Raw genomic sequence first — 51,820 nt, forward strand, 5'->3', positions numbered from 1 at the left:
CATCTCCACTGTCACAAGAATAATTGCCTTGTCAATCCATCTCTCACACAAACACAGAAATTCTTGCTGGCTTCAACTGATTATAATAATTTGTTTTGAAATTGAGGTTGCAAGATGCCTTCCAGATTGGTAGCAAATCTTTCCAAGATTAACGCTATTATCACTACATATGAATTTAGGTTATAAAGCAAAAAAGGCAGAAGACCTGGAATATTGGGATCGGTTAATGGAGAGAGTTCAAGCACCAGTAAAGACAAGAAGCCAACGCGTATGGAGTGGGCCCTAGCCTCACATGTAATCTAACACATTAACAACTATTCCTTTTATTGTACTCATAAATAGAGTCTACAATTTCATGCAAACTCCTAGTTTATCACTATTAAAATGAAGAAATGTCCCAAACTATATAAGCACACTTCAGCGATAAGTCAGGGCTATAACTTGCTACAGACTATTAAAGGAATACCAAAATATCAATATATATAGTCAAACTTGGACGTCCTATTATTCATATGACATGAATAATACCACTCACTTGAGACTTAGTATGAAGTGCAAAGCCCGTAATCTAGTTCTTGTTCAAGTGGCATCCAACTGTAAGGGAGGTCCTTAGACATAGAACCGGTGGAAGAAAGAAAATTTTGGAAGAAAAAATGTTACAGAAAAGAAGAGAAGGTGAAGAAGATGGAAGGCGAAAAATCCACCATTTAATTTTGCAGAAAGACAAGATTATATCTCAAAGAAATATATAAGGATGGTAGGCCTCACTCTTAAACCAATCAGAAATTCAAACCTGCTCAATATATATACGCATATACAGGGATGATTACTGAAAATAACCCAATTAACCAAATGAAGAGAATAGCTATCTTTTGCAAGATTCCCACTCCGCAACAAAGGTATTGAATAATTTGTAGAAGCTTGATACACTATATGACAAGCGATTAAAGGATTTTTCAAATTAAGCGAACGGTTAGATCGGGAAATTCAGTCCACATACGCAAAGAACTGCAATAGGCCATGATTAGGATAGACAAGGGCATCCGAACGCGGACAAAACGAGAAGAATGCACGACAGAAACGGAAATCCAGGCAGAAATGCATATACAGATAATTTAGCAGATGCGAGATCATCGAAAAGGTGGGAAAACAAATATCAGAAATTCAACCGCAGTCCTGTGAATCACTAAATAAACGAACATTGAAGCTAATTTGATAGAGTATTAAAAGAAGAAGAAGAAGAAGAAGTTAATTTGAGAGACGATACCGAAAATTTCAACGAAAAAGGAACAAGCAAAAACTTAAGAATAAAGGTCTTGATTCGTGAAAATAAGTAACAAGTGGGAACCTTACGACTTGTCACTGAGATTCGCTTCCTTCCAAGCAGAGTAAATTGCAAGAATGGTGGATTTCTCACTCTTCACAGCACGAAGTGTTAAGTCGGCGCCCGGTCGCGCTGCGCCGGAAGCTTTTGCTGTGTTATGGTTCAAGCACTTTAATAAGGCTCTTTCTAATTGGTTAACAAAGAGGGTAAAGAGCACAAGAGGAAAATACCATAATGATATTCATTGCTTGAGGAAAACGATGCTACAGTTAGTCAATATCCACTGTCCACAGGAGATGTGTAAGGTGAAAAGGACACGTAGACATAGTGATAGAAAAATCCAAAATCAGATAACGACAGCCAACAAGATTGAAAATAAACACTAATGGGCTTCTTATTGGACTTGCTTTTGATTGGATTGGTCTTATGCTTCAACAGAAAATACCCCCTTTCCAATTTTAGTTTTGGCCACTATAATCTCAGAGGGTACCTTATAATTTCGTAAACATTTGATCTGAATTACCTTAACACGGTTAACAGCCGCCAAACTAAAATTCCTATGATGTTTTAATTTAATGAGTTTTAGTTTTGATTATTAGTATGTTTTAACAAATTTTAGTTTTCATCTTATATGATACTATAATTAAATTCGAGCCAAATTTTTGTAGCAAAAAATTGGAATTAGTGTTGGATAAACATCCTAAACTCATCAGATCTGGATTGTCCATATCTCATTTTGATAATTGAAATTTGATTCCTTTTTTTATTTATTGTGAATAATTATTTTAATATATATAGAATCTAAAATAGAGATAATTTTTCAAATATCATTCTTTCAAAAAATTGTTTTTCTATTTAAAAATAACTAATTAAAGATTTTAAATATGGATCATTCAAATCAAACATAGATAATCCAGATCTGATGAACTTAGGCTGCTCATCAAGATGATGAGTACTAAAACTGGTTGGTCAAAAAATACGATTTAAACTCACAGGAATTAAGTTAAAATTCGATAAAAAAATTTTTAAAGTATTGGTAATAGCATTTACCCTTTGTTAGTGTACTTTTGTCAATTTTTATGAGTTAACAGAATCCAATTTTTCTTTCTTTTTTTTTTGTTATAATAAAGTTTAGATGAATTGGGCCAGTAACGAGATTGAAATTCATAATCTTGTATGTTATAAATTGACTTTTTAATACCAATAAGTGTTGGTCCAAATAGAAGGGACTTGGGCGCTTTAAACATCATGTCTTGGGTTTAATCCTTGAAGCTGTGTGTATGAAAAAAACACTGTTAGAAGGGGTCCCTGCTACAATGCCTGATAGTACTATGAGAGATTAGTCTCTTATTGTTCGGGTGGGAGGATACTTTAGGCAACAACAAAAAATTGACTTTTTATTAACTACATGAATTTTTGTTTTTATTAAAAAGAGAATCAATTTGTGACAAATTGGAGTCCAATCCCATTCAGAACCCAAGCACAAAATTAGCAGAACACAAGAAAAACGATACACTATTTATGGAATATGTGACGGGCTTAACTTGTTGAAAATAAATTACGTGGTGGTCAATGCTTTCTTTTAAATAATCGGCCCAATATTTTTACGGGACATGGGAGACCTCATATTGGCTTCATCCAAATATTAGCTTTTTTAACTAGTTAGCGAATCAGCTTGTAACTCACAACTAGAGCTGAAAAAATAGGCTGGTCTAGTCCTATAAAGTTGACGGGCTTAAAAAAACCGACTTTACATGATCAAAATTTTAAAAATACCCAAATTTGTTAGACCTGATTGTTAAGCAGACAAGCTCATAGCTGGTTTGCAGGCTTTCGACCTGTTTAAAAAAATTTATTTTTCATATTTTTTATATGCTTTATCAAAAATTAAAAATAAACCAATGAAATTACTAGCAAAAGACATAAATATAAATAAAATTAAGTCACAAATATGAAAGATCATCGTTTATAAATGTCCATCAACATACAAAAAAAATCTAAAACATCTATTAGACATAACAAGTTAATGACATTAACATTCAAAAGTTCTATTAAAAGTATACAAACATTTTCATAAAAGAAAAAGGACAAAATCTATCATCACTATCATTAATTGTAAGAATATTTGATTGTACTTCACTAGTAATAGGCTTTTCTTAACTTCCAAAAATATTAATGATTTCTTCTCAATACTATTTAGCTATTATGGACTCTAATATGTCTTCTTTCGTCTTTTTGAATTGAACTTTTTGCCCATCAGTAAATTTATTTAAAAGTATTAATGTTAAGTTTGTTTTAGAGGTTTCAACTTGCAACCATTGGAGATTGATTCTGTGTTGTCTACTTACTACCTCTAGTCTTAATTATAAGACCTTGTTTGACTACAAGTGAGATCTTATAATTAGGAGTGGAGGTGATTTTTTTTCTTAGGCTTTAATTATGAAAATCACTTTGCTACACAATCTCATAGGAAGTCATAAATATTTAAGCATTTTGAATTGATCAATAGTATGCTTTTAATGAGCTAACTATGTCATCCATTTTTAGTTTTTGTTTAGGATGGTCTTTTTTGGTTTTATCTAACTCGCTTATCTAATTCTATTTAAATATACAGTAAAAATTATGATATAGTTACTATAGAAAAAGTGTTAACTTATTTATTAAAATTTTATAACATATATGCAAATTGATAAGTATATGTTGGTTCAATCATTAAAATTTTTGTTTTAATATGGGGAATATATTTTGTTTATTCTAATATATAACTGTTGGTTCAAAAAAAATTGAAATCTAATTTAAGATATGGAGAATATAATTTTATTTATTTTAATATCATTAGAGATTAAGGTATGAGCTGAGAATGAATGAAATATTGAAAGTGAAACTTAGAGAGGGAAAGTGTGTAAAATGTTAGAAACTTATATTAGGATAAAAAATATAAATTAAAAAAAAATTATTGTTAGCGGGTTTAAATGGGCCAATCGGTGGCCCTATAGAGTCGACTTTTTTATTTTTGAGCCATACAGGACTAACCCTTTTAAGTCCAAGTTCCATTTGAAGATTCCAAATTATAAACCCAACCCTTCATTTAAACAGGTTTAAACAGATCAGTCTAACAGGCTCAATCCTACTTTTAATGTAATAATTTTGTTAGTGGGAGACTTGTGATCATCTCTATAAGTGCTTTCTCATCTAAACTTGTTTTGTCAAGGAAAAAAAATGTTTGTTTCTCAACACTAGAAGTATTTTGAATAACACGATGACTTGTAGTACATTGTTATATTTTCGTAATATTTTAACTTTATCAAAAAAATAATTAAACATGTTACATCGTCTGATCTTTTGCCAATTAATATATCTTGTCTTTAGTATAAGATCTAATTGGTTAATTTAAGTAGATTAAGAAAACTAATTAAGTTAGTTATTTGTAATAAATAGGTGTTGTCTTTCTTAAAATATCTTTACTAATTAAGTGTATTGATTAGAACTACTATTATTGCATGAACTGTCTTCGATAAACTTGAATGAAAAGAGTTGCTTTGTTTTCAGACTGTTCATCTTCATCAGCTCACACCGCGGGATGTTCGATTTGTCTCGTCTCGATTTCAATGAGTTTGGGATAGGACAAAAATAATTTCGGGATAGGACAAAAATAATTTCGGGACAGGACGACTATGAGACGAGACGGGACAGGACAGTAACTGGGATGAGGTTGTCTTGTCTTGTCTCAGAATGTTTTTTTAAAATTATTTATTAATAATAATTATTAGATTATTCAATTCACTTATTAATAATAATAATGATTTTTATTGTGTTTTTCAGTTCAAAAGTTATAATATTATCTCAACAAAATCTTCTTTCTCGATAAAATAATTCACAAAACCATTATATAGTATTCTTTTATGGTATTTTTTCTATAGTATTGTTTTCACACCATTTTTATATTATATAATTAAACTTTCTACATAATATTTTTTCATAATATTTTTATCTTTCAAAGTCTAATAAAAAATAATATTATAATATTAAAAAACTTATACAAAAAATTATAGTGATTTTTTAGGAAACGAGACGTCCCGTTCAACCGAGATAGAATCGGAACGAGACGCACAAAAATCACATCCCGTTCCTCTTCATTGGGATAAGACCAGGGCGAGCCTATTCCGATCTCACACCTAAATCTCCTTCTCAATCACTTTAACCTTCTCTGATGCACCACCTTCGTCTCCATGAAATTTAAACATATATATCCTGTCACCCTGCAAAACTGCAAATCACCGTCACCACAATTAAACCTTTTACCAACTTAAATCTTTCACTTTCCATCTACTAAAACCTGTCTTCCCCACTCCTCCGTGTACACTAGCTCATCAAACGAACATTCACTCTAAAGTCAACAACATGAAGATCCATTCTTCTTTCTCCTCTTGCTTTCCTCCTCCTTTTCTTCTTTCACTATAGTTCAGTTAACACCAGCCGCTGGTCCTAAACCCTCGGCCACACCTGCACCAGCTGCTCCGGCGCGGCTCCGGCAAAACCGTTAGTGCCCAGTGGACCCCAGTCGGAAGATTCCTCAGATGCTACCACCGACAATATCATTAAGATCCTCAGGAAGGCTACAAACTTCAATTTCCTTATCCGTCTCCTGAAGACTACCCAGTTGATCAACCAAATCAATTCGCAGCTTGTAGCCACCAGATCCGCCAGTGGCATAACCATTCTGGCTCCCGATGACGGTGCTTTCTCAGAACTCAGCCGGATTCCTCAACTCTCTGGACGATAACCAGAAGATCGAACTCTTGCAGTTCCACGTTCTCCCCGTCTACGTTTCGAGTTCCAACTTCAACTCGCTGACCAACCCGATCCGGACACTGGCCGGACTGAACCCGAGCAGGTTGCAGCTGAACGTGACGGCTTATGGGAACATGGTGAATATTTCAACTGGGGTGGTTAATACCACAATTGCGGGCATTGTTTACAGTGGTAAGTCACTGGCCACGTCATTTGAACAAAGTGTTACTTCTGTTGGATTTATTCAAGCCAAAGGCTCTGACGCCGGCGCCGTCTGTGGCACTGGCTAAAGCTCCCAAGTCTGATAAGGAGAATCCTTCTATGGGCGGGGATGATGATCAGAGCGAGTCTGTGAAGTAGAAGTCTGGGGCCGTCGGTTTGAATAGCGGCATTCTAGCAGCAACGTTGTCGTCTGTCGGAGCAGCCCTGGTTGCAGCTGGAACAACGACGTCGTATTGGAGAACACAAACTGCGCCATTTTGCAAGCTGTTAATTGTTAATAAATATTCTTTTATTCTTTTTTGGGATCACCAATTTCCTGTTTTGTTTTGCGTCGTGTTTTTGTTTGGGTGTGATTGGGAGAGATTTTTGGAGGGTGACGAATCACTCTCGAGATAAATTAGTCCAAAGTTTTGTTGGAGCTTCACATGTATGATTTGACATTGAAATGGCTACCTGAAATTCAATAACAATGGGGTCCAAATCATAGATGTACTTTGCCTTTGTTAAATATTTTTAAAAATTAAGAATATAAATTGATATCAAGTTGAGATTGTGGAAGCTCTCAGATTATGTAAGGACATCTCTCGATACGTCCATGAAGAGAAATCATTTTGAAATATTTTTTTTAATCTTTTGCAAAACAATTTTACTCTCTATGAATGTGTATAAAACATTACTTCTTCCGTTTCTTATTATAAGAGACAAATAACCAAATTACGTTGATAAAAAAAACAGTTAAAATTAGTTGAAAACAATTAATATGTAAAAAGTATAATGTTTTTTCCAACAATGCCTCCATTAATAAGGAGAGAGAGTATGAGAAAGAACAATTAAATTATTAAAAGAAAGAGAAGTGGGAGGGAGAGAGAGTATGAGTTGGAGACAAAATAAATAGGGGTAAAATAGGAAATCAATACAAAAACATAAAGACAATTTTTAAGTGTCTTTTATATATAGGAACATATCATAAGCATTAAATGTCTCTTATAATAAGGAATGGAAGGAGTATTAAATAAATATGCTTAGCTCTGATAGGATTTTCTTCAATGTTATTCTCTCTTCGAAAAGAAGATATTTGGATGTGTATTAAAGATGTTGGGGACTAAGAAATTAATGAAAGGATTATGCTGCAATCATACTCCCTTTGGTCCATAATATAAAAAGTTAGTTAGTTTGTTTCACATACCAAGAAATAAAAATTTAGTCATTAAATGTGTTCTAAAATGATAAAAATTTCCTATTTGACCCCTAAAAATGATAAAGTTATCTTTAATATTACACTTTTATTATTAATCGTCTTCTCCAATATTTAATGGCAATGAAAGCAAAAAAAATTACATTAATTAACCTGCCAAAGTCTTATATTTTGAGTCTCGTTTTTGCCTGAGCAATGGAGGGACTATTATATTCAAAACTAAATGTCAACGGATGATACTATACTAAAAAAATAATCGATGAGAGTAAATTACACGACTCATCAATCTTCAACGGATCAACTCATTAGCATTTTCAAAGAAGGATGATCAGAGAATTATAAATGGTCTATTCAATTTGATTATCGTTGCCACTTCTTCACAAGTTGTAACGTCTATCAATTTCCTTACTGCTTCATTCTTCTTGTTCTAGTTTTTGCTGCCTCTGATTTACTCGTTGATCTCCTTCATTTTGCTGATTTATTACTTTATTTTTCGATTTCTTGAAGCAGCGAAACAACCCAGAAGAATAATAGAAGCAATATATATATATATATATATCCCTCTCTCTCTCTCTCTCTCTCTCTCAGCTTAGAGATGGACGAAAGCCAAACCTGTTCAACAGAAGAAAGCACGTGGATGATCAAGCCACTCACAGGGTCACCTTCCAACTCCAACATTGGCTCATTGATTTCGAGTCGTCCCGCTTGTTTGAAGGGTGCGGTGAGTTTGAATGGCCTTGATGTTTCTGCTCTGAGATTGTTCGCCATGAATGGCATAATGGAGGCGTTGACAGATGCTAATGCTTTTATCAACGGCGTGTACGGTACAGAAACTGCCATGGCCGATCTGGTAGAGAGAGTTACAGTAAGAGCTCAAAGAGACAGTTTATTTGATATGGTCATTGGTTAGCGTGGCAAAGAAGTCAGACATGAAAAGGACCAATTTATTATTTGATAAGATTTGTAGGGTGATGAGGGTAGCAAGAAGGAAGAAGCCAGCAGACTTGAAAAGGATCCAAGGAGAACTAGCTAATGCACTGGGCTTCACAATGGAAGATGAGTCTGAAACTAGGAGAGCTTCTCTGTTGAGAGAGAGAATCAAAACGCAGCAGAAAATTCCTGTGCCGCTACAAGATCTCAACCAGGGACTAGATTTGCAAAGATCAGGAATTCCATTTGGGGCTGATCATACTGGCCGCAAGATTCTTTTGACTTCTACAAACCAAGAGATATTGTCCAACCAGATGCATGCTCACAAGGTTTTCAAATTTGTCTGACAAAGATTGGCACATATGTTCGGATCACACTCTGCATTTGAATTATACTGTACTGTACGTATTTTAGTGATGTCGTTGCTGTGATCTTTGTGTTTAACTCTTGCATGCCACTGGGGCTTCAGTTTATTTGGCCGCTTATTAATTTTTGACCTTTGGTTTTATGAATTCTTATGGTCCTGCGAGATTTCCTGAATTTTTTTGTATGGCTGATGAAGACATAGCATTTTAGAAACATTATGAATCAAGACTAGAAATATTTTGAATAACACTACGTAGTTATATTTTATACTCCTCCGGTCCTAAATGCAAGACCCTTATACTACTATAGTATAAGAGTCTTACATTTAGGACCTAGTAGTATAAGGGTCTTACATTTAGGACCGGAGGAATATTATTTTAATTTTTCAATAAATAAATCAAATATATTCTTTTTCCGATCCTTTTTTTTTTTTGGGTGTCAATTGTTGTACATCAGATGAACCTGAAAGAAAAGGGTTGCTTCGTTTTCTGAGTGTGCATCTTCATCAACTCACCTAAATCTCCTTCTCAATCGCTTTAACCTTCTCTGATGCACCACCTTCATCTCCATGAAACTTGACATATTCTGTCGCCGTCAGAATTAAACCTTTTACCCACCTAGTGATTCACTTTCCAGCTCCACCTATAAAAACCTTTCCCTCCCTCTCCTCCATGCACACTCATCAAACAAAACATTCATTCTGCATATAACAATTATCAACAAGATGAAGATCCATTTCTTCTTTCTTCTCTTGCTTTCCTCCTCCCTTTCTTCTTTCAGTTTAGCTCAGTTAACACCAGCCGCAGCCCCCAAGCCAGCTCCTAAACCCCCGGCCAAACCTGCACCAGCTGCTCCAGCGCCGGCTCCGGCAAAGCCGTTAGTGCCCAGTGGACCCCAGTCGGGAGATTCCTCGGACGCTTCCAACGACGGCATCATTAAGATCCTCAGGAAGGCCAAAAACTTCAATTTCCTTATCCGTCTTCTGAAAACTACCCAGTTGATCAACCAAATCAATTCGCAGCTCATAGCCACAAGATCCGCCAGTGGCCTAACCATTCTGGCTCCCGACGACAGTGCCTTCTCAGAACTCAAAGCCGGATTCCTCAACTCTCTGGACGATAACCAGAAGATCGAACTCGTGCAGTTCCACGTTCTTCCCGTCTACATTTCCAGCTCCAACTTCGACTCCCTCACCAACCCGGTCCGGACACTCGCCGGACTGAACCCGAGCAGGTTACAGCTGAACGTGACGGCTTATGGGAACATGGTGAATATTTCAACGGGGGTGGTTAATACCACAATTGCAGGCATTGTTTACACTGATAGGTCGCTGGCCATATATCATCTGAACAAAGTGTTGCTTCCACTGGATTTCTTCAAGCCAAAGGCTCTGGCTCCGGCACCGTCGCTGGCACTGGCTAAAGCTCCGAAAGCTGATAAGGAGAATCCATCTATGGATGGGGATGATGATCAGACCGAGTCAGTGAAGAAGTCTGGGGCTATTGGTCTTAATGGCGGCCTTCTAGCAACGTTGGCTTCTTTCGGAGTTGCTTTGGCCGCGGCAGCATTACCGACGTCGTATTGAAGAAGATGAACTACACCATCTGCAACCTGTTTGTTAATACTTGTTTTTTTCGGCCCACAATTTTATGATATGGTTTTGTTTGTTCTACTTTGCAAGAATGGTTCCTAATTATCCATTTTCCTTTTTTGGCCAACAATTAACTATCCATTTTTAAAAATCTTAATTATGAGAAAACATGTACATGATATACAAAAACCAGAGAAAAGAATCCTACAAGATACTACTACCTCCGAAGATCCAGTCAACTAATAAGAAAACGAAATAAATTATTTAATTATAGCATATATTATATGATCTATTTAAAATGCTCATATATATCATTGGATATATCAATGTATAGATCAAGTAAATTAGTTGAGAGAAACATGATAAATATAAATATTTTAAAGTAACTTATATAGCTTCTCTAATCTTTCCAAATTAGTCAATATTATTTTATATATAAGGACCAGAGGTACATAGTACAAGATTCACTTGGTATCAGGGGGGAAAAAAAAAGATTCACTTGGTAATGCGTTTGTACTCCAAAATAAATCTTATGCCAATACAGTTTCTAGTGGCATCAATTTATTAGATAGACAATACTAGATTTTAACACAAATTTCAGCTTTAATTTTACTATAGTTTAGAATATTAAACATTTCAAAATACCATAAAGTTCTTATCTTCCCACACGTAATAGCGTGTCAATAATAGTGTATATGACGTATTTCATAACCCTATAATCGTAGAATAAATGTCATATTTACTCATTTTCAGCATTATAGAACACACTAGTAAAATAATCAGTGATAATCATTAAAAGCAATTAATTCATCTTTTGTAAGCAGTCTATTTTATTATAATCAACCATGGGATGTTTTGGTATGTTATATATGCTCAACAAAAAGGAGCTTGCGTAAATCTGGTACCATATCCTTAAAAACACTTGTACTCAAACCGGCAGCATCTATGCAAAGGCCTCCATATATATAATTAGACACGCACACATAGAGTCACACCGCATTATTTTGCAGAAGATTTGCCAATGGTAGCCTTAGAGATTAATCATGTAAAAACTACAGACCAATTTCTATTAAGAAGCATATATTCTAACTTGCTGTGAACATGTCCACATTCTCGCTAGCTAGCTTTATGCAGAAGAATTTTGTAAGCCTTATTATAAAGTCTCAAGGAATTACATATATAACTTTGCCAAAAAAAGAAGAAGAAGAAGAAGTCAGTTTAAGCAACTTCTGATTTTTTGCTATGGGTTTTTTTTTCCTCTTCTTCATTTAGCTTATGCCCTTTGCCTATCTATCTCCCTTCATTTCTTAATTAATTCTAGCTAGCTTTTTTATTTCAAGAAAAGGCATGCTAAACCTACTCCCAATCCCAAAGAGTCGCATCAAATTCTGAACAACATTTCGAATCCTAGCTATAAAGACATACATACTATAAATGGATTTTTCCTTTGAGAAATTGAGGTAAACTCGACACATAGATGGTTTTTTCAAAGAGGTGAAAAAAAGTTTTTCCTTTTTTCAGCCCAAAGATGCATTTTATCAACTTGCACCTAATCCCTTTCTCAATCACCACAACCTTCCCCGATGCACCACCTTAATCTCCATGAAACATAACATATTCTGTCACACATCAAAACTACAAGTCACTATCATAATTAAACCCTTTACCCAACTAATCATTCATTTTCCACCTATAAAAACTTTCTCTTCCAACACCTCCTCACCCATCAAACAAACGTTCATTCTAAAATTAATAATAGTTCTCTCGAGCCTTCTATACTGTAATCAACAAGATGAAGCAAATCCATTTCTTCCTTTTCCTCTTGCTTTCCTCCTCCTTCTCTTCTTTCACTTTAGCTCAGTTAACACCAGCCGCAGCCCCAAAACCAGCTCCTAAACCCCAGGCCAAACCTGCACCAGCTGTTCCGGCACCGGCTCCGGCGAAGCCGTTAGTGCCCAGTGGACCCCAGTCGGGAGATTCCTCGGACGCTTCCAACGACGACATCATTAAGATCCTCAGGAAAGCCAAAAACTTCAATTTCCTTATCCGTCTTCTGAAAACTACCCAGTTGATCAACCAAATCAATTCGCAGCTCATAGCCACAAGATCCGCCAGTGGCCTAACCATTCTGGCTCCCGATGACGATGCTTTCTCCGAACTCAAAGCCGGATTCCTCAACTCTCTGGACGATAACCAGAAGATAGAACTCGTGCAGTTCCACGTTCTTCCCGTCTACGTTTCCAGCTCCAACTTCGACTCCCTGACCAACCCGGTCCGGACACTCGCCGGACTCAACCCGAGCAGGTTGCAGCTGAACGTGACGGCTTATGGGAGCATGGTGAATATTTCAACTGGGGTGGTCAATACCACAATTGCAGGCATTGTTTACACTGATAGGTCACTGGCCATATATCATCTGAACAAAGTGTTGCTTCCGCTGGATTTCTTCAAGCCAAAGGCTCTGGCTCCGGCGCCGTCGCTGGCACTGGCTAAAGCTCCGAAAGCTGATAAGGAGAATCCGTCCATGGATGGGGATGATGATCAGACCGAGTCAGCGAAGGAGAAGTCCGGGGCTGAGGGTCTGAATGGCGGTTTTCTAGGAACAACGTTGGCTTCAGTCGGAGTAGCTTTGGCGGCGGCTGCTCTAACGGCGTCGTATTGAAGAATTTAAGCTTCGTCATTTAATTTGCAAGCTGTTAATAGTTGTTTTCTTTTCTTTTCTTTTCTTTGCCCCACAATTTTTCTTATCTTTAATTTGATGTTTTGGTTTTGTGTGCGTGGCATGGGGAGAGATTATTGTATGTGAAGCCTTTGCGTTATATTCGTGCTTTTCAATGAGTAAGATGTGATTGCTTTGTGTAATTTCACTTGCTCTTTTCGTGTTTTCGGCCGACATCAATCTTTATATGTTCTATATACATCTCATCTAAGACGTAAAATCTATGTCCTCTATATAATTATTACTACTAATCTTATTAATATAAGAGCTAATTTGACTTTTAATTTAATTTTAAATATAAGAATTTAATTCATTTTGTCTCTGATATTTAGTTATTTTTATCAAAGTAATCCCTATAATAATTGCACATATTAAAATTTTTATCAAATAATAGTTCTAGTTAATACACATGATTAACAGGGGTATTTTAGATAAGACAACAATTATTTATTACTAATAACTAAATTAATTTTCTTAATATCCCCAAATTAGTTATTTAGTTCTTATATTAAGAACATAAGTTAATATTTATTAACTAAGCTCGTTCATTTGCTTGAATGAATTTGGAACAAGGGCATGCATCCTCATATTTGATTGTACAAACGTAATTTTATACTTACATTCTACGTATTTAAAATTAAGTAATTATTTGAGCCTGCAAAATTATTATTGGAAGAGTTTGATAGAGAAAGAAGAAAGGATAAAAAAGGAAACACGTTTTAGAGGTAGCTTTGCTATAATCCATCATAAAGTAAAAAATTGATCTATTTTAATACTCTTCCCGTACTAAATATATGATCTTTATATACACTATATAAGAGTCCTATATTTAGGACCGGAGAAGTATCTCTGAGACCATTTATAACACTGCTTTAATATTGTGATTTTTTTTTAAGAAAAATCCTCTAATTGTATATGTACGTGCGAATTTGCACAACATTGTGAGAATTTTGATGCCAAAAAAAAGAAAGAAGCATACTTAGCATAGTGAGAATTTTATTTCATCACCAATGGGGGATGGGTTGGATATTTCTAAACCCGTCCAAAATTCCATTTCATGGGCGTCTCTTTTTGGGCCTATAATGGAGATTCCTCTTTCATGTCAATTATGTGATTAAAAAAATAAATGGAACTCGCTCTATCAGTTGCAGTTAATTTATAACACAAATATTTCGGCCAAAAAATTATAACTACAATAAAATCTACCAATTAAATTTAAAAAAATTAAGGGGAACCGTTGAACTGGTAAAATACAATTTTTAAAGAGAAAATAATTTTTAAAAAAAGAAAATTATAAAATCCTAAATCAGGTATTTTCATAAAAATATATTGTTATATACTAGCTTCGGTCCTAATTATAAGAGCTAGTTGACTAATTTGAGGAGATTAAGGACGTAAGTTAAATTAGTTATTTGTAATAAATAGATATTTTTTTTCTAAAATATTCTTGCTAATTGAATGTATCGGCTAGAACTATAATTATTAGAAAGACTATCTTGAAAAAAATATATAAATATTAGAGACAAAGTGGATTGGAGTTTTATATTTATGACCAAAATAAAAGTCAAACAAGGTCTTATAATAAGAACTGTAGGTAGTATAAGTCAATCGTTATAAAAAAAACCTGTTAAAGTGTTGTGAACAATGTTGATTTAGGATTTTGCACATTATCCCATTTTTAAGACTCGAAATGGATAACGTGAATGTAGCATACGTCGAATGATGGAAAGTAGGCATAGCAACTAAGCTACCTTTTATTTTTGGCCAGAGCGGTTAAATTACTCGAAACTAATTCAGTTAGTTTTATTTAGAAAATTAAATTACATTTTCGCATAGATTATCTAATTTAAGAGTAAAATTAATTTGGAAGATTATGAATAGGTTTTTTTTACCAGTGAACATTAATATAAAATATAATATATATCACAAGCTACCAAGTATATACAGTTCATAACACAAAATGCAACTTCAATTATGAGTAAATATTTAATTGAATGCTAGATCCGCTGTGATTTTTCTTTTTGTCAAAGAACCATTCCGAAATTTAAAATGTTCATAAAACTGTGAGCGTCCACATTCAGTGCTGGTGCTCATCACCTGATGAGCAATCTAGGCCGTCTAGATTTAATATTTTTAAATAATTATTTAAAAATAGGAAAAATTATATTTTTAAAGAATGATAGTTAAGAGATTATCTTTATTTTTTATCATATACCTATTAAAATAATTATTTTAAAAAAATAAAAATAAAATTAAATGTAGACCGTCCAGATCTGATGAGCATTGGGTGCTCATCAAAACTGATGAGCACCCAATGCAAATCCTATAAAACTATTAGTAGAAAGAATAAAACAGTTAACCCCCGGGGGGGAAAACATAGTGAATGAATCTCCATATTTACTAATGGAATATAAATCAAAATGAAAAGTACTACCTGCAATGCTTGATATAAGAGCTAATTAGTTAATTTGGATAGATTAAAAAGTTTGTTAAATTAGTTATTTGTAATAAATAAGTTCTATTTTTCCTAAAATACCCGTACTAATCGTGTGTGTTAGTTAGAACTACTATTTGATAGAATCTTTAACATGTGTAACTACTACAAGAACTAATTTCAAAAAATAGATAAATATAAGAGGCAAAGTAAATTGAGAGTCTTATATTTAAAACCAAATTGAATTTCAAAATAAAGTAAAGTAAAGTAGTTGGTAAAAAGAGTATGGTAGGTGCCAGGTAACATTATTAATTAGTTCCTCAATCCTTAACACCATATATTTCTGTCAGCCAACGTAATTCGCTTCACTGATGCAAAAAACTAACCTACAGACAGATACAATTAATATATCCACTTTTTCAATTTCATTTTCTAATCACTATTGCATGCAGGTCATTTGATAATAATAACAAAAAAATGTTATTCAATCTATTTGTCCAAATCAAAATCTTTTCCGATCACCAATAATAAAATATCCTATTTATTTGCTCATGGGAAGTTGGAAGAAATGGAGCTTCTAACTATATATGTACCTATCGATCTGAACTTATATACCAACCAAGTGTTCTGCTTCTCTCCCACCATTATAAAACGGCCAAAGCTTCATGTAATTCTCTCACAGCCAAACACAACACTCGATTCACCATCATCAACTTTACCAGTCAGTAACACATTGTCACTTAGAAAAGCATTGTTCTTCAAATCAGTCAAACCAATATGACAATACAAAACTCATTGTTCTTCGTCTTTGTTCTAATCATAGGTGCATTCTATTCCTCCACCACCTCAGCCCAGCTATCTCCGGCAGCGTCTCCGCCGGCTTCAACATCACCGGTGTCGACTCCAACAGCGCCACCAGCTGCTGCCCCTCGACTGAATACAGTTCCTTTGGTACCTGCTTCACCCAATGGAGCCCGACACCGGCCATACCCAAGCTCCCACCATTGATATGGTGCAAATTCTGAGGAAAGCCAAGAGATTCTCTGTCTTGATACGGTTGCTGAAGACAACCCAATTAATCAACCAACTCAACTCACAGCTCACAACTTCCGGCTCCTCCGGCGGATTGACCGTTTTTGCGCCGGAGGATAGTGCCTTCTCCAAGCTCAAACCGGGGTTCTTGAACTCCCTTGGTGACAGGCAAAAGGTGGAGCTTCTTCAGTTCCACACCATCTCTTCCTTCGTTTCCATCTCCAACTTCGATACTCTCACCAACCCAGTTCAGACCCAGGCCGGCGATGACCCAAAGAGGCTCCAACTCAACGTCACAACAGATGGTGGAAGCCGAGTGAGCATGACCACCGGCGCGGTTAACGGCACCGTGACGGGCACCGTATACACAAATAACAAGCTCGCCATATATCAGGTGGATAAAGTGCTTCTTCCACTTGACTTCGTGCTTCCTAAGGCAGCTCCGGCACCTTCGCCAGCGGTGGCAGCGAAAGCAGATTCGCCTAAATCTGATAACACCAAGTCGTCTTCTGCAAATGAGAATGAAGATAGTGATGACAACGCCAATAAGGCCCATACTGTGGAAGCCTCTGCAGGTTCTGTGAATGTTCATGCAGCGATGATACCTCTTGTTATTGTATCAATGGCGTTTCTCGGTGGAGCCATGATATGAAGTGGCCAGAAGGGGAGATGCAAGATTTCAATCATTTTGTTTTGATATTTGGTTAATGTTGTGGGACATTTCTTTTTTGTTTATTTTTCATTTTGATGAGTGGTAATTAATTACTTTTTATTGTATTATTTATTATTGTGGTGAAATTATAAAACCTTTTTTTTCGTAATTTTAATTATTAACCAAGAATTTGGTAGATTGTCAAAGTATATTTACTTCCGCGTTCCAGATAAAAAGAAGCATATTTTATGAGCAAGGAATTGAAGATGAATGCTCCGTTCTGTGGTGAATTAAAAAAAATGACTGAATTCTGTTTTCACTGCTTCTTCTGTTTTATTTAATAATCTCGTTAATTTCTTCCCTCGTCCTCATATTTCTCATATTTATTATACTTTGTAGAGTACTCTTTTATTTCTTAATATCATTTTGCCTTATTATCAAAAAGAATGAATGAATTATAATTAAGATCAGAGACGGAGAAGGAAATATGCATGAATAAATCGTTTTAGCAAAAATGACAGAGGAAATATAGGGGAAGATGAAGGTCGAAAACCTAAAAAGGGTCATACAGTTCACCAAAATAAAAAAATAAAAGGGTCACAGAAAAATAAAAAATGAAGAAGCCATAGAGAAAAAGATCACATAATTTCTTCACACCTTCTAGGTGATGCGGACGCTCATAATACAATCCAACTTTGTTTTATTACCTTCTAATGACTTGGGTTTCTTTAATTTCTTGATCAATTCCTTCCCCAGCCATGTTTTCGATTCATCAAGTCAATACTTAAATTAGCTAAATAGACTTTATCCCTCAAAGTATTACCAAGACACTGATTAATTTTAGCAACACCGTAACTATGTGCGAGAGTAAAATTTTAGCCTAATCAATGGTGTCAGGCTCAAATCATAGGCATATGCAGCCTTTTTATGCATGATGATGTAAAATTAAAAAACTAAAAACATGCAATCTTGAAAGATATAGGAAGAATTACGATTGAATCGGTGCTCATTACTTTGATTAGCATCTTAAGTTTATCACATCTGAATCGTCTATACATTATTTGGATGGGTTGGATTTTATTTTTTTTATTTATTCAAAATAATTATTTTAATATATATAGAATTTGAAATAGAGATAATCTCTTAATTATCATTCTTTCAAAAAATAATTTTTTATTTAAAAATAATTAATTAAAAATTTTAAATATGTACCATTCAAATTAAATATAGACAATCCAAATGAGATGAGTTTAGGATACTCATCAAAGTGATAAGTACTGAAACTAGTTCCAATTACAATCTGGTTTCAAGAAACGAATTTAATTGCCCTAGAGTCTATTAATAATTGAAGAGCATGCAATGACAAAGTTGAAGATATGGAGAATAACAATAAATTCATTTTAGTTACTTATCATTGAGATTTCTTGAGAATTAAAGTCCTGTTTAGTACAAATTATTAAAAATCAAGGACAAGGGTTAGGATTACAATTGAAAAAAATCATTACAATGAGATTTAACATGAGTAATTGCTTGTTACGTGAGATTAGATACCACAGAAGTGGGATTGGAGAATACCACCTCTTCTCATGGTATTCTCTAATCCCACATATATGGATTTGGCTAATTCCATATACCAAGTAATTTATTATGCTAAATACTCTTTTAGTAGATTTTTTCAATTTCAATCTTAATTTCTATCCTTAATTTTTAATACTTCCTACCAAACAGACATAAATTGCTTTATTGGGACCTAATGGGGGTTGAAGTTATTGGGAGCGGAGGAAAAAGGAACTATGAACTTCCCCAGTAATTATAGATAAGGTAAACATGAGCGAAAGAATCTCTTATCATTTAAGGAACATCCTAAATAATTAAGGTGAATCCTATTTTTATGTATTCTTTTCACTAAATGGGAAAAATAAAATTTCTATATAATTTAAGCAGACAAGAAGCAACAATTCAAAAAATTTAAGACAGAGTAACATCCATCCGATCTCTTTTGAGCAGATTGATGTAAATATTCAACCTATACACTTCTAAAAAATATATATGGCCACACCCTCTGAGATTGCTACACTTCAAATTAAATTATATGAATCCGAAGTGATGGTAACCTAGCTTGTGAAAGCCAAATAGTTGAATGATGTATATATACCTTCGGTTCTATATTATATCACCAACAATTAATGTAAAACATACCTTTCCATGATAGGTAAGGAGACAAGCTCGTAGGAAATTGGAATTTGGAACTATACATTTCATAAAATCATTTTCTTCCCAACTAAACCAACCAAATAGTACCATCCTCACCAGTCCCATTGACAACTTCCACTATATAATAAGCCATGTATTCTTCCTTTATCATCACAACAGAGCAAGTTCTTCTCCTCACTGATCTCTTGTGTGCACTCTCACTCACATTTCCTCCTAAACATAATATAGTCACAATGCAAGAATCCTTCATCTTCACCACTATTCTGGTATTAGTTACCTTCTATTCCACCTCCACTTCAGCACAATCTTCACCGGTTCAGGCTCCGGCGGCCACGCCACCTGCAACTCCGCCCACCGCGGCGGCACCTGGACTCAATACGGGTCCCTTGGTACCTGCTTCACCCAATGGTGCCCCCACACCTGCCATCCCCAAACGTCCTTCAATTGACATCGTTCAAATTCTGGGGAAGACAAAGAGATTCTCTGTTCTTATTAGGCTGATGAAGACAACACAACTCATCAACCAACTTAACTCACAGCTCATGACCTCGGGCTCCGGTGGCCTCACCATTTTCGCCCCTGAAGACAGTGCATTCTCCAAACTCAAACCAGGGTTTTTGAACTCCCTCAATGACAGGCAAAAGGTCGAGCTTCTTCAGTTCCACATCATCTCTTCCTTCATCTCCATCTCCAACTTTGATACCCTCACCAACCCCGTTCAGACTCAGGCCGGCGATGACTCCAGAAGGCTCCAACTCAACGTCACAACTTACGGCGGCAACCAAGTGAGCATGACCACCGGTGCCGTTAACGCCACAGTGACCGGCACTGTGTACACAGACAACAAGCTCGCCGTATATCAAGTGGACAAGGTTCTTGTTCCACTAGATTTTGTGCTTCCTAAGGCTCCAGCACCTTCGCCCGCGGTGGCAACGAAGGCAGATTCGCCTAAACCTGATAATACCAAGTCGGGCGGGTCTGCAAATGAGAGTGAAGGTGGTGATGATAACGCCAACAACAAGGCCAACACTGTGGAATCCTCTGCAGGTTCTGTGAGTTTCCACGCGGAGACGGTACCTCTTGTTCTTGGGATTGCGTTTCTGGGCGGAGCCATGATGTGAAAATGAAAGCTGATTCAAGAATAATTCGATCATTTTTTTTTTTTTGCTATTTGGTTGTTACTGGGTTGCATTTATTTTATGTCTCGCTTTCAATTTGATAAGTTGAAGTTATATTTTGATTTGTTATTTATTATTTGTTATCAAACAATTAAATTTGGTTGTACTTGGAAATACCAGAACTTAGTGGGCTTGTTGTTCTCCTACCATGTTATTTCTATATGGTTGCTTTATATATACAAAATAAAAAAGACTCATACAAAAATCTTATATATATTTTAACAATCTAAAAATAATTTAATATTGTGGAACTTAACATTGCAAGATCGACCTTAAAGATCATTTTTGCTTTCCATATTTTGGAGAAGATGGGAGGGAGGGAATAAAGAGGACAAGTGATTAATTTCATAAGAACAATAAGAACCTCACTATTTTTAGGAAAACATTTACCTATAACAAAACTTATTATTTTACCTAGCTATAACAAATCTTAAGTTTAATTCTCCCTATTTTTTAAGAACAAAGTTATGAAGAAAACATGTAGCATCCATATTTTCCCCCTATTTTCTCTCTCCCATTTTTCTCTCATGTAATTCCGATCTCGCTCCTGTATATTTATTCCCCTTCAACTTTCTCTTCACCGTACTCTACTTCCCTCCCAACATCTAAGCACAAGGTCAAAATTTCTCGTGATTAGCTCCTTTTCTGGCACAACTCAAGTTAAATTGTTGTGTTGACCAACAAATTAAAGTTAGATTATTGCAATCCATTAAGAAGTAATACAAGGTCCGGTGTGAAGGTCACTTCTGGTTTCAGATTAGATTTCAGTACTTGTATAAAATAAATTTAAAGATATTAACAATTGATCAATCAATTCACATACAAGGTTGAATTTCAGTTATATTCATTTGTATCTGATAGTCTCACAGGTTCTTTGGCACCGGTTTATTAATTTGGTTGTGATTCTTTTATTCTACCAATTTGACACATACGCCCAGCTGGCTCATCCCTTAATCCTAATTAATTACGTCATCCTCCAATTAACAATTTGCTTTATTTCATTATCCTCTGATTGATTGATGGAGATGTTCGGCCATATACACATCTAAAATGACCACCTTCTGATATCACATTTCACATTATATGTATCACAGTGATATCATTCGATATGAAAGCCCATCTTTAGTCACTATCTCATTTCTAGTAATTATCACTAGTCATTTCTGGGGTAGGCAAGGAGATTAATTATTAGCCAAAAAATTGGAATTAATAGTAATACATTTTCTTGCCAACTAGTTAAATCCTCATTATCCTTCATATCCACAAGCTCAGCTCTATATAAAAAGCCATGCCTCGTTCCCTTTTCGTCACAACATAGTCATCAAACAGAGTAAGTTCCTCCCCTCACTCTTGTGTACAATATCAGTACCCAAACTTGTTCATAAATTTCCCAAACCATCTTATATTAAGTTCTTATACCCAACGAAAGCAAAACAAAAAACAAAACAAAAAGGTCAAAATGCAAGAATCAATTATCTTTACCGCCACTCTATTATTAGTCACCGTCTTCTTTTCCACCACCTCTTCAGCCCAGCTGTCACCAATTCAGGCTCCCATGGCATCATCTCCAACAGTCCCACCGATGCCTCCGGCCACTGCATCAGCGCGTGGTGGTCTCAATACGGTTCCCTCACAGTGTGTTCGGCTCAAAAAAAGGGGAGAGGAGGGGAGAGGAGAAGAGAGATTTTAATGGAGGGAAAAAAGAAGAAGAGGGTGCAGAGGAATTTTAATATTATCTTTTTCAGATTGATGAGAAAAGAGAGGAGGGGAAGAATTGTTTATGATAGGATATATGATCTAATAAGCGTACAACAATTACAATCCTTTCCTCACGTGATATAAGATTAAAAGGGTAATATATGGATATTAAAAACTAACTATAAAAAAATTAGTCAGGGTAAGCTAAAATATTGCTATTTTTCCTCCCACCAATTTGGACAGGGGAGGGTTATGAGGGGAGAGAAGGGAAAATCTTTTAAAAAATTTCCTTCCCTCCTAAAAATTTCAGCAATCCAAACAGGAGAAGGGGAGCAAAGTTCCTCCTACCACCTCTCTTCCCCTCCTCTTCCTCACACTAAACAAGCTCTTGGTACCTTATTCACCCTATGGACCCCCCTGCGGTCGCCCCCAAACGTCCCACCATTGAAATAGTTCAAATTCTGAGGAAGGCCGAGAGATTCTCTGTCCTTATTAACCCAACTGATCAACCAACTCAACCTTCAGCATATGACCTCAGTCTCCGGTGGACTCACCATTTTCGCCCCTGAAGATAGTGCCTTCTCCAAACTCAAACCAGGGTTCTTGAACTCCCTCAATGACAGGCAAAAGGTGGAACCATCTCTTCCTTCCCTCTCCAATTTCGATACTCTTACCATCCATTCCCGTTCAGACTCAGGCCGGCGATGACCCCAATAGGTTTCAACTGAACGTCACAACTTACAGCGGTAGCCAAGTGAGCATGACCAATGGAGCTGTTAACGCCACCGTGACCGGCACCGTGTATGCAGACAACAAGCTTGCAATCTATCAGGTTGAGAAGGTTCTTCTTCCGCTGGACATCGTACTCCTAAGGCTCCAGCACCTTCGCCGGCCGTGGCAGCGAAAGCGAATTCTCCTAAATCTGAGAGTTCCAAGTCGGGATCTGCAAATGAGAGTGAGGATGGCAATGACGAGGCTAATAATTGAGACCAATATTGTGGAAGCCTCCGCTGGTTCTGTTAGCTTCCTTGCCGATATACTCCTCCGGTCCTAATTATAAGACCCAATTGACTTATTTGAGGAGATTAAGGAAGTAAGTTAAGTTGGTTATTTATAATAAATAAGTGTTGTTATTCCTAAAATATCCTTGCTAATTAAGTATATTGGCTAAAACTATCATTATTAGAAGGATTATCCTGGAAAAAAATGCATAAATATAAGAGAGAAAATGGATTGGGTCTTATAATTAGGACCAAATAAAAAGTCAAATTGGGTCTTATAATAAGGACCGGAGGAGTATTACCTATTAGATCAATTTTGTTTTGTTTCGCTCTTTGATTTTGGTTGTTGTTGAGTTGCATTTGTGGTGTCTCTTTTGTGAGGATATGGAATTACTTTTTGGTTTGTTATCTATATCAAACAATAATAAAAGTTTGGAATTACTTGTTTTCATAAAAAGTCTGTTTCAGAGTTTGGAATTAATTACATTTTGAGTATTGTTACCAAGTTGATAGTGCATTGACCTAATAGGCTTGTATTCCGTAACTTAGACCTCTCTGTTCACAAAAAGGAAAAAAAAAAAAACAGAGAGAAATAATTCTATAATTGTCTATTTAGTTACTGTTCTAAAAGAAATAATCGCTAGATCAGGTCCTTCTCTGATAAATAAAAAGTATATAACGTCTTCCCCTAGAGGCATGGATAGACATAACGAAGACACAAAAGGGTGCTTCACTCTAAATTACAAATTTTTATTTTAAAATTTGTTTAATTTTATTATTTGTTGGAAAAAAACCCCAATTTACATAGTTCTTCATTTCATGCCCCTCATATGTTGATGTCTAACTCCACTTTGGATAGAGAAGCTGTTGAGATTATAAGTCGCAGAACCAATACATCAAGAAGCCACTTTTTAAGAAGGATCCCTCTATGCAATTACTTGCTCAAGCCTAATAAATTAACAAAAGAAATCCCCAAATATCAACAACCATATAAAATTATTTGCGAATTCATTGATAAAATTCCCGACTTAAAGCTCAAAACTGTAATAGTTTAGTTTCAAAACCACGTTTCTAACTTCAGAAAGAAGAGCATCATTTTATAATTTCAAAGAGGATGATTATCCAATAAAACCATTAATAATATCTCAGGTCTTAATTATAAGACCTTGTTTATAGACTGCAAATGAAGTCTTATAATTAAATTAAGACCAAATGTAATATGACATTTCCTTAGTAATTAAATTACGGCCCCCTCCTCTATAATCCTTTCCATTAAAAACTTTCCAGCATTTCTGAGCATACACTCTTTGTCAAGATAACCTCCTTGTTGCCCCGCTCTCCGGATGATGCAACTCTCTATGCATTTTAATCTACTAAATATGTATGTCATTTAGTTAAAATGATGCTCAAAATGAATTTATATATACTGTTACAACATCTTATACTTTTTAATATTTTTTGCTCATGATTGATTATATTGATTACAAGAAAATAAGCTGACCTTTCTTTCTCATTGAATGGCTAGGGACTCATAAATGAAGAAATTATGATGAGAGTTAGGAGTATGCACTATCAGGTGTAAGGCTACAATATTAATATTCCTTGATCCTAATTGTCACTCCCACTTAAGAAACTAACAATTTGATTGATGCAAATATATTCAACCTATACACACATTCCCTTTAGCATTATATATTACATATTCATGCATCCCAATTATATTGATGTTGATAGTCCCTTTGATGTGAAATCCAAGTAGTTCACTGATGTATCCCTCTGGTTCCCGCACCGATCTATCATCTCAAATATCCAACAATCAGTTACCAATAATGCACCAAATATCTTTCCACGATAGGTGAGGAGATTCATTATTAACTGTAAAGTTGGAAATGTACCTTTTCATTAATCATTTTCATCGATCCCTAGCTACTATGATGGACGATAAGGACCAAAACTGGTTGCTAATATTACCACTCACACGCTCTCAATTATAAAATGTTCCCATATCTTCTCCTTTCCTCCTCACAACAAAATTATATATCGCACACAGCAAGTTAGTTCTTCCACTGGCTCTTGTGTACCCTATCCCTTAAACTTCTTCATCAAATTCACAAGCCAATCTAAAAAATTTCATATCCAACAAAGACAAACAAGTCAGAATGCAAGGATCCTTTGCCTTCACCTCGCTTCTACTACTTACCTTCTTCTATTCCACCACTGCACAGTTATCACCACTTCAGGCTCCGGCTGCATCACCTCCGACGGCTTCACCGACGACTCCAGCAGCTGCACCAGCGCCGGGACTCAATAAGGTTCCTCTGGTACCCGCTTCACCCAATGGAGCTCCGACACCCATCATGCCCAATGTTCCCTCCATTGACATTGTGCAAATTCTAGGGAAGGCCAAGAGATTCACTGTTCTGATACGGTTGCTGGAGACAACCCAATTGATCAACCAACTTAACTCGCAGCTCATGACCTCAGGCTCCGGTGGACTCACCATTTTCGCCCCTCAAGATAGTTCCTTCTCCAAACTCAAACCAGGGTTCTAAACTCCCTCAATGACAGGCAAAAGGTCGAGCTTCTTCAGTCCCACACCATCTCTGCCTTCATCTCCATCTCCAACTTCGATACTCTGACCAACCCAGTTCAGACTCAGGCCGGCGACGACCCAAAAAGGCTCCAACTTAACGTCACAACTGGCAGCGGCAGCCGAGTGAGCATGATGACCGGCGCCGCCAACGCCACCGTGACGGGCATATTGTACACAGACAACAAGCTCGCCATTTATCACGTGGACAAGGTGCTTCTTCCACTTGACACTGTGCTTCCTAAGGCCCCAGCTCCTTCGCCGGCGGTGGCAGCCAAAGCAGATTCGCTTAAATCTGATAACACCAAGTCGGGATCTGCAAACGAGGGTGAAGATGGTGGTGATAACGCCAACAAGGCCAATAATGCGGAAGCCTCCGCAGGTTCTCTGAGTTTCCAAGCAGAAATGATGCTATCGTTCTCGGGGTTGCGTTTCTTTGCGGAGCCATGATATAAAGTAGCAGATGATCCAAGAGTTGCATCTGTATTTGCCATTCTTTGGTTATCGTTGCGTTGCGGCGCATTTCTTTATGTTTTTTTTTTTTTCCATTTTGAAGAGTTGTAATATTTTTTTATTTCGCTTCTATTATGGTCAAATGATAAAAGCTGTTTGCTAAATTTTTCTTCCTTCTTGTTACCTATTGGCAACCTACGGTGCAAGGCCCAAAACCCTACCTGTTTTTCGTTTTACTTTACCTTCAAGGAATAGTCCAGAATAGTCCAGCGTTTAATACGGGATGAAGCATATGATTGTCAGGTTAGTTGAATGCTATTAATCAAAATAATAATTCTCTATTGTTAACAATAGGACCCGGAGACTTCTTGGTTCATCATGTTATTATTCTAGGTTTACATACAACTACATTGATTTTAATAAAAGGTGTTGAAGTTATTGGGAGCGGAGGAAAAAGGAACTATGAACTTCCCCAGTAATTATAGATAAGGTAAACATAAGCGAAAGAATCTCCTATCACTGAAGGAAAATCCTAAATAATTAAGGTGAATCCTACTTTTATTTATTTTCAAATAAATTTTTATATAATTTAACCACACAAGAAACAACGATTCAAAATATCTAAGACAGAGTACCATCCATCCGATCCCTTTCGAGCAGATTGATTTAAATATTCAACCTATATACTTCTGAAAAATATGTATAGCCACACCTTTTGAGATTGCTCCATCTCAAATTATATGAATCCAAACTGATGGTAACCTAGCTCCAATGTGAAAGCCAAATAGTTGAATGATGTATATATACCTTAGGTTCTATATTATATCACCACCAATTAATGTAAAACATACCTTTCCATGATAGGTAAGGAGACACATTTGTAGGAATTTGGAATTTCGAGCTATACATTTCATAAAATCATTTTCTTCCCAACTAAACCAACCAAATAGTACCATTTTCACCAGTCCCATTCACAACTTCTACTATATAATAAGCCATGTATTCTTCCTTTATCATCACAACAGATCAAGTTCTTCCCCTCACTGATCTCTTGTGTGCGCTATCACTCACATTTCCTCTTAAACATAGTATACTCACAATGCAAGAATCCTTCATCTTCACCACTATTCTCCTATTAGTCACCTTCTATTCCACCTCCACTTCAGCACAATCTTCACTGGTTCAGGCTCCGGCAGCCACGCCACCTGCAACTCCGCCCGCTGCGGCGGCACCTGGACTCAATACGGGTCCCTTGTTACCTGCTTCACCCAATGGTGCCCCCACACCTGCCATCCCCAAACGTCCTTCAATTGACATCGTTCAAATTCTGGGGAAGGCAAAGAGATTCTCTGTTCTTATTAGGCTGATGAAGACAACACAACTCATCAACCAACTCAACTCGCAGCTCAGGACCTCGGGCTCCGGTGGACTCACCATTTTCGCACCTGAAGACAGTGCCTTCTCAAAACTCAAGCCAGGGTTCTTGAACTCCCTCAACGACAGGCAAAAGGTCGAGCTTCTTCAGTTCCACACCATCTCTTCCTTCATCTCCATCTCCAACTTTGATACCCTCACCAACCCAGTTCAGACTCAGGCCGGCGATGACTCCAGAAGGCTCCAACTCAACGTCACAACTTACGGCGGCAACCGTGTGAGCATGACCACCGGTGCCGTTAACGCCACAGTAACCGGCACTGTGTACACAGACAACAAGCTCGCCGTATATCAAGTGGACAAGGTTCTTCTTCCACTAGATTTTGTGCTCCCTAAGGCTCCAGCACCTTCGCCGGCCGTGGCAGCGAAGGCAGATTCGCCTAAATCTGATAACACCAAGTCGGGCGGGTCTGCAAATGAGAGTGAAGATGGTGATGATAACGCCAACAATAAGGCCAACACTGTGGAATCCTCTGCAGGTTCTGTGAGTTTCCACGCTGAGATGGCACCTCTTGTTCTTGGGATTGCGTTTCTGGGCGGAGCCATGATGTGAAAATGAAAGCTGATTCAAGAATTCGAATCGATTTTTTTTTTTTGGCTATTTGGTTGTTACTGGGTTGCATTTATTTTATGTCTTGCTTTCATTTTGATGAGTTGAAGTTACATTTTGATTTGTTATTTATTAGTTATCAAACAATTAAACTTGGTTGTACTTGGAAATACCAGACTTAATATGCTGGTTGTCCTCCTGCCGAGTTATTTCTATATGGTTGCTGTATATGTACAAAAAGGCGCATGCAAGAATCTTTTTTTTTTTTTTTTTAACAATATAAAAATAATTTAATATTGTGGAACTTAACATTGCAAGATCGGCCTTAGAGAGATCATTTTTGCTTTCCATATTTTGGAGAAGATGGGAGGCAGGGAATAAAGGGGGAGAGAAAAGTGATTACTTTCATAAGAACAATAAGAACCTCACTATTTTTAGAAAATATTTACCTGTAACAAAACTTATTATTTTACCTAGCTATAACAAATCTTAGTTTATATAATTTATCCAATTTTTTTAGAATAATTTTTATAAAATGATTTCACGGAATTTTAAAATAATATAAAATTTGAAAATATATAACATTATCAAATAATAAAGAGCATGAGAAACACTAGAGAAAGAAAGAGCATAGAAAGGGAGTATGAAAATGGGAAAAAAACTGATGAGATAATTATAAATGGAGAGTTTAATTCTCCTCTTCTTCTTTTTTCTCCCCAAACAATTCTCCCTATTTTTTAAGAACAAAGTTATGAAGAAAACATGTAGCATCCATATCTTTCCCCCTATTTTCTTTCTCCCATTTTTCTCTCATGTAACTCCGATCTCCCTTCTATATACCCCCTCAACTTTCTCTTCACCGTACTCTACTTCCCTCCCAATATCTAAGCACAAGGTCCAAATTTCTTGTATGCATTGAAAACAGAGCATGCATCTCCCACGCGTTATTAGTTCCTTTTCTGGCATAACTCAAGTTAAATTGTTGTGTTGACCAACAAATTAAAGTTAAATTATCGCAATCCATTAAGAAGTAATAAAAGGTCTGGTGTGAAGGGCACTTCTGGTTTCAGATTAAATTTCAGTACTTGTGTAAAAGAAAATTAAAGATATGAACAATTGATCAATCAATTGCTTCACTTACATCGTACATCTCCAAAAAAAAATTATTTTGAACTATTTTAGAGGTGAACCAGTCTTACAATATTGTAGATTCATTTATCATCTGTGTAAGAGAAATTAAATAGTTACTTTACTTAAATTTTAGATCACAAATTAATGTATTATGAGATCGAGATGAATGTTGCGAAGGCTCCATCACGTTTAGAGAAAGGAACTGGAAAGTGAAAGAATAAGAAATATAGATGCAATTCACATACAAGGTTGAATTTCAGTTATATTCATTTGTATATATTAGTCTCACAGGTTCTTTGGCACCAGTTTATTAATTTCGTTGTGATTCTTTTATTCTACCAATTTGACACATACGGCCAGCTAGCTCATCCCTTAATCCTAATTAATTACCTCACCCTCCAATTAACAGTTTGCTTAATTTCATTATCCTCTGATTGATTGATGGAGATGTTCGGCCTATATACACATCTAAAATGGCCACCTTCTGATATTACATGTCACATTATATGTATCACAGTGATATTACATTCGATGTGAAAACCCATCTTTAGTCACTATCTCATTTCTAGTAATTATCACTAGTCATTTCTAGGGTAAACAAGGAGATTAATTATTAACCAAAAAGTTGGAATTAATAGTAATACATTTTCTTCCCAACTAGTTAAACCTCATCATTGTCCCATCCTCATTATCCTTCATATCCCCAACCTCAGCTATATATAAAAAGCCATGCCTCGTTCCTTTTTCGTCACAACAAAATCATCAAATAGAGCAAGTTCCTCCCCTCACTCTTGTGTACAATGTCAGTACCCAAGCTTGGTCATGAACTTCCCAAGCCATCTTATGTTAAGTTCTTATACCCAACAAAAAGCAAAAAAAGAGAAAAGAAAAAGGGGGGTCAAAATGCAAGAATCAATTATCTTTACCGCCACTCTATTATTAGTCACCGTCTGCTTTTCCACCACCTCTTCAGCCCAGCTGTCACCAGTTCAGGCTCCGACGGCATCGTCTCCAACAGCCCCGCGGATGCTTCCGGCCCCTGCAACAGCGCCTCGTGGTCTCGATATGGTTCCCTTACAGTGTGTTTGGCTCAAAAGAGGGGAGAGGAGGAGAGAGATTTTAATGAAGGGAAAGAAAAGAGAAGGGAGCAAGGGGATTTTAATATTATCTTATTCGGATTGATGAGGAAATAGGAGAGGGGAAGGATTTTTTATGATATGATATATGATCTAATAAGCATACAAAAATTACCATCCGTTCCTCACATGATATAAGATTAAAAGGGTAATATATGGATATTAAAAACTAATTATAGGTAAATTAGTCAGAGCAAACTAAAAAACTATTATTTTCCCTCCAAATCCCTCCATTTGGGAGGGGAAGGTTCCTAGGGCAGAGGAGGGAAAATCTTTAAAAAAAATTTCTTCCCCTCCTAAAAATTTCAGCAATCCAAACAAGAGAATGGGGGCAAAGTTCCTCCTAGCTACCACATCCCTTCCCCTCTTTTTCCTCATACCAAACAAGCCCTTGGTACCTTATTCACCCTATGGACCCCCCGGCGGTCGCCCCCAAAGTCCCACCATTGAAGTAGTTCAAATTCTGAGGAAGGCCAAGAGATTCTCTGTTCTTATCAACCCAACTGATCAACCAACTCAACCCTCAGCTGATGATCTCAGGCTCCGGTGGACTCACCATTTTCGCCCCTGGAGATAGTTCCTTCTCCAAACTCAAACCAGGGTTCTTAAACTCCCTCGATGACAGGCAAAAGGTCGAGCTTCTTCAGTCCCACACCATCTTTTCCTTCATCTCCATCTCCAACTTCGATACTCTGACCAACCCAGTTCAGACTCAGGCCGGCGACGAGCCAAAAAGGCTCCAACTTAACGTCACAACTGACAGGGGCAGCCGAGTGACCATGATGACCGGCGCCGTCAACGCCACCGTGACGGGCACAGTGTACACAGACAACAAGCTCGCCATTTATCAGGTGGACAAGGTGCTTCTTCCACTTGACATTGTGCTTCCTAAGGCCCCAGCTCCTTCGCCGGCGGTGGCAGCCAAAGCAGATTCGCCTAAATCTGATAACACCAAGTCGGGATCTGCAAACGAGAGTGAAGATGGTGGTGATAACGCCAACAAGGCCAATAATGTGGAAGCCTCCGCAGGTTCTCTGAGTTTCCAAGCAGAAATGATACCTCTCGTTCTCAGGGTTGCGTTTCTTGGCGGAGCCATGATATAAAGTAGCAGATGATCCAAGAGTTGCATCTATATTTTCCACTCTTTGGTTATCGTTGCGGCGCATTTCTTTATGTTCCTTTTTTTTACCCATTTGATGAGTTGTAATATTTTTTTTTCGTTTCTATTATGGTCAAATGATAAAAGCTGTTTGGTAAATTTTTCTTCCTTCTTGTTACTTGTTGGCAACCTACGGTGCAAGGCCCAAAACCCCACCTGTTTTTCGTTTTACTTTTACCTTCAACGAATAGTCCAGCGTTTAATACGGGATGAAACATATGATTGTCAGGTTAGTTAAATGCTATTAATCAAAATAATAATTCTCTATTGTTAACAATAGGGCCCGGAGACTTCTTGGTTCATCATGTTATTATTCTAGATTTACATACAACTACATTGATTTTAGTAAAAAGTGTTTTAAATGTCCGTGGTTCGAAGTTAATGCCAGATAAAAAAAAAAATTTGGTTATAATTTTCCTTACAATAGTCCAAGACAAGGCGGCATTTGTGATATTTCAGCTTCGAACACATTTTATTTGGCAGTTTTTTTGGATGTCAAATACTATTAGATGGGTTATATACTTTTTATTGGCATCAGAAGCACATTACATTATGGCAGTTTAATTAATCTTCTACCTATTTGATGATGATTAAGAGATTATCTATGATTAAACTCTTCACAACTTATAAATGGATATATCCTTTTGGCATGAATAGTTTATCAGGGTGTGGATGTCCTTATTTGGACGTTTTGTTTGGGCTACTAGATTTATGTTCTTAATCTCCAGCCACGGATATTGGCAGGAATTTAACTACTCTATTAGGAACATAATTATGGATCAAGAAATTGTCTTCGAGATTAATTGTCACATTTATACAAACGAAGGAAGCGTAATTGAATAGCTTAATCTATTTATCACTCATAAAATTCAAGAAGTTGTTGAATTTTTAGTGTATATACTAAAATTATGTTAGTTGTAATATTATAATAATATAATGTTAGTATTATAATATCACAATACAATGATATATAATGTAACGTTAGCACACGTCAGGGAAAAAGTATTTTGGGCCTTTGTATACACACACATGCAAATGGGTCGATACTCATAGATATTACTAGATTTTTCAATTTGTTAGGCAGGACAATATTTAGATTACAGCTAAATAGACTTTTTATCCCTCAACTTAATTATTACTAAACCAAATACTCACTTAATTCACATGCTACTAAGTTACTTCATTCAATTAAATAAGATTTCATTTCTTCATTCGGAAATTGGACATTAGCATAAAAAATATTTGAAGATATGATAATAAACCAAGTAGATACATAATTTTTTTAATATATTATTCAATAGCCAATACTAATGGATCATATCCAAGCATTGTCGAAGAAAATCATCTTACATTTTCACGGGTCCAAATTGAAAACTTGTTACTTAAAATGGGGACTTGTCCTTGTCCTCGTTAATTAGGGAAAATAATTAACTTTTTTCTGATTAATTAAACGGGGACTTGTCATCTCCAATAATTAAATGAAAAAATGTTTGTAGGATAAAGGTTATAAGTATGGTAGATGTGTAAAGCTAAATATATCCCATAAGGATCCTGATTGACGCTACATTATACTTAAGAAGCTAATTACAATTGGATTGATGCAAATATTCAACCTGTACTCATCTAAAATAGCCACCCCTTGACATTATATTTCATGTTACATGCATCTCAATTGATGCTGATACTTCCTTTGTGAAAGCCAAGTTGTTGGTTGTTATCCCCAAGTATCTAACACTTAATCATCAATAATAATAATAATGTTGCATAAAGTACTTATCTTTCCAAGGGTGGGTGTGACATTGCTTCTTAACTAGAAAGTTGCAAATATACCTTTCATTATTAATCTTTTTCATCTCAACTAAACCTCTTGTTATATGGGTCTTTGTTTGATGCTCATCACAACGATAAGCATCACATATACTTATCAGTATAATGCAATCTAGATCAATCAAAATCTGATGCGAATAATTGAGATTTAAAAATTTTGATATGCAATTTTTTCAATGATAAATTTATTTTTTTAAAAAAAATTATTAGTTATAAGATTATCTTTATTTTGAATTTTGTATCTATTAAAATAAAATATTAATTAATATATATAAATTTAAATTTAATCTGGACCATTCAAAATTAATCTAGATGGTCCAAGTGAAGATGGACACTCCATCCTCATCATTGTGATGAGCATAGAATGAACTCCCCTTGTTATATTAACTCGCTATTATTGCCTCCCACACACACACCCTCATGGCCTCAACTTATAAAATCCCATATCCTTCTCCTTTCTCCTCACAACAGCAAGTTCTTCTACTCACTCTTTCTTCATCAACCTCACAAGCCATCTCAATTCTTTCATATCCAACAAAACCAAATAAGTCATTATGGACAGATCACTTGTCTTTACTTCTCTTCTACTACTTGTCACCTTCTTCCATTCCACCACCACTTCAGCGCAGCCGTGGCGCCTTCAACCTCCGGTGGGATTGCCTCTGACCTCTCCACCGGCAACCCCTGCCACTGCACCATCGCCGGGATTCAATACGGTTCCTTTGGTACCTGCTTCACCCAATGGAGCTCCGGCACCCACCGTCCCCAAAGCTCCCTCCATTGACGTTGTGCAAATTCTGAGGAAGGCCAAGAGATTCACTGTTCTGATACGGTTGCTGAAGACAACCCAATTAATCAACCAACTTAACTCGCAGCTTATGACCTCAGGCTCCGGTGGACTCACAATTTTCGCCCCAGAAGATAGTTCCTTCTCCAAACTCAAACCAGGGTTCTTGAACTCCCTCGATGACAGGCAAAAGGTCGAGCTTCTTCAGTTCCACACCATCTCTTCCTTCATTTCCATCTCCAACTTCGATACTCTAACCAACCCAGTTCAGACTCAGGCCGGCGACGACCCAAAAAGGCTCCAACTTAACGTCACAACTGACAGCAGCAGCCGAGTGAGCATGATGACCGGCGCCGTTAATGCCACCGTGACGGGCACAGTGTACACAGACAACAAGCTCGCCATATATCAGGTAGACAAGGTGCTTCTTCCACTTGACTTTGTGATTCCCAAGGCTCAGGCACCGTCCCCAGCGGCGGCAGCGGAAGCAGAATCGCCTAAATCCGGTAACACGAAGTCGGCGTCATCTGATGAGGGTGAAGATGATAACAATGAGGCTAATAAGGCCAATGAAGTGGAATCTTCTGCAGGTTCTGTGAGTTTTTGCTCAGAAATGATGCCTCTTCTTCTTGGCTTTGCGTTTCTGGGCGGATCCATCATATGAAGACTGAAGTGAAAATTTATACAAGAGTCCGATCTCGTCCGTTTCTTGGGGTTCGTTTATTTTATTTTATTTTTTATTTAAGTGATGAGAAAACTCAATTTTTTATGTTTCTTATTTATTTTATAAGTAATTAGAAATTGTAATCGACTGAACCGGATTTATGTCTGGCTATGTGTTATGACAAAAATATATCCTTCAACGCTTCAACATTTAAATTGATATATTATATTGTTGGGTTGTCATTTTGGCTATTGTTATTACATATTTGTATTTATTTTTATAGACAAAAAATGTTAGAACTTAATTTCCTTCATTTGAAATGATGATTTAAAATCCAATAATGAATCTATTCAGTGTTGTGATGATCATATTTGAGCAAAACAACTAACTATAAGGACATTGTATGTTTCTTCCCTCCATCTACGACTTCTCTACCCTATCTGGTCTACGAAAAGCAATAAATATAAACATGCTATATTTTGATATGTCATATAATAAAAACTTTAAAAAAAACAGTTTTAAATTTCTTGTTAAATAAACAGGCTCGTCTAACTTCTGTTTTTTTTTGTGCTTTGGCACTTTTTCTTCCAGTTTGATGGGCCGGCCTATCACCAGCCCTAAATTCCAACTCATTTTATCACATAAATGATAACACTCTCTCAGCTTTTTTTAATAGCTCATAGCGATCCTCCAATATAATAGAAGGTAATTCTGTTCAAGTTATCATCGGGTATTAAATATGAATATTTTATTAAATAGAGATTTAAATCTTGATTCGTCATGTTAATTTGAAATCAGATGCAATACATGGGATAGTAGAAAAAAAATCTCATTATTTGCGACTTTAAGATAGGGAAAAATTCTAATTCATTAAATCTAGCTGAAAATATTTAAATTCAAATTCATGCTTACAGTTTTAACAAATTCATAAGCAGGTCATATGGCCTAATTAGATATTTATGAATATTACTAAATGATCAGAATGTCCCTCTTTAATTAAAAAAGAAATCCTTAATTGGCCTTATGACTTTATTAGAAATTTGTTAAAAATGTAAGCCTAAATTTAGATTTAGATATTTTGACTTGATTTAATTGGAATTTTTTCTAAAGATAATATGACTTCTTTTTCCCCAAAAATTTTAGTAAATGTAGGATATTCTAATTTGGGATGTTTTCTTTTATTGAATTATGTGTTCTTTCTTTGTTCGTTTATTTATGTTTGACTTTTTTGTTTAATTTTTTTTTGAGGAACCCCTAGACTTGGTCAGATGATCAATTAATGATTTGTATAATTTTCTGCCTTTACTTATTTATTTCACATATTATGACAGCGTGACATGTAACGCATGGAAGATTATTCTAATTTTTTTAAAGTTTCTCGTAAACAAATTAATGAGGAGGTACATGTTTTAATCAATCCAGGGCCGGAGAGAATTTTTTTTCCCATCTTACTATGTTTTATATTTAAGCACACACCAAAGAGTATTCAACCAAAAAAAACAGCACAAGGAAAATAAAAGGGGGGAAAAACCTGCCTTGGCTTTTGGGCCTCATTTTGATTGTAATGATAAAGTTTAACCCATAATCTCGTTTTCAATCCAATAATCATGAAAGTAACATTTCATATATTTATTATTATTTATATAACCAATAGTTTTTGGGGTCTTAAGTTGGACATGTTTGTCTTTTCCACTATGAATAATTAATCATAACTCTTCTTCTGTAGCTATCAATATTTGTCTTCTCTACTTCTTCTTCTCCAGAGAATTTAAATTTTACTTTGATAGCTTATCATTACAAGTTAAAACATTTAATAACAAATTTTAGATTAGCCTTTCGCATTAGAGATTTTCTTCTCCCAAAAACAAAACTCAAATTCAATTTACAAAGCTTGAAACAAATTTATTAGGTGGTGATCGAGTCATGTTTAAAATTATACATACATGTGTATTTTTATTATATTAAAAATGTTAAAGTCAAGAGCATCATATTCAAGTCAAAGGGACAACACAAATGCTTTAATTGATTATGATAGGAATTTTATTTTCGTGTGGTGCATGTTAATTAGAAGAAATGTGTGATTCTGAAACCTTAGTTCGTACGTTGCAATTTGGAAGACCAAACTAGAATTAATTCGTATATTCGTCAGCCACAGCCAGTTTGAACATTAGAGTTCATATTATTTTGTTGACTTTCCTTTTCTACATTGTAATAATAATAAGCGTGTATGTGGGGGTTTACTTTTAATTATGAAACCTCAGCTTCACGTTGTGCGTTTTTCCATTTTTCATCCATGATGTTCAAGTTTTTTTGTTAGGTCTTGAATAGGATTTTTTTCCACATTAAGGTTAATTAATTAAAGTCTAGGTTCCTCATCATTATCTATTATGTTGCCTTCCAGCTCTCAGTTTGGTCCATGTTTTTTACGTTATTATCACTTATTATCACTGTTTATGCGCTTCGTTTGATTAAAAATTTAGGCATCTTAAATTTGTAGATAAACAAATAATTTTACTTATCTGGTCCCTAATATAAAACCCATTTAACTAATTTGATTAGATTGAGGAAGTTAAGTAAGTTAGTTAATTATAAAAAAAGTGACACATTTTTCCTAAAACACCATAATCATCTTTTTTAATATCCCCTCTCATTCTTCTGCTTGATTATGGTTGAGGGAGTATCTATAGGGGTAATTTAGAGAAAACTGATAAATATGAGAAATGGGTCTTATATTTAGGATCAGAACCAACTCAAGAATTGAGTCTCATATTAAGGACTGGAGGAGTATTTTTTTTTGGTAAATTATATTTAAATTTTTTTTCTTTTCACGGTAAACTAGTTTATTTCTGTTTTCGTTTATCTCATTTTGTTTTGTACATTAAACCATTACTTAAAAGGTAAAACAATATGAGAAGGGTGCAGTCTTTTTTTTTTCTTTTGGCTTTCCTATAAAAAAAAAAAGGAAGAAAGTTTTGACTTCACTTTTCTTTTCTTTTGTATTGTATTCTCCACATATAAAGGGTATTTTCTCTCATAAATTTAACATAATCTTACTTTAGAAGTAATACTAGCTACTAGACATGAAACAAACTCATAATCTTGCTTATATCATGTGTGCCTGATATTATTATCTATATTTATATATAGATGTGAAAATTGTATTGTTTATTTGATGGAGGGTGTTATAAGTCAAGAGGATATATTTAATGTGAGAGTCAAAGAAGAGAGAGTACATCATTTGAACAAGCCATTAATAATTAATTAATTAACCACTCCCTCTTTCCCACTTGGTGTGCTTCATGTGGTGCATATGGCATGATGTGTCCTATTTTAACCCTTTCTTTAGTTTTTGGGGTCAATCCCACTTTTTTCATTTTTTTCCCCTTTTTTTCGCAATCTTTTAAAAATAAATTATATAAACATGATACTTTAGAGTAATTTTAAAAAAAAAAACGATTAGCAAAAGATAAGGTGTAAATTCCACATACAATGATTTTTTTCAAAAAAGCTGGATTTTTTTATTCTATGCAATCTTCAGAAAATAACGGCAAATAATTTATTCTTTCTATATATACACACACCATCAAGTCCTAATTACTACTTCCAGTTCTAATTTCTAATTATAAAATTTTGTTTGTAGACTATAAACAAGATCGTATAATTAGGACTTGAGGTAATATTATTTTTTATCATTATCTCTTTGAATATATGGATATTTATCTAATCAATTTATTTTCAAGCTGTTGAGCTTTCGGTAGCCACAAAATAAGCTCTTGAACCTTCTTTTGAGTTGATATTATTATATTGACTTTATATTTCCTTCGTCATTTGGTAAACCATTTCCGGTTTTATTTTCTTTTGTCTTTCTTTTCCTTTTTTTTCCCCCAAAATTACTTTGTGTTATCTCTTTTCAATTATACAATCTCCCTGGTCGGTCCGTCTGCTAGATAATAAACTTAACTTTTAACTTTAATCTTAAAAACTAAAATGATTGCATAAATTCATTAGTTTCAAAAATAAGGAATTTTCGTCCCAAGAATTTTCAAGAAACTTAAAGAATAGTAAAGAATCAATTTGCAGGGAGTTTATTGTTTTTGAAATTAACTAAGTGTTTGATTTTTGAAAAAATGAAATTAAATATAAAACTAAATCATTAACTCACACATTATCTGACATGTCTTGTCACATTAATATATTGCACCTCCAATTTCCTCACGATCGCCAATAGAAAAGCTTGATGACGCTTTCTTTATTGAAAGAAATTTAATTAAAGCACCTTTCATTGCAGAAAGTATGTGTGATTATTTTCTTTTCAACAGCGCATTTGATATTTGTTATTATCATATAATTATTCAAATTTAAGTGGTCAAATTAAGTCATAATCAGAGAAAATGCTCATGTAATGTGAATTTTTTTATTTAAAAAACTCTCAAATTTAAAATTCAAGTGAAAATGTTGAGTTTCTCATCAAACAATCTAATTACGTTAATAATAAAATATGCAAATGTACATAATAAGCTGTCAATATTTTCTAGCAGTAATGATAGATTTTTTTTAAGAATTAAGAACATGCTGTCTATTTCAAAAATTCAAAAATCAATGCATAAGTAAGAGTAACCACATCAACAGCAACAATAACAACCAAAGAATTGTTGGAGCCGTTTGAATCAACTAATACTGAGTAAGAAAAATTCCTTAAAAAGCTAACTGAATAACTCAAATTAACATTTGGATCACTGAACTTATAAAATTAAGTGACTCAATAAGGAATTTTAAAATCTAGTGAAATCACAAGAATGACCTTGTGTAATTAACAAGTTGTATTGCATTTTTACAAGTTGCGATTCCAAACTGACAACTTTCCTTTCGCCATCTTACATTTGTAACAAAATCTTTACTGAAACTTGAACACAATACATCCTTAGAATTAATAAGTTTAATCACAGTTCATAAGTTACGATTTCTAATTAACTTTCCTTTTCCCACAATATATTTGTAACAAATCTTGACTAAAATTTAAGCACAATATAATCTTAAAAATTAACAATTTTAATTACATATTTCTAACAATTTCAAATTAACAACTTCTCTTTCACCACGACCCTTCCCCAATAAATTTTGAAAAAAGACTTGTAATACAGTCTTAAAAATTGACAAAATTTGTGATGCAGTTAACAAGTTTCAATTTCAAATTAATGACTTTTTTTTTCACAAAACATTTTCAATACTGGGAGAGGTGCCTACATTTAATGTATAATAATACCTCAAATAGGAAAATATCTATGCATAGCAAAAAAATCTTGAAAGAAAAAAACTTGAGCACAAGACAAGTTTTAAAATTAACAAGTTCCATTATGTAGTTTATAATTTTTAATGTCAAATTAACAACATTTTTCCACAATACAGTACAATATATGAATTGATAATAACTAACATTAAAGCCTTAGAAAAGTACATGTGAGGTAGAGCTCGAACTAAAAACCAAATCAATAATGACAGATTATTCCAAAATTCTAACGTAAACATCAATAATCAACATTTATATATATTATCTTTGCCGACTTCACATACATATGAAGGACATTTTATATATGGCTGAAGCACATATGATAATTTTTATTTTGTAGTGCAATTTGCAGGAGTATATCGATCAATTCAAGCATATTGAGATTATCTATTGAAATTATTCAATTAGTATATGTTCAGACAAGCCGTCCTGGGCTCAGCCATTGTACATGTGCATCTAAGTAAGCTTATTCCGCTGGCAAAAAAAAAAAAAAAAAGAGAAGAAAATAAGAAAGTAACTAACTAAGCTTATTCCACAGCAAAGAGGAGTTACATAATACTTATCATTTTGACTTTCATCCCAAAAAATAAGGAGATAGCACATAATTATTAGAGTAAAGCATAAAGACTTCAGTCACCTCGATCCCCCACTATTTAAAAAATATATGTACATTTTAATCTAATTTTTAAGACAGTTAGCAATATATGGTGAAATATTCTAAAATGCTTTCATTTATTAATTAAAATCACGTCAAAGGATTTGAAATTATTTATTTGTCCCCATGATATAAGTAATTATTCTCTATCTATCTATGCAATATAGATAATTTTAAATAATCAAGTAGAGTCACACTTAAATAAATATTTCAAAAATATATTATATTAAAAATAATAAAATTTATAGTACAATAAAAATAAATTATGTTGACTAATTTATCCCTGCCTGTGAGAAAGAAAATTTTAATGTGCAAGACAAGAGTGAATGTGACTTTATATTTAAGATCAAATTAAAATTTTTAAATTAGTCTTATAATCTAAGATTAGACAAGTGTATAGAAAAAAGAAGACAGGCATGGTGACAACTTTGAATTCTTCACCTTTAAATCCCTTAAAATTTTAAAGTGAATGCCTCATTTTCGAACTTGTCCTATGCGCGCTAGCCATTCAACTATTCCACCAATAAGTAATAACCTAACCCAAAGACACCACACACCTCATAACATGAAATTGCCCTTAGTATTAAAAAAACGTGTTTTGATATTTATATATATACATATATATAATATAATATAAATTAATATAGAACTTATAATAACTTATACTTCCACCTATTTAGTAGGGAGGATATAAAAAAAATCAAAGATTAATATAATTTTTGGCTTCTCAAATTTATCTTCATTTTAATTTTGGTCTTTTTTTTTAATGAAGCTCAAATCAATACTCAAAAAAGGTTACAACGGATCGGAACTTATGATTCTACTTCATCCTCTCCAGTATACAAAAGTGGAGGATGAACAAGCATATGGAAACCCTCCACTAAAGTATGAGCAACCTCCCAGTTTTCTTCGAGCCTTCCTTAGGAATATGAGCAACCTGCCAGTTTTTACAAGTCAAAAGTCTAGTCATTCTTGAGTTTTAAATTATAGTTTTTGGTCTATTATGTTTGTTTTCGTCTCAAATATTAATTCTTATAGCTGAATAAATGCATAAATTATTTTGCTCATTAAAGAATTAAAACTCATGATTTGAAACTTAATAAGGTACGTATTAAAATCAAAGTGAGAATAAATTTGGACAAAAATTATATTAATCTAAAAATAAAAAATACAAACCAGATTTTTGGTACAATTAATATTTTAGTGATTGATAAATAATTGGGTGTCGTCACTTACGTGCGTGTCGTGAAGAAGCTGCAATGTCCGGCGACTTTTCCGTGTTCTGACAAGTCACACTTGCAAGATGGCACCGACCACCCCCGGCAAATCATCGGTAAATTATTTTTTTTCTAATTAGAGGTCTGTAAAAAGATAATTATTTTTAATTTATTTTTATAAATGCCTGGCGGATTGTCTTAAATGACAAAAATGCTCCAAAGCATGAAAGGGGTCAGATGCTCCTCGAGCATGGAAGAGGTCACAAGTTAATCTTGCAGGGTTGGTTTACCCCTTTTATGATTTAAAAAATTTGTTCCTATAAAAATGCTTTTCCCTGGTGATAGAAGATTGTTTGATTTCTAGATATATATATATATATATAATTTTCTCAAGGTTAAGATAATCTTTAATTTCTGAAATTTAATCTTATTTTAATTTTGGTTAGTGAAATTTGAAGTTATTATCTCTGTCCTTGAAATTTAAAACCATATTTAGTTTATAGGGATTAAAGAAGGTTGAATAGGAGGGTTGCAAGAACAAAGAGGGATTTGAGTTAGTAAAAGCCATAGAAGAGAATGAAAGTGCTCCAGAAATTTCTTGAATAAGTGGCGTGGCCTTTTTATTTTTGAAGGATCCGTTTAGAATAACTCATTAAGCAATTTTTCAATCGTGATTTATAAAATTTGAGATAAGTATGTGAAAAAAACTTTATCTCGACTTATATAAAATGTGCTTATAAATATTTTTGAACATGATTCTAAGTATGCTCAAAAGCTTCTTTCAGCCCTCTTCTATTTTAAGCGAAAAGCTTCTTTCAGCTTTAACATCATGTTGGTTTATATTAGATTATTTGAGGATTTCTTAATAAATTTCAGAAGATTTCTCAAACTTGAGTAGTCCTTGGGTGGAAATCAAATAATGATTTTAAAAATGATTTTATAGTATACGAAATAAATATATAAGAGAAATTTTGTCTTGATTTGTGGGAAATCATACACCCCATTTTATAAGTTGCGCTATACAATACATAACTTAAAAATTACTACTTTCGGTCCTAATTATAATATCCCATTTATAGTATACAAACAAGGTCTTATAATTATGACCGGACGTAGTACTGCTTCCAAACTTATTTATAAGAAACAAGTTATAGTTAACCCTAGTTTGTTTTGTATAAATAATCCCAACGGTAATGTATTAATTATAATATTGAGGGCTTAGTAATTGTAATGGAAGGAAACACCCGATTGCTGAGGAGGTGAATTGGGACTTAATTCAGTGCATACTTACGTGATTCAGAAATTCCCCGAAGAGAACAAAATGAAATGGAAAAAAGTGTTTTCAATATTTTTTATATTTTATATAATAATAAAGCCTGCCTTGAATAATACAGACTTTAAAATTTAAATATTTTAATTATCATTTTTATTACATGACAAATAAAATTTTTTGAAATATTTTACTAGTTATTGATAATACTGGGAACGTGAATGGATGAAAATGTATTCAAAAGTTAGAATATGTAAGTTTTCAAATGAAGTATAAAAAGATAAAAATAGTATTGTAACTAAAAAATTTAGAAAACGTGTCATTAAAAACTAAACTATTGTACAAATTATATTTAAATCCATCAATCAATATATAACATGAAATTTTAGTAAAAATGTATAAACAAATAAAATTTTTTGAAATATTTTACTAGTTATTGATAATACTGGGAACGTGAATGGATGAAAATGTATTCAAAAGTTAGAATATGTAAGTTTTCAAATGAAGTATAAAAAGATAAAATAGTATTGTAACTAAAAAATTTAGAAAACGTGTCATTAAAAACTAAACTACTGTACAAATTATATTTAAATCCCATCAATATATAACATGAAATTTTAGTAAAAATGTATAAACAATCTACAATATTTATAAACAAAGAAAAATATGATTTATTGTTCATATTTTATGCAATATAAAGAATATTAAGCTGGCCAAAAAAATACTCCCTCTAATCCTTATTATAAGTTTCAAATAACTAATTCATAGTTAAAAATTTTAAATAACTAATTCATAGTTAAAAATAATAAATAAATTAGAAATAGACTTTTAGAAAAATTAGGAATGAATCTCTCATTGAAAGTTTAATTGAAAATAGAACCTAAAGACTTTGTGCAATTTAATTTATATTGTGTGCAACTTAATTTTCTTTATGTGCAATTTATCTTCCCTTGTGTGTATAGTCTTTATTTGTGTGATGTGCAACCCAATTTCCCATTATACAAATAAAATTCTCTTATGTGCAAATAATCTTCTTTACATGCAAACTAATTTCTTATGTTCAAATAATATTTTGTGCAAACTATCTTCTCTTTGTGCAACTTACCTTCCTGTGTGTGTAATTAATCTTCTCTAGTGCAATAAGTCATCTTAAGGACCATTTACCAATTAAATTTGTAATGAGAAATTTATCCCAAATTTTTCTTATAGTTTCGTTTTCAAATATACCCTATAATAAAGAAGAAAAAGAATTAAAAAAAATATATAAGAAAATGTATAAGAAAAAATAATTAAAGAGTAACATTAAAAAATATATTAAATATTAAGACAAATTCAAATTAAAACTTATAAAATGAATCATATCATTCCTGAAACTTATAAACAGAACAGGAGATGGTATTTAAAAAAAAAAAAAAAGATCAAATTACTTAAAACCAATGAATATATTTAATTTTATTTTAAGTCCTTTTTTTGGAGCAAAAAGTGCTGCTTGTTATCGAGATTCTCGCCAATGGTCAACCCGCGGTCTGCCCGCCCACGTCAGCATATTAAAAAGCAAACTCACCATTCTCATCTCCACGCTCCCGTAAATCGCGTGGGCCCATCGCCCATGCCAAAGTCAACCCCTCTACCAAACCCATAACCCTTTTTTTTTTTGACCGACCTCAGCTCATTTTTTTCTTAAAATAAAAAGAAATTATTTTCTGGCTATGCTTATTTGCCCCACGCCCACGCGCTTATTTCCCCTAGTTTCTAGACGTAGGTTTCATGGGCAAAGAAAATAAATTGAAAAAGTATAATTAAATTGGGATATTGGCCCCCTATTATACCAAAAAAAAAAAAAGAATAAAAAAAGTGGGTGTGAATTTTTTTTAACTTTTGATTTCAATTTTTTATGATGCCAAATGTAAAATTAAGGCCCTAGATTCTGGTGTCCCCTGGATCAAAGAAAATTAAATTAACCTCGTTTAAATTAATTATGTCAATTTTTGAAAAGTAAAAACTATAAAATAGCGGTCCAATGGAATAGATGCAGCCCATAGGCCAAAAAGAAAAATACAAAAAAGAAAAGGAGAAAGAAAAAAAAGAATAGATGCAACATTCAAGATTTCAAGGGACAAGTTATTTTAAAGAAAAAAATGAATATTTAATTTCATTTAGAAATAAATGGGCTTTGTTAATGTTGTTAACATTTAATAAATTTTGTTGATGATAGGGTGTGTATTGTAAAAAAGAACGATCAAGTGTATACATTTTTAATCAATCAAAATGTAAAACTTAAATTTTGTCTAGGTTTAATTTAGACGATTTAAATTTAATTTTATTCTTAATTGTAAGAAGGGTTGCTTAAATTATAGAAATAATTTTTATATTAAAAATAAAAATTTAAATTTTACATTTTGAATGAAAACCTCCGAAGTTAATTCTCTCCATATATCATGCGTTGGTCTCTGATCTACATATAAAGAAATTGAAAATAATAATGCAATTTTTTTCCTGAGGAAAAATGAGCTGTCAAACAATACAATTAAGTACCAAATAGTCAAACTATAATCAATATCATAATTAGTGATAATGTAACTAACATTTATCACAATAGTAGTACATAAAGTTCTCAAATCCATGATTCAATCATTGAAATTAATTTCATTCACAGTACTCCAATCATAATTGTAACTTTGTAAATAATGCATTTTTCAAAAAATATTTTCCCTACTGGATTTTGAAAATTGATCAAAATATGTTCTTAAAAATAATTACAATTATTAAATTTTGATCTTTAAATTATAGGTTTGAATTAAAGCAAATAAAAGTAAATAAAGAAATGATGGTAAAACCCTGAAACGACGTACTTGGGAAGAAAAGAAAACGCGAAGCACACAAAACAATGGAAAAACACTGTGGGCTTTTCGGTCTTTAAAGAAGTCATAACCACAAGAGAAAAAGGAAGAAGAAGAAGGGTAATTATGGAATTTCAATTTCGAAAACCCTAATTCACGCACAAAGTCAAACTCAAAGCCCAGGCCAAGCCTTATCTGCGGAACTCTGACCTCAGATTATTAAAACCAACATTCTGGGTAAATCACATCTAGGGACCCATACTTTGCAAAAATTATAATAATGACGTTACCGCTTCAACTGTTTAAGAAGTTCAAAGGATTTTAATTTCGCCCAAAATAAAAAATTCCTATTAAGGCTTCTTGAAATTATAAAAAATTAAAGAATATTATGATAATATATATCGCTTGTTATTGTTAGTTTAAGAATATGTTTGTTACCATTTATTTCCTAGCTTGTCCAATAAAAAGTAATAACGTAATTAAATTTTAAGGAAAACAATGTTAAAGGTATCATTATTGTTGTTACTGTACTACAGTACTACTATTACTATTATTATACTAAATATATTTTTGTCAATTACATAAAATTTAAATAATAAAAATTATTGTTTTAACAAAGTATGAAGTATGAATAACACAGAATTTGTTAGTTTTATATTTCATACAAATAATTGGTTTTCTTTCCTTTTTTTTATTTTAAATCTTTCTTTTTGTTTTTTACGCATCTAATCCGTCTTCTTTCTTTCTTTCTTTCTTTTTAATTACCTAGTCCGTCTTCTTTAAGTCATGTGGACTTTTGATGGGCAGAAAAGAGATTACCTGATTAACTTTCATTTATTACAAGCTTTACTATGCATTTTCCTCACACTTTCCATGTATGCATTTTATTATCATACTGTAGTTTCTCTTCAAATACTTTTATATAATGTTAAATAATATAGAAGTCAAAAAATGAGTTATTATCATATATATATATGACATGATTTTTTTACAATACTTATATATAACGATAGACTATAAGTCAATTTTTTTGTTAATGTATTCAAGTTAGATAAATTAATAAAAAAATAATATAACCACAAAAAAAAGGAGATAAAAATTTTATATTTAAAACTAAATCTTAGATCCAATTAACTCTTATATTAGTAACTGATGGAATGTTTTTTTAGTTTTACTTTAAGACATTTCATTTACTTTTAGGAAAATTATGTGAGCTTTCTGAATAATTTAAATTTTTATGATTTTCCATCATAAATTTAGCATTATGAATATAGCTCTTATGGAAATTTTAATCTGACGTTCTATAGATGTAAATTATTTTCAAAATTTATTATTTTATAAATGGTTAAGGTTCAAATCACCCATAGGAAGTATTTCATATTTCACTAGGAGTACTAAATACTCTAAATTTTTTTAGGCGCAAAAATACATATTAAATTTTTAAAATGGTACAAAAATACTATTATGGTTAAATTAACTAACGTTGACCATTTAATGAATATGTTAAACATAAAATGGTATAAAAATAAACATAGAAATTTTAATGATGTAAAAATACACATGACTTCTGCATTTTTTTTTTGAAAACTCCATATTTTGGTCCGTTAGTTGACTTATTCACATATATATATATATATATATATTAATATTATATACTTGTACATTTGAGAAAAAGTTTTGGCAGAAATTTTTATTAGTACTTAAACTCTATAATAGATCATTCATATACAGGTTAATATGAGTTATTTGAAAAATTTAGTTAAAAAAACAAACATGATCTTAATCCAGATTAATGCAAGCTAAGCCCAAAAACGTAAAGTTTGACAGAGAATCCTGTGTTTGTCCTCTCGTAATGTCGTTGTACTGTTTTGCTTTTCTCTATCCTCTCTCCTACGAATGGACAAGAATCTGCATAATCTTAATCTCTCGTCAAAGTTGGGAAAGTCATTTTCAGAAGGCCGCATTGAAGCAAGAACAGAGAAAATTGAATTCCAAAGGCAAAAAAAAAAAAATCTTTGGAAATTCAGACTTTTTTGTTTACCTCTCTTTCTAGTTTCTGGTACGCGTATTCGGCCGAATTAATTAATCCCATTTCTTTCCGCTTCGGATTTCCCAGTTCCTCTTAAGCCCTCCCTTTGAAGATTCAAACTTCCACCCAACAACAACGACAGCAACTATTTCTTATTCGTCTCTGCGTTATGCATCTTGCCGTTGGGGTGACTGGAAAGTTTTTCCCGGAAAACTTCACAGATCTGATAATTGGGCCTGGAATCGCTCGGTTGTTGACGCTTCGTTCTGAATTTTGAGGGTAATTTCGCCCGGTGGAGGTTTCCAGCTCGTTGGAGTCAGCCTTCACGGATTCGTGAATTTGGGAACCCTAGAATTTCATTTCGGGTTTTCATGGCTTCGGGAGCTATCTTCTCGTCGTTGCGGCGGAGGAGGTCGCCGACGTTGGAAGCCTTCCTTGCTCCGGTTGACTTGTCCGATGTTGCTTTGGTTCAAACCCTCGCCTCTGTGGCTAGCGAGCTTGTCACGTGCTTTTCCGGACGCTCTTTCTTCTTCCAGCGCAAGAATTCGCGGTCGCTCATTCGAAAGGTCCAGGTCTTTCAGTTACTTTTGGAATATTTGACGGACACTGGCGCGTGTATTCCACCGACGGCGGTTCTCTGTTTGAAGGAGCTTTATTTGCTGTTGTACCGGTCGAAGATTCTTCTTGACTATTGCGCGCAATCGAGTAAGTTGTGGCTTTTGCTTCAGAACCATTCAATATCTGGCCATTTCCATGATTTGAACCAAGAAGTATCGACCATTCTGGATGTATTTCCTATTAACGATGTCAAATTAAGTAAGGACGTCAGGGAACAGATTGAACTGTTGAAAAAACAGTCGAGGAATGCCAAGTTATTCATAGACAAGAAAGATGATGATCTCAGGGTTCGCTTCTTGTCATTTCTTGATGCATTTGAAAATGGGAAAATCCCTGATTCAACTGAGTTAAGGTCTTTATTTGTGGAGAAATTGAAGATTCTAGATGCTAGAAGTTGCAGAAGTGAAATTGAGTCTTTGGAGGAGCAGATTGTGCATCATGAGGGAGACGTTGAGCCAACAATTTCTGTGCTTAATGGGCTTGTTGCTTTGACCCGGTATTGCAGATTTTTGCTTTTTGGATTTGAGGAAGATGAGCTGGAGTTATGCAGTGGATGTAAGAAGAAGCCCAGAAGGGGATTGATTAGTCAAGAAATTGCTGGAACGTTTATAAGTATTCCCAAGGACTTTTGCTGTCCAATAACACTGGATCTCATGCGTGACCCAGTTATAATTTCCACAGGACAGACATATGATCGAAGTTCCATATCCCGCTGGATAGATGATGGGCACTGCACTTGTCCAAAAACTGGGCAAATGCTTACCAGCACGCGCCTTGTTCCTAATCGGTCTCTTAGGAATCTGATCATGCAATGGTGCACTGCTCATGGAATTCCCTATGATCCACCAGAGTTAATGGATCCTTCAGTTGAAATTTTTGCATCAACTTCTCCTACAAAGGCCGCCCTTGAAGCCAACAGAGCAACGGCATCACTTCTTATTCAGCAGCTTGCGGATGGCTCACAAGTTGCAAAGACTGTTGCTGCTCGGGAGATTCGATTGCTAGCAAAAACAGGAAAGAAAATCGGGCCTTCATTGCAGAAGCTGGGGCTATTCCTCATCTTCAAAAGTTACTTTCCTCTCCTAACGCTGTTGCCCAGGAGAATTCTGTAACTGCATTGCTCAACCTATCAATTTATGAGAAGAACAAAAGTCAGATAATGGACGAGGAAGGATGTCTGGCATCAATAGTTGACGTGTTGAGATTTGGGCAAACAACAGAGGCAAGGGAAAATGCTGCCGCAACATTGTTCAGTCTATCTGCTGTCCATGACTACAAGAAGAGAATTGCAGATAAGGTGGGAGCTGTGGAAGCCCTGGCTGATTTGTTTGCAAGAGGGGACGCCAAGAGGGAAGAAGGATGCTGTGACAGCTTTGTTTAACCTTTCCACCCACGCTGAGAACTGTGTTAGAATGATTGAAGCAGGGGCAGTGACAGCTCTTGTTGTGGCTTTGGGAAATGAAGGAGTTGCCGAGGAAGCAGCAGGTTCCTTGGCCTTGATTGTTCGGCAGCCTATTGGAGCCAAGGCTGTGGTTAATGAGGAAGCAGCTGTAGCTGGATTAATCGGAATGATGCGATGTGGGACACCAAGAGGTAAAGAGAATGCGGTTGCAGCCTTGCTTGAGCTGTGCCGGAGTGGGGGTGCAGCTGCAACCGAAAGGGTGGTTAGGGCACCTGCTTTGGCAGGATTGCTCCAGACATTGCTTTTCACCGGGACAAAGCGGGCAAGAAGAAAAGCAGCTTCCCTGGCTAGGGTGTTTCAGAGATGTGAAAATGCAACTTTGCATTATGGTGGTTAGGTGTAGGGTATGCATATGCCAGCAATTCAGCTGCAGACAGGGATACAAGCTTTGCTGGTGATGTCTCAGTACCAATGTCCATCTCTGTACCTGTGTGTAGTGTCAAAACCAGTTTATTTCGTTCTCCAATTTTATTGGACGTTGTTATAGAATTCTTTCATTGAAATTTATAATCAAAGAAGTCACAGGCTATACCATATGTATTATAAGAGAAACATTGAGTGCTGTTGAACAGGTGGCTTAAACATGCTTGTAACCTTTTTAAGTTATGGAAGCAAAGAAAAAAAAAAGGAGAAGAAGAAGATGATGATCGATTCAGCCTCCCTTTATCCTTTTCTCCTTTCTGGCCTTCACGGCTGGTAAGTGTTTAAAAATGACATTTTATGGTAACAGTTGCTCATATACGCAGTGCATCCTCATTAAAATTTAATTTTAATTAGTCACAACCAAAACTTGATGCTTCAAAATTTGAGTAAAACTTGGATGGGTTAGTGTGTAACAAACATATGCGGGTATGGCTGAAAGTAGCTTTCACAGGTCAAATTAGTTAGAAAAGGAACAAGAAAAGAATGTCTGTTGTGTGCTATGGCATCCTGCAATTTTCATGCGTCATCTTTGCATAAATTGTGGCAGAAGTGGATCAAGTTATATGCTGCACGCATCTGTCGTCAAATCGCCAGTCTCCGCTCTGAGCTGTGTCTTACTGGCGATTCCCATCTGAGTATGCCTCCAATGTGAAACATGCTGAACTCTGGGTTAGTACAATCCACTCATTCTTTTGAACAAGAACCTATGCTTTAAAAGATTATGAATGTTCATCGCTTTTTACCAAAATGACATCAGTAGGTTTTTCTTCTTCTGCCATAAAGTTTCTTAAGAGCAAAGGTGGATCACAGAAATGATGACTTTCATTCCTTGCGTTGTGTGAATGATTCACATGTGTTCTCAGATAAAGTGAGCAGCAATGACTGGGTGTCGTCATAAGTGTGGGCTATTCTTTTTCTATAAAATTCTGCAGCATATTATA

The 51,820-nt window shown here is 34.6% G+C and overlaps 6 protein-coding genes and 4 pseudogenes across 6 annotated transcripts; all 10 read left to right on the top strand.

The window, feature by feature from the left end:
* The first annotated feature begins 4,998 nt into the window (after positions 1-4,998).
* LOC114715098 (fasciclin-like arabinogalactan protein 12) lies at positions 4,999-6,857 on the top strand (annotated as a pseudogene).
* A 2,642-nt stretch (positions 6,858-9,499) lies between these two features.
* Positions 9,500-10,533, top strand: LOC114715069 (fasciclin-like arabinogalactan protein 12). The gene has a single exon (XM_028899878.1). It carries the CDS (start codon positions 9,553-9,555, stop codon positions 10,411-10,413), a length of 861 nt encoding a protein of 286 aa, XP_028755711.1. The 5' UTR covers positions 9,500-9,552; the 3' UTR covers positions 10,414-10,533.
* Positions 10,534-12,154: 1,621 nt separating this feature from the next.
* Positions 12,155-13,281, top strand: LOC114715068 (fasciclin-like arabinogalactan protein 12). The gene has a single exon (XM_028899877.1). The coding sequence runs from the start codon at positions 12,212-12,214 to the stop codon at positions 13,079-13,081; it is 870 nt and encodes a 289-aa protein (XP_028755710.1). The 5' UTR covers positions 12,155-12,211; the 3' UTR covers positions 13,082-13,281.
* Positions 13,282-16,261: 2,980 nt separating this feature from the next.
* LOC114715067 (fasciclin-like arabinogalactan protein 12) lies at positions 16,262-17,350 on the top strand (annotated as a pseudogene).
* Positions 17,351-19,601: 2,251 nt separating this feature from the next.
* On the top strand, positions 19,602-20,591 carry LOC114715099 (fasciclin-like arabinogalactan protein 12). The gene has a single exon (XM_028899900.1). The coding sequence runs from the start codon at positions 19,602-19,604 to the stop codon at positions 20,589-20,591; it is 990 nt and encodes a 329-aa protein (XP_028755733.1).
* A 4,915-nt stretch (positions 20,592-25,506) lies between these two features.
* LOC114715100 (fasciclin-like arabinogalactan protein 12) lies at positions 25,507-26,387 on the top strand (annotated as a pseudogene).
* A 1,050-nt stretch (positions 26,388-27,437) lies between these two features.
* LOC114715104 (fasciclin-like arabinogalactan protein 12) lies at positions 27,438-28,442 on the top strand. The gene has a single exon (XM_028899902.1). The coding sequence runs from the start codon at positions 27,490-27,492 to the stop codon at positions 28,375-28,377; it is 888 nt and encodes a 295-aa protein (XP_028755735.1). The 5' UTR covers positions 27,438-27,489; the 3' UTR covers positions 28,378-28,442.
* Positions 28,443-30,408: 1,966 nt separating this feature from the next.
* Positions 30,409-31,744, top strand: LOC114715101 (fasciclin-like arabinogalactan protein 12; annotated as a pseudogene).
* Positions 31,745-33,674: 1,930 nt separating this feature from the next.
* LOC114715102 (fasciclin-like arabinogalactan protein 12) lies at positions 33,675-35,078 on the top strand. Its single transcript, XM_028899901.1, has 3 exons — positions 33,675-33,678; positions 34,177-34,245; positions 34,375-35,078. The coding sequence occupies exons 1-3, from the start codon at positions 33,675-33,677 to the stop codon at positions 35,076-35,078; spliced, it is 777 nt and encodes a 258-aa protein (XP_028755734.1).
* Positions 35,079-48,366: 13,288 nt separating this feature from the next.
* Positions 48,367-50,793, top strand: LOC114715063 (U-box domain-containing protein 17-like). Its single transcript, XM_028899875.1, is given in 3 exon segments — positions 48,367-50,008; positions 50,011-50,321; positions 50,323-50,793. Coding segments are annotated over 3 exon segments (2,043 nt in total). The 5' UTR covers positions 48,367-48,747.
* Positions 50,794-51,820: the final 1,027 nt, after the last annotated feature.

This window comes from Neltuma alba, unplaced genomic scaffold (genome assembly GCF_004799145.2).
Source record: "Neltuma alba isolate B1F8T4 unplaced genomic scaffold, ASM479914v2 tig00011574_pilon, whole genome shotgun sequence".
Lineage (NCBI taxonomy): Eukaryota > Viridiplantae > Streptophyta > Magnoliopsida > Fabales > Fabaceae > Neltuma > Neltuma alba.

Coding starts and splice junctions, on each gene's coding strand:
- LOC114715069 (XM_028899878.1), top strand. CDS start 9,553: ATGAAGATCCATTTCTTCTTTCTTCTCTTGCTTTCCTCCTCCCTTTCT.
- LOC114715068 (XM_028899877.1), top strand. CDS start 12,212: ATGAAGCAAATCCATTTCTTCCTTTTCCTCTTGCTTTCCTCCTCCTTC.
- LOC114715099 (XM_028899900.1), top strand. CDS start 19,602: ATGTATTCTTCCTTTATCATCACAACAGAGCAAGTTCTTCTCCTCACT.
- LOC114715104 (XM_028899902.1), top strand. CDS start 27,490: ATGCAAGAATCCTTCATCTTCACCACTATTCTCCTATTAGTCACCTTC.
- LOC114715102 (XM_028899901.1), top strand. Junction 34,246..34,374: donor CTTCTTCCATTCCACCACCA/CTTCAGCGCAGC, acceptor CACCCAATGGAG/CTCCGGCACCCACCGTCCCC.